We start from the raw sequence: 69,899 nt of genomic DNA on the forward strand, positions 1-69,899 counted from the left end.
CTAACAGTGTTGGAAAGACCTCCCTTATGAACCAGTATGTGAACAAGAAGTTTAGTAACCAGTACAAAGCTACAATAGGAGCAGACTTCCTGACCAAGGAGGTGATGGTGGACGACCGGCTCGTTACAATGCAGGTACAGTACAATTACAGCTGGAAAGGTTACAGCTTGGAGAATTAAACTTGTATTTGTTCGTTCCTTTAACTTGACACATACCTGAGCATCAGTATTTTTGCATTAACTCCACGGTTGTTAATATTTGTAGCAGTCCTCTCAACTGCTTCTGTGATCTTGTCCATTTACTAAAATGTTTGTCTCCTTGTGGTTGACTAGATCTGGGACACAGCTGGCCAGGAGAGGTTCCAGTCTTTGGGTGTGGCGTTCTATCGTGGAGCAGACTGCTGTGTGCTGGTGTTCGATGTGACTGCACCCAACACCTTCAAGACACTCGACAGCTGGAGGGATGAGTTCCTGATCCAGGCCAGCCCTCGAGATCCTGAGAACTTCCCCTTTGTGGTGCTCGGCAACAAGATTGACTTGGAGAACAGACAGGTTGGTATTGGTGGATAATAGCTCCATGATGACTTCATTTTAAATGAAGATGCATTTAAATGTCAGATCCCTCAAACTCCCATGTCCACCATTAAGGGTTTTTGAGAATGATGTTGAAATCATTCTGAGCACAACAGCGTACTGATTTTGGTGGCTGGTGTACAGAAGGAGCGAGAACTTAGCCCTTAAAGACCTAGTTGACATCACAGTTATAAGTGCCTGAATGCAAGTGTATGCAGGCTCAATCTGCTGCATGAGGAACGGCAGAGCACTAAGTGAAAACACTGGTGTCCCTTTATCAAGGGCAAATTAATTTCTGTTTGTAAATTTCAAGGATCATTGTCATGTAGGTTAGTTAAGATCACTGTTTATTACTCACTCTCTTAGTATGGCTCAATAATACCATATTAGTAGTGTTTGACGAGATCAAAAGCTTTAAAATGAAAGCTTTACCGTAACCAAATTGCATCCTATTTTTCATGCGGTGATGGAGTGCCCAAAGGTTGCAGAGTTCTAGAAGAGGGTTTCAAAAATGCAAGTCGAAAATATTGTCCAAAACAAGTCCTTAAAAGTTATGTTAACTAACGACAGCTCCAACTTAGCAGTCAAATAGACATAGAGAGCTTAGACGTGTCTGGCTAGCTGGCCTCTCTTGAGAGTCCATAAGGATGGACATTGGAACTTTATCATTTACCTGGAAATACTTCCATCTTTCGGCACTATGTTGCACCTTCCACTTCAGTCAAAAAGGAACAATGTGAAATAACATTAAGTTCGCTTTACAGAAAATTATTTTTTGGGGTCAAAACTACCATGAACCCATCCTTGTATATTCCAGTTCACTGTATTCATGAATCTCTTCCTCTTCATACACGCAGGTAACCACCAAAAGGGCTCAAGCTTGGTGTCAGAGTAAGAACAACATCCCATACTTTGAGACCAGCGCCAAAGAAGCCATAAATGTAGAACAGGCATTCCAGACAATTGCACGCAACGCCCTCAAACAAGTGAGTTAAAGTTGCTTGAAATGATAAATGAAAAACAGAGTGCAGATGTGTGCTTTGTTATTTGCATATTGTAATGCAGTGATAGCGGAATGATTTTCAAACCTAGTCTTAATGACTTAGTCAGTTCAATTTTTTGCCTTTCTGATTTCTTTTTGTTGCTGCCTTTCAGGAGACAGAGGTGGAGTTGTATGATGAATTCCCAGAGCCTATAAAACTGGATAGGAATGACAGAGCTAAACCTTCAGCAGAAAGCTGCAGCTGCTAAGGGACAACTTGGACCATCTTCTCTCTTGGCTTTCTGAAACACCCTGTCACCGGTTACATCACCTGCACCTCGTTCCCAGGGAGAGGACTCCCCGACTGGTCTTCCTCCTTCACGCCAATGTTTATTCCATAGACACAAACCCTCACGCAGTACGCTGCAAATGGATGTACCCTCCCCACCCGCAGTACACAAATTAATACACTAGCGTACACTCGCTGACAAATCCAGTGCCCAAAGATCACAGGAGAGAAGAATTACATCCCTTCTGACCTCAAAGTCCATGACTTGATAGTGAGTGATCTGCTGTCCCGCCCACCCATTTTTTGACTTTGGCCCCTGACTCTCACACTGAGGGGGCAAGATGGAGCCATGTGCAAAGAGTGCAATTGGAAACTCTAGATAGACTGGCTGAAGCTCTGTAATGTGAGATGATGTTGGCTAATGTCAGCATCCCCAGTATCTTATACTCTCTTTCTGTTTTCTTTTTGCTTTCTATTGCCTATCTGTCAAAAAAGAATCGAGTTGAACTATATATATATATATATATATATATATATATACATATATATATGTATATATATATATATATATTTTAATTGGCTGATGTTATTTCTTAAGCCTGAAACACAAACTTGTTTTTTTGCACTTTCTTTTTATGTTTTTGCCTTTAAATAATATCGAGGGATGACTGATTTTGGGCAACATCTGCTACCACATGCATTTTGTTAAGCTTCAAATTAGACCTCGTCACCTGTTTTCCTTGTCAAATATGTCCCCTGAGAATCTGTTGAACACTATGGTGATTGTAACTGCCTCACACTGCAGAAGAAATGTTCCTAAGTAGACATTAAGTAAAAGCTGATAACGCAGTCACAGTGTAAAACATGGATTGATTCCTTGATATATTAATATTTGCCTTTTATGTAACAATACTTGTACTGCTACTATTACTGCTGTATGTGTTATGTCCTTCATCAGACATCTTTCAACGCTATGGAATTACAATACGCGTCACCAACACAGCATACACCTGTCTTCTGTCATGTCTTTGTTATTGCTGTTCTCTCTATCTGCTTGTAGCTCAGGTTGGCTAAGTACTTAATATTTTTAACGGATTGTGCATTACGGTGTATAGATGGTAAAGGTAAATGGCTGATGGATTCAACTGAAATGGACGTTATCTCTTCCATTTAAAGAAAAGATCCAACATTTTGCCCTGGTATTACTCTTTCTCCTTATAGAAAAAAAAATCACTGCAACGCCAATGATGTTGTCAAAGAAAATTGGGACGTCAAATAATAAAAACTCTTGAATATATCAATGGGGTAGTATTATGTGTCTCAATTTCTGTTTGACTGTTTGGTTAATTTCTTACAATATCTTAAAGAATCCACTTGCATGATGAAGAGTTATGTTTCTTAGCATTCAAGTGTGACTTTAAACTTTCTAATGGGCCTTTCTAAAAGCGGACATGTTGACTGGAAAAGAACAGGCTTTACTAATAATATTACTGATGGCTCTGGTCTATTTAAATGTCCAAGTAAGCTGTCAAATTGTGCGAGCATGCACAATACCAAGACCCTCATTTTATTATTAACACCTTTGCTTCTCCTAGTGTGTTAAGCCTCACGGGAGAAGCTCCGACTTATTTGTGTAATAATATGCTTGGACAAACTGCAGTGTTGGAAAAAGTTGTTGATGCCCCCGTACAGGAAAATGGCAACATTTTTAGGGTCTGCTTGGCTTTGAAGAACACAGCCTTGCACCCAATGCATTTCCATGTGCCATAGTAGGACAAGTTAAGTTTTACTGATATTAACAAGAAAAATCATGTCAGTGAGACGGTATGCACAATACCAATTAATTTCATTTATTTACACCTGTGCTGTTGCTGCTGTGAGATAACTCCTGTGTCAAAGGCCTACAGCCTCTTTTTTCAGCAAACATTTATGATCGTCATAGCAGGGAAAGCATTGATATTATTATCAGCTGCATTCCATTGAGATGAGCTGGTTCCAGGACAGCTGGGTTTGTGTTTGCTGGCTCACAGTTATGGCTTACGGGGACATTTCTGTGGAACTGAGTCATTAATGTTGCTCCTGTGTGTTTCCTGCTAAGACAATTCAAAAATGTCTTCCATGAAAAAGGTCTATTCTCATGGATGTTCACGCTAATACAGTTCAGAAGCTGTAAATAAATATAATACAGTGTACAAATACTCTGCTTTTCCCCCCTCACTGAATCTGCTATTCTGCACTTTGCCTAACTATAGAGCTAAAAGTTCACATTGCCAGGGCTGTAGTCAGAATTTTAGAAATACATATGCTATTTGTCTAGATATCCCCAGTACAACTTTATCTACTTGAGAAATTGCAAAATATGGGCTTAGAGCTGTTTTAGAATTTAGAAAGGGATCTAAATTCTAAAGTCAGGATTGCAAAGTCCCCCTTCACAGAGCTACATTTCGGTAAGCTCCAAGAATCAAACAGAAATGACATGTGTGGCATGCTTATAAATGAGGAAAACATAGTCTGGTACTCCACCAATCACTTGCATTTAATAAAAACCTCAACATCATTAAATTCTAATTTTTATAAGAATTTAAATATGTGCAAGCCTAGTACAGAAACTCAAACTGAAAAATAAAAATAAACTGTCAAACAAATATTTGATAAAAGTAATAGGCAGGTAGACAGGTATTGGCACGTTTTGTTTCCAACTTTATTCTGTGGTTAGGAACAAAAAAAAATGAATTATTGGTCTTTTTCTTTCATTATATTATTACTGAAAAGCAAACCTTTTGATAACATGTATTGCTGAATCATAATAATAAATGCTAAATTGTTATTTTCATCTTGCTAATTGTGCCCAAAACCTTCTCACCAGAAGCAGCGCGGAGGCAGAGTTCATTTCCGGTATGTTCACGGACCGACAAGTGCAGCTACTTCCGCCTTTAGCCGCAGCTCATCACACAGAGACATGGTAAGACACATTAGACGTAATGTACTGATACACCGACACGGTTAACAGGTTAAAGACACCCGACGCCGTCAAAGTGAAGCCCTTATCCGCTTCTCGGTTACACTGCATCCACGTAGGAGGGATCAGCGCGGTTCTCTTCTCGTCTTGTTTGGACTAGCCTAGCAGGTAGCTAGCTAACAGGCTAACGCTAGCTGGTCTGTTTCCAAGCTGAATGAGAACCCATCCGAGATAATCTAGTCCTACTCCGTCATAGTGCATTCTGATAGTGATAACGATGACGTATGCTTTTGATGTATGGACACATCTGTTGAGCTATCTAGCTCTGGACCCAAATGAACTGATACAGTCGGTGATGTGTTGCACTATATGGAGCTGTGTAGTCCCTCAGCTTTAAAGATAATACTGTCATTTGTTGGGTTTTTTTAGTGACGTTTTGAAGATTGTCGTGAAACCATATGTCACATGAGCGATAAAACTGATTTGTACATACTTTTGTTTATTTTCTTTTAAGTATTTTTCATCTTTTCTTGTTCTTGCTCGGGGGGGGGGGGAGTGGTTTCACATGACAAACCGCATATATGAGGTCACCTACAGGAGTTTAAAACAAAATGACAAGATGGTTGACTAGGTTCTGTGCATACACCCATGTTCAGGGATAAACACTTATCTCAGTTTACAGACACACAGCACTTGCATACATATATAAACAATATGGATGTGCACACACACGTATATATCTGCATCCATAGATACATACAGTATGTGCATGTACACAATACAACCACCGAGTGTGACGGTGATCAGATGAACGGTTGTTTTGAAAGTCAAAGAACGGACAGACATACACACACAGACAGAGACTTAGCCACATACACCTACACATACATTCTGCTACGCATGTACACATATACCACATATGAGTAAATTAACATACATGCATATATACACTCTAATCTAATACACATGCACACGTTGCACTGAAGATTGCAACATTTTTAAATTGCGTAGGCTACTTATTCCAAATACTTTTCTGTTGTGTCTGAACAGAGAGCGGATACACACAAGCAGACAGACAGACAGACACAGAGAAAGATCCGCTCTATAGAAAACAGCGAAGGAACAGATTGGCTTGTTGACCTGCATCATGTGCTTCTGGTGTGAATGCCAGGCTTCTGCTTGCGCGATGATTGACATAGTGCCGGGTTCTGTGCCCAGTGTGAACCCGGAGTTACCAGACAGGACGGGCCGGGGCTAGCTGTTTACCATGCTCATAATCTTTGTTATCTGAATAAATTATATAGAAGACTGAGAGAGATATCTAAATATTGTTGAGTTTAATGAGCACTTTCCTGGCACCACGAAGTGCAAGATGAATTGCTAGTTGGGTAATGAGAAGTCTCAACAGAAACAACCAGGAGCACCTCTAGGTTGAGACTGAAGGTATTCAATGCCCGTATACTGTAGACCGTTATCAGGTGAAGTGAAATCAATCGTACCTACCTATAGATTAACACATTCTTCTTTAGGAATGTTTCTCATCTACTCTTTCTCGCTTTCCTCCCTCAGACGGCTACCTTGCGCCCGTATCTCAATGCAGTTCGTGCTACCCTGCAGGCTGCCCTCTGCCTGGAGAATTTCTCCTCGCAAGTGGTGGAGAGACACAACAAGCCAGAGGTGGAAGTGCGGTAAGTCTGGCACCGTAACATTGAGATTGACTTTCACCTCTACCTGCCAGTGGACTGATGGATTGTGTGTGTTTCTCTCACTTATAGAAGTAGTAAAGAGCTGCTCCTCCAGCCTGTGATCATCAGCCGTAACGAAAAGGAGAAAGTTCTGATTGAGGGCTCCGTCAACTCTGTCAGAGTCAGCATTGCTGTCAAGCAGGTCGGTCCGTCTGCTCTCTGGGTGCCGATGGTTATGTGTTTAGACCCTGATACAAAACAGATGGTTGCTAAGCAATAAGTGATTAATATGATTGATATAAATAATTAGAACTGCATCTGTAATCCTGACCAATCATTTTAAATATTCTGCTGCTGCAGGCAGATGAGATTGAGAAGATTCTGTGCCATAAATTCATGCGCTTCATGATGATGAGAGCGGAGAACTTCTTCATCCTGAGGAGGAAACCAGTGGAGGTAAGTGTGTGTTTAAGATGTGTGTCACATTTACAGGGTCCCCACACATACTACGTCAGTTATGGACAATTGCACAAAATAGCCTGATAAGCATCATGTAAAAGATAATCTGGGGAAAAAAATAATGTGCCTAGTTAATGTAGTGTCCTGAATGACCTTGAATGGTTAGAGCTATGCTCAAGAGACTGGAGAAGAGAGCAGAAAGAAAACAGTGGTGTTCTTTTGACAGTTTCCATTTTATATTTAAGTCACAAATGTTTCCTCAAATATTCAGAAAATGTCCTAGAAAATGATTTTTTGCAAGTAGTGGGAACTTCATTTTACATTAGCATCAGTTATTGCTGTTTTAAAGTCTAAAATGCTTTTTTTTCTTTCATCCATTTCCCAGGGCTATGACATCAGTTTTCTCATCACCAACTTTCACACAGAGCAGATGTACAAACACAAACTGGTGGACTTTGTCATTCATTTCATGGAGGAAATTGACAAGGAGATCAGTGAAATGAAGCTGTCCGTCAACGCCAGGGCTCGTATTGTCGCAGAGGAGTTCCTCAAAAATGTAAGTTGTAGTTTTTCTGTTTCTGTTTTAATGCTTGCATTGATGGTTTATTTTTTTTGCTTGATTCTTTTAGGACTTTTTTTAGGACTAGAATGTTATTAATGTTGTAGGTGATTTAAGTTACATTAGTAGAAAACATTAATATCATTTCTTCTGTCTTTTAGATTTACTGTAGCTTAGACCCTGTTTTTCTTTTACTCTTGCAGTTCTGAAAGAGAGAGAAAACTGGGGAAAACATTCCTTTTGCAATCTTGGCTGTCACTGTGGAGCATCGCAGATCAGAGAGGAGGAAATCTTATCAGCCATGAGAAGTTAAGAAACATAAGACTCTGTTAAAGATGTACAGGCAAATGGGGTTTTGCCCTTTAACCTTAATATGCCCTTTTGCTCAAAAATATTGATTCTTGTACATAATGAATATTCCCACCAGATTTAATTTCTGCCTTTTAGAACAAAAGAAGTCAGGGCAGGTCCTTAAAAAGCTATTTGTAATCAATATTCTTGAGCACAGGGTAATATGGATTTAAATTTACATGTTTGTTTTTTTAAATATATATTATATACACATAAATTTAATTAGCTGTGTTTTTTTATGACAGACCTTAAACCACAAGGGCAATCAATTGGTGCACGTTTCTTGTATTAGTACACAAGATGAACCATATTGTAGATGGAAATAATTAAATAAATATACTTGCTGAAAGTGAAGATAAATAAAAAGCAATATTCTTTGTATTTTTGCGTACTTTCTTCATGTCATGAAGCACAAACAGCTCTGTCTTAACACCAAACATTGAAGATGTATTGAGATTTTGACAGCTGGAGACAAACGAGGCATTTGGAATTATCTTAACATTGCAGTAATTTACAATATAACATGTATAACATATGGACATTTTTCTCCAAAGAGTGACATACCTTATAATACATGTTGATTGACACACAAATCTTTCATCAAACAAACGTGTGTGCACAATTTGCACAGCACCAGGCAGGCATTCCTTTGAAAGATAAAAATCATTGGTCAATCAGACGCTGCCTTTTTAAGTAACATACTTATGACTGCAGTCTTAAAAACTGAAGTCCCACAAAGTCCATCCCAAAAAATACCTTTTTTTGTTTAAACATAAGAGGAAGGGCCTCATCTGAGGATCTCTGATTAAGGAACACAAGCTACATCTTTAAATCAGTTGCATTTACAATAATATTTCCATCTTCTGTATCTTCTTCTGGAGTAGTTAGTTACAGTATGATCTTTGTGACAATACTATATTATGACTTTTTATATCATTTTAATAACATACTATACCATGACTTTCTTAATGAAAATTCTATTACTTTTTGTGACTTATGTTACATAAAACTATGATTTTTTTTATGACATACTATACTATGAAATTCTTATCACATTTGTTATGGTATGCTATACAGATACTTTCACTTTTGTATGACATACTATACTATGACTTTTATTTGAAAATGTCCATGACATATTTTACCATGAGTTAGTTATGACATTTTTTATGGTATGCTACACTATACTATGACTTTTTATTGCCATTTATTATGACATCCTAAACGATAAACTTTTTATGATACAAACTTTGTATTTTATTAATTTGTTATCACATACCATACTGTGACATTTTTATCACATACAAATACTATCTAGTAATTATGTCATGAAAGTCAAAGTATAGTATGCCATAAAAATATCAAACTATGCTATAACCTTATGCAAATTGGTATAACCTACTCTTCCATGACTAACTATCACTACCTACTTTGACCTTTTATGAAAATACTATACTAAAACTTTTTATGACATACTATTCTATGATTTAACGACATTCTTATGGCCTACTTAACTTTGACCTTTTTATGACTTTTCTTCATACTTTACATTGACTTTGATATTTTTCAAACAACTTTTGACAATATATGCTATACTATGACTTGTATGATTTCTTTCGACATATGCTATGACTTTTTAATGACTTTGTTAAGACGCTATTCGACATACTACAATATGACTTTTTGACAGACTATACTGTGACTTTTTATGACTTAAAAAAATACTATACTATGTATTTTACGACTTTTTCAAAATGCTATACTATTACTTTATTTTGAACATAATAGACCAGGTTTTATGACTCTTATATATACTATACGATTACTTTTTATGATTTTTTTGGACATATTACTCTAACTATTTTCCACATACTACGCATGTTACACTATGATTTTCACAACAATTTTCGACATCCTGTGACTGTCCTCCTTGATATACTATACTAGGATATTTTATTCCTTTTTTTTCGACACTGTGACTGCAACACTTTTCTATACTGTGAGTTTTTTTTAAACAGTTTTCAACATACTATACTATGACCTTTTATGACTTTTTGGGACATCCTACACTATGACGTTTTTTCAAAATACTGTACTATGACTTTTGTATGACTTTTTTTATCATGCTATACTGTGACAAAACAAATGTACATGCTAAACTCTGACTACTACTATGACTTTTGCATGCCTTTTTTTCAACGTACTATTCCAGGTTGTTATCTTGACTTTTTCAACATAATACAAAATTACTTTTTAAAAATACTACTTAACTTATTTTTTTTATGACTTAGCTCTACATACTATGACTCTTTTATGACTTTTGCAAAAATACTATACTACAAGTTTTTTTTTTTTTGTTTCTTACATTCTATACTGTAACTTTTCGATTAATCCTTTTTTGGACAAACTATAATATAACTTGTTTTTTACTTTTTTGACATAGTATACTATCATTTTTTTTATACTTTTTCCACAACCTACAATCTGACTTTTTCATAACAATTTTTTACATGGTATACAATTACTTTTTTTGACATGCTATACTATGACTTTTTTGGGCTTTTTTTCGACATACTATACTATGTTTATTACTTTTTAAACATATTTTTTATTTATTTTTAGGATATGCTTTATTGTGACTTTCATCAAGATTCTACATGTTGACTTTTGACATTTTTCAAAATACTCTCCTGCACTTTTGTGACATAGTATACTATGACTTTATTATTACTTTTTTACTGTGACTTTTTTACAACAATTTTCAACATTCTATGCTATGACCTTTTTGACATATTATATATGACTTTTGTAAAAAAAAAAAAAAAAAAATATTCCATACTATGACTTTTATATAACAATGGTGGCATATTATACTGTGATTTTTTTGACATGCTATACCATGACATTTTTAACATACTAAAATAAAACAAAATGTATGACTTTTTTAACATACTATACTATGATTTTATATGACGTTTTTATGACTTTTATAAACATACTATACTATGACCTTTTTATGACATTTTACGACATACTATATTACTTTTTTATGACTTTTTTTCTACACTTTTCATTACTTATACTGTCTTTTTTAGTACTTTTTATTGCATACTATAGAACGACATTTTAAAGACATATACGATTGCTTTTTTATAAAATGTTATGACATATTATACTTCTACATTGATATGACTTTGTTAAAATCACATATCAAAGTATGACTTTTCATCATTATCTTTATGACACTGTACTATGACATTTGAATGATATATAATTCTATGACTATATAATTTTTAATAGAATACTATACTATGACTTTCTTTCTCACATTTTTCTGACATACTATACTTTTTATAACAAAATATACTATGCCTTCTTCTGACACCATAAAAGGTATTTTTTTATACATAAAAATATACTATGACTTTTTGATTACATTTTTGACATTTTCATCACATACCATACTCGGATCTATTTCATGACAGACTATACTAGGACTTTCTTTATGGCGTTTTGATCACAAATCATATTAAGAATTTTTAACAACATATTTTCTGACATACTATACACTTATATTACATACAAAACTATGACTTTTTGCAAGATTTTTAGGACATAATTAACGATGATCTTTCTATGAAGTTCTTTTTAATGACGCAGTATACTAGGAGGTTCAGCTAATAGTTTCCGGGCGGAACTCGCATTTGTGGGTTCTGCATTACCTGTTTTTCGATGCTTTACCATGACTTACCTGGATTTTGTTTCTGACATGCATTCTAAATCTTTTTATGAAGCACAAACGGCAGCTCTGTCTTAACCCCAAACATTGAAGGTTTATTTAGATTTTGACAGCTGGAGACGAACAAGGCATTTGGAATTATATTTACAATACAGCAATATACGATATCAAATGTACAACATTACAGAAATTGTACAGTTCTCAAAAGAGTGACATACCATATAATAAATGTTGATTTACACACACAACTTACATCAAACAAACATATGTGTACAGTTTGCACAGCACCAGGCAGGCATTCATTTAAAAGATAAAATCATTGGTCATTTAAACGCTGCCTTTCTAAGTGACAGACTTATATTTCATCATATCATATTTCATTGAATTTCTTAAAAACTGCACCCCTCAAAGTCCATCCTTAAAAATCATTTTTGGTTTAAACATAAGAGGATCTTATCAGAGGATTTCTGATTACAGAGCACAGAATATGAGCTACATATGTGAATCAGTGGCATTTACAATGCTGTTTCCATCCCATGTGGCTAAATGATTCTATCATAACCTCTGGAATGTTTTAAGATTAATATTAATCTTTGTTTACTCATTGTAGATACACTGAGCTCAATGGCTGCATTTTATTTTATAATTCAACAACTAGCACAGCAAAACTCGGTTTAAATGATTAAAATGTTCATCTGTGTTTCCTGAAGGAAACTGCCAGGGATTAAGACTTCGATAAAGAGCATCTTAACTGAAGTAGTAACAGTTTCTTCAGGTTCTTTTTCGGGGTTACGATGATGTTACTTGTTTTTCACACAGTAAAAACATCTTCAGAAACACTGGGAGCATATGGCAGTATACACAGTGCACAATATACAGTAAATATTAAATACAACTGTGGAAAAGGCGCTGAAAATGAAGGGAATATTATCATTGCAACAGTAACAGTAGACACTTATCAAAAATATTGGCATTTTCCTTTAGTTTTCTTACCTAGGAGTTGAGCTACAGAACAGACATATAAAAATGGATTACATTTAGTGAAAGTGCTTTACAGTTTTAGTCTGGGCAGTTGAACAGCACCGCTCCCATAATGCAGTTCAGAGGTCTGAACAGAAAGTGGGTTGCAACTGGAACAGGAAGTGCAGGATATTAGAGGTGAGCTGGGACCGTCTGCAGAGCATCTTCAGTGGTGCGTTGCACTTTCACATTCTGAAAGAGTGATGAGAGTTACAGTTTACATTACTTATCTGACATTTACTTATTGATTTTAATTCATTGAATACTCCCTTGATATTCATATCCAGATCAACAGTAAAATAACTCTGATACAAGTAGTTTAATGACTTGAGTTTAATGAGAATTCATGTTTTCATCTGGTATTCTAGAATATATGAATACAACTTGTGGGCATTGTTACAGACTGTATGAAATTAATTTATTTTGTCATAAAATAGATTTCTTAAAATGTAGATTGAAACATGATCATGGTTCAGAGTTCTTTGGTGCCACAGAACCATCTAAAAGCCTTTTGGGAGCAGTGGTGTAGTGCAGGGTATGCACACCTCTCTTCCTGGCGGTTTACAGAATACCCACCCATGAGCCAAAAAGCAATTGGAATATAAAAGGTGATAATACCCACTTTCTCCTTGGTAACCTACCCATCTACCTAGAAGTACACCCACCTCATCAACAACAACTACACCACTGTTAAGGAGGAAATACAGAAGTCATCATTTTACTGTAGATTACTATTCATACATTACTTAATGCTTTATTTAAAATCATTCAATGTCTACTTAAACCCCAATTGACGTGTGACATATAGAGACTGTACTTTTAGACACATTATAATCATCGTCTGATTGACAAAATAACTGATCATTGATGTTTTCACCAGAAAAAAAAGTAACAGGAGAAAGAGAATGTTTTTTTTTCCAATTTTGATTTTTATATTTACAATGACCTTCACACAAAAAAAAAATCGGAAATAGTTACACTTGATGAAATGATTTAAGCATGTGTGTTCTCCAAATACAAGTTAACATTTATATTATAGTTAACGCCAAACATCTTGATTCAAGTGGAGGTTTAATGTCTAAAATTTGAAAAAATGAAAATAACATTTTAATTCAATTCATATGCAGAAACATGTATGGTGAGGTTAAATGTATTTTTCACTTGCATACATAAAGTATAAAAAAAATAAGTCTTTCCGATAAGATAATCAGGGTAACATTCATTATGCACAAGTGCACAAGTACACACACGCACACAACTGAGTGATTTGTTCTGTCTCTGGATTCCAGTTATGTAGTCCGTACAAAGATGTGAAATGGAAGGAAATGCGCTGGCCCTGAGATTTCAATGCACTGCAACTAGTCAAAACTGTAGACCGTGCAATAAATATGGACGTACTCTCATTATCGTCACCCATTGGTGTCTGTAGAGCCACTCAAAGAGGGTGGCTCAAGCCGATGCAATCTGGGCAGTGACGACACAACTCAACTCTAAAAATGGGCAAAGAGGAGGAATGTCGTTGGAGCTGAGGCAGCCGAGCAGACAGCTAGCAGCTAGCGACCTGGTACGCCACCCACTGGTAACTTAAAGCGGCCACCCTCCTTAATTATAAAATGTAAACGGTTGAGGTATATAAATGTTTACTCCATCTACTGCCGTCACAAATGTGAAAATTAGCAGAAGAGAACATTTTTATTTCTGGTCTAAACTTAGGCATTTTAACATACATATGGATATTGACTCACTTTTGGAGCCAACCTCAGGTGGCCAGGTGAGGAACTGCAGTTTTAGGCAGCTTTAGGCATAACATTGGGATTGCATGATTCAGATATTATTTTCGATATCTGCTGTTAATCTAGCGTTGGCCCTTGGCTGATTACCAGTTTACCAATTAAATTCTGAAGCATGCAATTAGAATGTTTCAATAAGAAAAAAAATAAGAATCAGAAAAACACATTTGTTTATTTCTATAAAGTGAATACAACTGATTTTTTTTAAAACTTATTTTCATTGTGTTCTGGGTGATTTGCAGAGTTTTTATGTAAGGCTGCGTTTTTTTATTTGGCAGAAATTTGTCTCATTTCATGAGTTTTCTTAAGTTGCAGTGCGTTGAGCTCTCAGTACCGATGTAGGACAAAACTTGGGATATAAAAAAAAAAAAAAGATAAATTCTGCTCCGACCATAAAGTCAATGCTGACAAGACAGAGGTAGGAGTGTCAATGGTAAGTCACAGCTGTCTTAATTGCAGTCAGGGATTGGCGGAGTCTGAACACGTTTGAAAAGATTTACATTCTCTGTGCAATGAGAAGAGAGGGACGGATCAGCACTGACTGCTAGGCCTGCTTTACGACGGACATACACACTAAATACGATGGAACACATACAATGTGCCTCTCTAGAAATCATTAAAGAAAGGCACACAAAGCTTTCACAGTTTAAAGATTCTCCCGAATCAAATGGAGTCCCCGGTCACAGATGAACTGGATTGAAAAGGCAGTGAGGTGAATCACCCCTGAAGTGGATTGAAGTTGTCTACGTCGTCTGCTGAGAGACATTTCTGTGTGCTGCCTGGGATACCTACCTCGGGTCTGTCTCTGTGTGTGTTCACAGAGTCCACGCCTAAATAGACAGGCTCCACTTTACATCCTGAGAAAGAGCAAACAAGGACAAGATTATTAAGACTTAGACCAAGTGGAAATGAGTTGACATCTATGGTCATAATATTTGTCTCTAGGTTTACTTTGATTACAAAATAGGACTTTTTTTTAATTAAATTAAAAAATAAGAGTTATCCTGTTATGTTTCAGACAAAATGATGTGACAAAAAACATGGATGCATTTTTGGTTTAGTTTGGAAGAATATTGATAGTCAATGATAAATATCAAAATTAGCCTAGAAAATGACAGAACTCACCGTAAGCCATGGGGGTCAACTTCAGCACCGTGTGCAAAGGACACTTAAGATAAGGCAACTCATCTGTGGAGGCAGAGATAGAGATGTTGGAAGTTTAAGGATCAAGGTGTACTGCATATTTTCATTTAAGAACTTGGAGGTCAGAGGTCACTGTGACATCATAAAAAACATTTTTGGCCATAACTCAAGAATTCCTATGCTAGTTATGACAATTTCACACAAATTACTTGACCGGTTGGCAGAGGCAATAATTCTAGTTTAAAAACTATCCTGATGTACAGTGGGTACGGAAAGTATTCAGACCCCTTTAAATTTTTCACTCTTTGTTTCATTGCAGCCATTTGCTAAAATCGAAAAAGTTCATTTTTTTTCGCATTAATGTACACTCAGCAACCCATCTTGACAGAAAAAAACAGAAATGTAGAAATTTTTGCAAATTTATTAAAAAAGAAAAACTGAAATATCACATGGTCATAAGTAGTCAGACCCTTTGCTGTGACACTCATATTTAACTCACATGCTGTCCATTTCTTCTGATCCTCCTTGAGATGGTTCTACTCCTTCATTGGAGTCCAGCTGTGTTTAATTAAACTGATTGGACTTGATTAGGAAAGGCACACACCTGTCTATATAAGACCTTACAGCTCACAGTGCATGTCAGAACAAATGAGAATCATGAGGTCGAAGGAACTGCCCAAGGAGCTCAGAGACAGAATTGTGGCAAGGCACAGATCTGGCCAAGGTTACAAAAGAATTTCTGCAGCACTCAAGGTTCCTAAGAGCACAGTGGCCTCCATAATCCTTAAATGGAAGAAGTATGGGATGACCAGAACTCTTCCTAGACCTGGCCGTCCAGCCAAACTGAGCAATCGTGGGAGAAGAGCCTTGGTGAGAGAGGTAAAGAAGAACCCAAAGATCACTGTGGCTGAGCTCCAGAGATGCAGTAGGGAGATGGGAGAAAGTTCCACAAAGTCAACTATCACTGCAGCCCTCCACCAGTCAGGGCTTTATGGCAGAGTGGCCCGACGGAAGCCTCTCCTCAGTGCAAGACATATGAAAGCCCGCATAGAGTTTGCCAAAAAACACATGGAGGACTCCCAAACTATGAGAAATAAGATTCTCTGGTCTGATGAGACCAAGATTGAACTTTTTGGTGTTAATTCTAAGCGGTATGTGTGGAGAAAACCAGGCACTGCTCATCACCTGCCCAATACAATCCCAACAGTGAAACATGGTGGTGGCAGCATCATGCTATGGGGGTGTTTTTCAGCTGCAGGGACAGGACGACTGGTTGCAATTGAAGGAAAGATGAATTACAGGATATCTCTGTACCAAGTACAGAGATATCCTGGAAGAAAACCTCCTCCAGAGTGCTCAGGACCTCAGACTGGGCCGAAGGTTCACCTTCCAACAAGACAATGACCCGAAGCACACAGCTAAAATAACAAAGGAGTGGCTTCGGAACAAGTCTGTGACCATTCTTGACTGGCCCAGCCAGAGCCCTGACCTAAACCCAATTGAGCATCTCTGGAGAGACCTGAAAATGGCTGTCCACCAACGTTCACCATCCAACCTGACAGAACTGGAGAGGATCTGCAAGGAAGAATGGCAGAGGATCCCCAAATCCAGGTGTGAGAAACTTGTTGCATCATTCCCAAGAAGACTCATGGCTGTACTAGCTCAAAAGGGTGCTTCTACTCAATACTGAGCAAAGGGTCTGAATACTTATGACCATGTGATATTTCAGTTTTTCTTTTTTAATAAATTTGCAAAAATTTCTACATTTCTGTTTTTTTCTGTCAAGATGGGTTGCTGAGTGTACATTAATGCGAAAAAAAATGAACTTTTTCGATTTTAGCAAATGGCTGCAATGAAACAAAGGGTGAAAAATTTAAAGGGGTCTGAATACTTTCCGTACCCACTGTACATCATAAATCAGAGAATAATCAGAAAATGCTCATACACACTCAATTTTGTTCACATTGCCTACTGTAAGTCCTTCATACCTGCAGTCTTGTCCAGGAAATATGCAAGAAGACAACGCATGACGGCCTGGTGACAAACCACCAAAACATTCTCCTGTCTCTCCAACTCCATCATCACTGGCTCCAGTCGCTGCACCAGGTCTTCATAAGACTGACGGAGAACCACAGAATGATGAAAAACATTTTTCAAAGTTTACAGGACACAAACAAATCCATTCACCTCCAAAGAACAGATGGGAGACATTTGAAAAAGTCACATTCTCACCTCTCCTTTAGGATAGCGGTAGCGGTACTTGTCTTGGTCTCTCAGTGCAAACTCCAGAGGGTAATGCTCTTGAATCTCCTCATACATCATTTCCTCACACACACCCTGTTTAAAGAGGGGAGAGTGTGTGCTTAGCTTGAGTTAACACATGCTTAAAAAAAAGGCTGTTATTATTTATTAATTATGATGAATACAGGATTCGACATACAGCATCAATTTCGTTGAGGGACTTCCACTGTTTGTATGGGACTCCCAGGCTCTCCGCTGTCTGGATTGTCCTCTTCATCTGGCTGGTCCACACTTTTAGGTCGTTGATGTTCTGGTCCTGGATGAACTTTCTCAGACTTTTGGCATACTAGAATGCAAGAAAACCAAATCCATCCAATGAGAACAATAATTTCTCTGCAAAAAACATACTGAAATAGTCGTGTAATCATTCACAAGTGGAAGGACAGGACGCCACCATCACATGCTGGTCAGGTCAATGGTGTAACGACAAACTTAAAACTAGAAGAGTTCGTGAAAAATACCAAAAGGCCTGGCACATTTGTTTATTTCCAGTATTTTTATTTGGTTTAGTTTATTTACATATTTATTATATATAAGTAAATTTGTTTTATTTATTTATACTTAATTATTAATTGTTCTGTGATGCACTTGTTGCTGTTATTATGGGTCTTATACTTCTTACTTTGCAACTGTTTGTATATCTTGTCACTGAATATTCTTGTAGAGAGTTTTGCATTCTCATGTGTTCACTGTTAATGCAAAAGCAAAATAAAATGCTGAAATAAAAAATATTATTCATTGGACTATAAGCCTTCTATGAAAAAATGTCATGATAAATAAAATTAGACTTTTCACATAACCCTGGCAGAGTGCCACAACCCCCACTTTGAAAATGACTGTTGTTATAGACTACATTAAAAGCTCACACATGACATTTTATCTCATACAGACTCACAACACACACAAACAAACACACACCTCTTTTCCTCTGGGTGATAAGCCAGAGTCTCCTCCGATCCGTCCCTTGATGTTGAGGTCGCTCTCCCCGTGGCGACACAGGTAGATGGAGCGTGGCGTGATGTGGATGTTCATCAGGTAGTAGACGATTCGGCTTTGGATGTGGTCAAGGACGCGGTTCACTAGGTAACGACAGCCCACGTCCATGATCTTTATGTAGGACAGATCCCTGAAACAAGAGAGTCAGTCAAACACCTGCGATCCTGATGATGTAGCTTAATCTGATCTAAGTCATTTTGTGCTTCCTCACCTGTCCAGGACCTCGTCCAGAGGCTGATAGGAGGACTCGTAACACTTGATCCTCTTCATGAAGTCCTCAATGGCCTCCTCTGTGTTGCAGTGCATGTAGTCTGGACTGCCCAACTTAACTTGCTACAAAGGGTGAAACAGAGGGAGAGGATGTGAGCAGAGGAAAGAGGAAGCTGGCTGCCTGACACTGCTTTCTGCCTATTTCCACTCTGGGTTTGTTTGAATAGATCTGAACAAGTCTTCTTGGTCTACACAATAACTCTGACAAAGCCTTCATATGAACACATTTTAAGGTAAACTGCTCTTGGATTTTGACTAAAATGCAAGTGTGAAAATGCTCAAAAAAAACTTAGCAATGTCATGCTATCCTTTGTAAGGAAGAAGGATTTTTGTCTCTTTTTCAAAAATAAACACAGTACATGGTCTGCTTATAGTATTTTTAAGAATCTGAATCGGATAGAACAAAAAGAGAAAAAGGCTTACCACTATATTTTGTGCAATGACATCTGGGTCCTCACACACAGACTCCACAAAAAATACCTGCATTGACAAGACAAACTGTAAACTTAGCTTCCATCAACTTAAAGTGACTGAATTCAATAACTCCTTGCCTTGGTTAACATACCTTGAACCCATTCTGCTCAGCAAACTTGACAATAGTTCCTCTTCTTTCTCTTGTTGTATTTGTGGCATCAAACACCTGAAAAAGCAGGAAAAACACGTTTTCAGCTCTGATATACAATTTATGTTTTGATATTATGATAATTTGTTGTGGAGAACTTAGGGTCAACATCAAGGACTCACCGCCACCTGTCCTCCTTCGACACTCAGGTAGTGCCGAACATCATTTAGTGCCGCCAATGCACACTGACTGTGGAAGGATAGCAGGCACAGAGTCAGTGTACTGCAAACATTTCTAACGTTTGTGATCCAACTACATCGACCGCTGAATTTTCATTAAGGCAGGCAAACTGTAAAACAAGTTTATCTCAAATATCTTGCAATAGACGGTGTTTTTTTGTATAAATCACAAAAAAAAAACATTATCAGACATCCTGGAATTAAAAATGGTTTACAGGTCCTAAAACTATTTTTTTCTTAAAGATGCAAGAACTGAGTTGGTTTGTATTTCGATTGCCTTTCAACGGCTTTTTATATGGCGACGGCAAGCCGGTGGCTCACAGCTTAAAGTGCAAACTACAGCTAAAGTGCTGACAGAGCTGACAGTGTTTAACTGAAAGGGAACTGGAGGGTGTGTGCTATGCTTCTGCATAGACACTGTTGGTCTGGGCGCCTTTATCAGCTAACCAGTGATGCCGGCTCGGCTATGTCATCAAATCAAGGAAAGCTCAAAGGGAGAGCGACTTCATTTTCTGCTCAGGTAGACATTTCAGTCTGCAGGATTTCATTGCAGACTCGTCTTTGTTCATGGTTGGCCAATCAGTGTAGATTTACCGTCTGATTTTTAATCCCTCTTCATTGTCTGGACGGAAGAACTCAAAGGACTTGTAGATCTTCAGACACTCCCTCCGGTACTGGCCAACATTGAACTCTGTCACAGATGAAAATATTGTATTTTTATTTTTTTTAAAGATTGGAGTATAGCTGGTTTTGTACTTTATATGTAAATATTATGCACTACATGTTATATATGTGTGCATGTGTTGAGGGTGTAGCTGGTACCTTTGGTTGGCACACCAATCCAGTTTAAATAGCGAGTGAGCTTCTTTGAAATGTAAGTCTTGCCTCGAGCTGGAAGTCCAACAGTCACAATGAGGGTCGGGCAGTTTGTCATACACACTGTGTGAGAGAGAGAGGGAGAGAAACAGACTTTTAATGGATTGAACTCACTTGTCACACATTCAATTGGCTGAGCATTGCTTGTCGACATTATTCCAGTCAACAAGAGTATAATTAGTCTTGAAGGTTGCTCATAATTACACTTGATAGTGAGAACACTTGTTGGGAAGAATTCAGCTCACTCAGTGTGACAGTGACTCCATTACCAGAGAGAATCAATCATCTGAGAGCGGCGACATCATGATTACAGCAACTGAAACAGTGAACAAGCTACATGCTTTTCTTTAAAAATGACAAACCATTGCGATCCAGCTCGCATTAGGCTTTATCATTAATTCCAGAGAAGAGTGAATTGGGGTGTAAATGTTTATGACCATTTTCACTGCCATCTCCACATCACATATTATCTTGAATAGGTAAACCAGCCACTTTGAAGAGATATACGTTTGCTAAATCACAACTTTTTTTAAATCCATGTTTTTGAAAACATATACATACGAGACCAAATAACCAAATAAATGCATTTTGGGCCGAGTTAACCAGCTCTCCCATGAGGTTTAAAGGTGAACTGCAGATGTAAATGTTAAATAAAAGACAATAATATAAAGTCAAATTTTTTTGCAGACCCAAATGAAATCTCCTGAAACCCATCAGTGGGTTTTAATCAAGGTTTTAGGAATGACTGATCTGTACCATAAAACGTCTGATCAGAATTTTGGATTTATTTACTATCAGGGCTTGAAACTATATATCTTAAGGAGACTAAGAAAAGATGAAGGGATGACAAATTAACAAACGACTGAATACAAGGACCAAATTGTCATGTACATGTAGGGCAGAGGGTGAGGTCTCCAGATTTTTTACTACCCCCTCTTTAGATGATAAATCGACTTAACAGTCATTTTGTTCTTAGTCGAGAACAGATTTCTTGAGTCAATTAGTGTTGTATATGCTTTTTTGATTCAGATACACTTAGTGCAAGGAAATGTATGAGCACATCTCTGGTAAACAAAATAATTAAAGTGGTTCTTTTGTGTGATTCTTTGTGGAGAAACTCAGTTTTTCAGATCTGCCAACTAAATCAACTGATCGATTAGTCGACAAAATCTTGTGTTAGAATTTCGTTGGTCGAGAAAAGCCCTAATATTGACTTTGTATAAACTGTTCCTGAGTAATGGTTGTTTCAAATCAACATTAATGAAACAGCAATGAAGAAAGCTGAGCTTGACTCAGCAAAAACCAACCGACCTGCAGAGAGTGCAAACCAGACTGGCTGAAAGAAAACACAGCTGCTCACCCTCACATCCATGGGGTCATGTGTGTGTCATTTAGCAAAATTAAATTCAGCAAGCTTACAATTGACCCCCCACCTAAGCAATTAGAATACACCTCAATGCATGTGATGGGGGAAACCAGATAAGCTGATGCAACCCTCCCAAGCACAAAAAGGCAAAAATATTCATCACTTGTTTTGGTGCGCAACATCTAAAACGACCACGCGTAAATGTAACAAAACGGAATATCTATACGTTTAAAGGCAGACTGCACTTGTACTAGGATATATCAATGAATTATTATTTAAAAAATAAATAAGAAATGGCATTAGCAGATGCACATCGACTACCGGTCCCATCCTTGGCGGCTCTTTGCCGACCAGCAGCATCTTACCCCGTCTCTGAGCTATGTGCCCGTTTCTGCACGGCATCCAGATCTTCTTGAGCGGGTTTTGAGTGAGCTCCCTCGGAGAAGTCTCTAATATGAACTCTTCGTTGTCTAACATCCTGGCTGTTGGATCACCGATGTTACCTTCCTAATGTGAAGCTGAGGCAGGGGGCTCTTCGCCAGGGGGTATAGATGTCACAAATCAGCAGAGCAACAGCAGTTGCTCATTACCGTAACGACTGGAGACGGAGCGCAACACAGAGTGAGGGAGCAAAACAAAAACAGGTACAGGATGCGACTTTGCTAAACCAGCATTCCAGTGGTGTCGTTTTAACCTCAACTAATTACCTACACTTTTATTTTCAATTATTCTACTAATTTCATGTTATAGTGTTATCCCAGACTTGTTGCCAATTTAATTTCTCAGCACACAAATGTACTTGGGAGAAAAAAACTGGGAAGGCACTTGGACTTATATGTTGGGGGCGATGATTTTGGTATCTTTGGTATTGTTGTCTTTTGAACAGTATGTTTTTCTTTACATATTACTGAACTTCGTGTGGGTTAAATGCAGCAATTAAAAATACTTTAATTATTTTTAGAAATATTTCCAGACCATAAGAAAACAACCCAAGAGCTCACTCATTTCTAAGAAAACCGTTTCAAAGATTACCGTAATGACACAACTAGTGTGCAAGAGAAGCGGAAAAGAGCAGATAATAGAAAAGCAAAGGTTCGGGCTGCTCACATGCAGCACACATGGGCAGTGAATGCAGCTGAGAACTGAACCAATCAGAGGAGAGACGAGAGGTCCAGCAGCCAATAGGAGAAGCGGCTCGGGGATAGGGAAGGCGTGCTGACTGCTGGGGAGCTCAGATAGCACCATCACCAACACTGCCGCGGCAACAAGTTTGACACGACCCAGCCACGGGACCCAGCAATGACACAGCCTTCTTGTGGCAAAAAATCAACAACCTCAACATTATATAAAGTAAATATATGTTAACCAAGGATTTCAATCAGCAGTTGTTAGCTTGGTCTTCTTCTTCTTCTTCTTCTTCTTCTTCTTCTTCTTCTTCTTCTTCAATAGACTAAACGTCCTTGCAGCAGTTTAGTCTATTGTGTAAATCAACAATTTAGGGCTGCAACTAAGAAGCATTTTCATCAGTTCACCTGCTTATTATTTTCCTGATTATTGATTCATGATTGGTCTGTATAATGAATAAAATGTCTTGAGTTGACTAACAAACTTTAGACAGGAAATTAAATTGACAAATATTCTGGTAATTAATTATTTCTTTCAGTCATTTGCTGCTTTTCTCTGTTTAATATTGTCGTAATCTGAATATCTTTGGGGTTTTGGACTGTTTGTTGGACAAAATCTTTCACTAACACTGGTACTTAAGACACAATGACCACGACCCTTAACTCATGTACCAAACCCTGACTTTTACTATTGTGTGTTCTGTATGTTGCACACTTTACATATCTGACTTTGTGTTTGTTCGGATGTATACAGTAATTTAAGACAATGTAAATAAAAATCACAATGTTTTTCTTTATGTAACATTATCTTTGAGTTTATTTATTTTTTTATAAATTATTCAAAATATTTTCACAACAGACTCCTGTACATGTAGTATGTGTAACATTAAACGTGCAAAAGGCTTCTTCTGATAAGGCAACCATACTAGTGTTTTACATTCGTAAAGTGTTTTACATTGAACATTGATTTACATATTATTTTTGAATTGGTTATTGGAAATTATTATTCACGTGATGGTGTGTGTGTCATTTGAACAAAATGTACCATTTTGAGAAGATGGAAACAAATGAAAAAAACTTAGCCCTATGAAACGTAATGTAATGTCAGTGTTGTAACACCAGGTGGCACTGTGTACTCACTTTTTAAAAAGGCCATTAGTTTGGACTGCAGCATAGTAAATATAACGAAAATTTAGTTGAGACAAAGATGTATCTTACTGTCAGCAGTGTTATCAGCTCAGCACCTACTGTGACAGTGCACACATCCAGAGGTCAGAGGGCATCGCCGTCAGGGACAGTCAGCATGTCAGCAGGACTAATCCCATCAGCAAGACACTACACTTCACAGCTGCTAGCAATAGTGCCCCCCACCCCACACACGCACACAGTCAAATGAACCTTGAGGAAGCACACATGGCAACAAGTAATACAGTTATGCAAAAAGGAAAAATACAAAAGTAAATATGCAATACATAAAAAATATCCATTATTGAGCTTTAATTATATTAAATAATATTCCAGGACCAGCAGAGCCAGCTTTCCGAGTAACAAAACAGATTTCTTCAACCGCTATTAAAATCTTTGTTCAAACTTTTATGTCTAATTTTTTTGCTGAAGGTCAACAACAAAATGAGTCAAACTCTTAACAAAGAAAGAACTTTTCATAAGTAACTTATATAGCCATTGCAAACACTGCTACAAAAGCAGGGTTAAACTTATTTTTGCATGAAGTGTTTACACTATCTTGTCGAGCTCCTGTGTTAACGAAGCAGTTTAAGGATGCATTGCTGTATCCTTTAGTATATTTTATGTTGTGTATGTTAAATAGAAAACATTAAATTGATGATGTGATAGCTATTAGTCTCGAGAAAATCCAGTTTAGTTTGAAAAGATCAGGACCTTTTTTGATATCTCCACCTTCAAGGCCAACAATTCACCAACATATGATTGATCTTTAAATTAAGATGCAGTTCCCCCCCCATGTTGCCACTATAACCACCTTCACTCACTTACACTGCAGAAAAACTAGAAAAAGCATTAATTTAGGAACTAGTTCAGTTTGGCAACAGTTTAGGTCAGAAGACCCTCCCTTTTTCAAGATGACTGTGCCACTGCACACAAAAACACACTATTGCCCAATCGACAGTCCAGATCACAAAGATATTCATTTTACACTTTTATCAGCCAGAAAAACAGCAAACACCCAAACTGGAGAAGCTGCATGCAGAGCATATAGATATACTCATATATATATATATATTCGTTCTGTGTCGATCAACTATGAATCCAGAATCTGTCTATAGGTCCCTCTTATGTTGCTTGCAATAGAAGATCACAGAAGAGTTTTTTATATGAGCCTGAACTAGCAAAATAATTTCAGCATTGTACAGAAATGTTGCTACATTTACAACCATAAACATACAGAAATAACACAAACAACCCTGCACTTGAACGCTCCCAGATGCAAAACATCAGCAAGATCAGTGCACTGAGCAGGCGTACAATGACTGCATAGGCATCACACACACGTAGGCTACAGCAGCTCTGCATGAAGCCTATAATGAGATTCTGAGTGAGCGGGTGAACTTTCCCCCAGATAGAGAGCAGACACAGGGAGGGAGGGAGGGGGGGGGGAGAGAGGGAGGTGCCGTGAGCCAGCCAGCCAGCAAGGCGATGAACAAGGATGAGAAGAAGTGATTTTTTGTGTTTTTGGCAGAAATGAAGACAGAGAAAATAAGGATTACTAAGTATAATAACAGAGGATAAAAATAGAGGGTGGGAGGTAGAGGAAGGTAGATTTACTGCAACTGGCAACGTATGAGGCATGGGGTACAGCCATTGTGTGAGTTGCGTGTAGTGATGTAATCTGTGTTGGGTCTGCTGCACCCACTGAAGCATATTTCTCTCCATCTGCAGTTATAAACACATAAGGGGCTCCGTGTGCACTCTAAAGACAAGGCTAACTCCATGCTTTCACAGCCAGTGTCTTCTTAACATCATATTTACATCACTGTTAATAGCAGGGGCAGCTTAATATGCACTTCACCATACTGAACAGCTAAAATTCAAAGTTGGTGTGCATTTGCTCTAAAAATAACTAGACCAGCATCCACAAATACTCACGTACACTAGCATGTATTTCTTGTTTTTCTGCTTAGCCCTACCTTTCTGTGTGTTGGCAGGCAGACAGCTCAACAACACAGCCTGAGCTCTGTTCATCCCTCATACATCTGCCACAACATTTAAACCACTGTGACCATATTTGTACAAGGAAGAGCAATTAACCCGTTCCTCCAGACAGAAAGTGTATCAGAGACTATGTCCTCTCTGCATGGCGTTTATCAACACGACAGCACAGTGACACAATGTCAAACAGGCCTGGGCTTCATGACAAATAGAGTTACATAATAAGATATTCTTATAATAACTGAGTCACCGGATTATATAGGCCATAGAATTAGCTTTGGTTCAGATGCAATTTGTATCCTCCTAATCCTTTGTAGTATGCAAGGTAGTCATCGAGGAACCTTGATAAGAGACAAAGTATAGTAGGCTTGGATTGAGAGCATGCAAAAGTTAACACACAGAAGTTCAAAGCTGAAAGGTTGAGAGCAACATTAAAAAAGGTACATTTGACACTAGCCAGCACCCGTTAGATCGGGATTCTTGAGCCAAAATAAACCTTGAAATATCTTCTCCATCTGTCCCATTCACTGCATTCAATGCCAACTTAAGATAGAATTCATTAAAATCAATCTTTGTGATACACACATTTGTCTGCAAGAATTACCATACCAACAATACAAGACATTTAAATGAAAGTCTACATTGTCCTTTGGAAACAAACCTGACTGCATGGAGGTCAGGGTTTGCAAAGGTGACCATCTGCCCATAAGTTGTACATAAGTTGTACAGTACCTGACATTACCTGAGCAGACCCATAAGCAAAAACACTAACTCTAGACATTTCTCCCAACATTCTTGAGCACCAACTAAACCTCTCAGATCTGTCTGGGGCTCTTTGACACAGCATCGCACTGAAATACGTGATGTTTGGACACTCAAACAGTCGTGTTTACATCCTCTCATTCACAGTCAAACAGTTCCGTTAGCTTACAGGCTAGCTAACATGCAGCTGCAGCCAGGCTGATCAGCGGATAGGGGGGGATCCTAGTCCACCAAAGCATCCTTGGCATTTGCAAACGATACCTCTTCGCTAGGTGAAAGCTAGTATACCCGATCTCTACCAAATGTGTGTGCCGCAGCAGCCTGTCCCACCTCTCCTCGGTAGGAGACCCTGTCAACTCTGAAGCATGCCTACGTGACACAGACTTGTTTACTTCATCCGCTCGCTAGTACAGCTGCTCAGTGCAACTCACTGCACACACAACTAGTGTAATAAAAATATAGATCCATATATAAGACAAAGAGTAAAGTGAGTACTCGGGAGGAGTTGGCACCCTACCATTCCTGTCCCGCGTGTTTCTCGGGCGGCAGCCCCTCATGGTCCCGGGTTTAAAGCCTCTTTTTCCCCAGCGTGGTGTGCAGTGCGAGTCCCTACAGCAGCACGAGCACCAATGAATGAAGTGTGTGAGCTCTGTGAGTGGCGCGCGCTCATTATCGCGTCCATGCGCGTACAAGCACGTCCACTTGTTATTGTTATTCGGCTGTGCTCGTGTAACTCCATCTTTATCTTTAACCCTGTTTACTAATGTTTCGAGACCCTTAATGTGTTTAAACCATTGTTAGTCAAATGCTCACCCGTCAGTGCATGCAGCTGCACAGGTCAACAAATGGGCCCCAGGTTGGGTTTTGGTAATTTCATTTATTGTAAATTTGTTAGAGAATTTGCACCAAGTAAGTACAGCAGCAAAATATGGGTTGTCCAAATTTTTCCTCCTAAATTACTAAATATTCTTGCATTTGCCATTTCGACCCTCTATAAGGGAAGAACAGAAACAACGTGAACAGTATCTGTACAGCACAGATCTGTCCACATTATTTGAGTCTATCTAAGATTTTAGCTCATTTTGTGCCCAATGAATAATTAAAGAATTAATGAGCAGGCTGTATTAAACCTCTACATGAACAATCTTAGCCAATTCCTCTTCATCAATGGCTTCAAGACATCTTTACCTCCCAGTAAATATATTCTAAACACAGAGGTTTTAACCTTATTTATGTTTTATTCCTTTGCATGGCTTTATTAGTTTATGAGTATTGAGTATCTCATAAACTTATATATATATATATGTATACACACATAATATATTGAGTAAATAAAGCTTTTCACAAAAACACAAGTGACCGACAAAAACTGACACAAAGAAAACCTGGCAACAGGTAGTGTCATTACAGCATATGAGATATAATAACATAACAGGTAATTCCGTGTGTAAGACAAAGTGACTATCTATCTCACATTTTTTAATGAGTGCATCGTACATAGCACAGTGAAACGAAAGTGTCTTTAAAGATGCTGGTCACTGTCAGTGTCCAGCTCCATGTGACTCCCATCTGTTCCCATCTGGAGCAACTGCTTTTGTCTGAATACTTCTCTCATTGCAGTCAGAATACAGTCACCGCGTTCTGCAGCTGTTGATGAGCCCACCTGACATTGCAAACAGAAGTTAAGATCATTCAGACCACACATTTTACATATTCAAATTTACAGAACTGTAACAGCATGTGTCCTGGTCCTCTTACAGGTTGGAAACTTGCACTCCTTCTGATCCTCTCTGCGAGAGCTGGAGCAGACAGAGGAGGTGGAGGAGGGGGAGGATGGGGAGGATGGGGAGGAGGAGGAGGAATCTGAGGAGGACTCTGATTTTGGTGTAGTGGGTCTGTGTACTGTGGTGTCTGCTGGGAGGTGGTGCTGCCTTTGATGGAGGGAACTGGTGGCAAAGGCCCTTTCTTCAGAGCAAGGGAGATGGACGCCGCTGTAGTTCTCGGCAATGTCTGAGATCCTAGGCCTGTCAGAAATGCAAAAGCACTGCCTCAAAAGATCCAGTATAACTTTTAAGTGTTTGCTTTTGAAGCATAAAAAAAATGAATACCAGGAGCATACACTGCACAACCTTTTTCAAGATAAAGTACCTCTGTTCCCAAGCTCTCTCTGCACAGCCTTTAGTCTGCCAAATTGGTTGGTGATGAAGTCACCAGCTTCAGCCATGTCCTTGTCTTTCAAGTCTTTCTCAGTGAATCTTGATTGAATCAACAGCCTCCTCATTGCAGCATCAGAATCCTTAAACTTCTCCAAGCAGATACATCAAGGGACTCATTTAGCATGTTGTTTCCAGACTAATTAAACTTTGAGGGTGTCAAGATATGTGATTTTGCTCATATAGGCCATTAGCATTTCACTGTATAATTTGACTTACTGAACTGGTGGTTGGTGAAAAGGGGAAATGTTGCTTTTTGTCCAAATAGTCAAGTAGCTTAATTCTGCAGGGGAAAAAAAGTAAACCATCACTTTAAACCTCTGCTCTGTTCAATCTTTTATGTCTATAGTGTTGGAACATTTTGTCACCCTAAATCAGATGGATCACTTGTCGACTTGTTTTCTTTCTCAGAATATGTTATTCCACTCATCATGGTCATCATTTCTGCGAAACACAAGATTTTGAATTAGAGGAAACAAGTTATTAAAAGGAAAGAGCAAACACACCTTTGAATCATGGGCATAAAATGAGTCATCGATTTGTTGTTATTCCAACCTTGGTTTCTTTGGACATCCTCCACTGCCAGATGAAATTCCTCTGCCTCAGTCTCTTTCGCAAAGTTGAGGCCTACCTGGTGGCCCTATGCAAACACAGTAAATCCACCTCAAACTGACTCATGCTAATTCTGTGATGAGCATGTTGCATACGCTGATACTTTAAAATAGGTTTGCTTACATCTGCAGGGAATGTATGAAAGAATGTACGAGTTGCAGTGTACTTGAATGGGATGTACAGCTCCTGCTCCCACAGTAACTTGGCACGCTGTGTTCAAGGAAAGATAAGGGAGGTATAAAGGGAAAGAAAGAAAGGAAAGGGGTTAAAAAATAATATTTTAGTAGTTACATGTGGTAAAGTACAGGCACTTAGCAAGACAATTGTTTGCAAATCAAAGGATGTCCCATATATGCAATGACACACAAAATTAAGCTAACATGTCACTTCATTAAGGAAAGTAGATGCTAATATAGTAGGTGGAGTAACTATAATCAGTTCTGAAGGTTCTCTTACCTTGACACAGTACAGACGCATAAAGTGGGTGTGAATGGACTTATCCTCAATGAGACACACAGCGCCACAACCCAAACAACTCCAGCCTGGACTCTCCCCCTGGTTCTCTTTGGCCACTAGTATCTGTGCTACTGTAGTTTTGATCAGCTGAAATACACCAGCAGTCATACAGATGGTAAAAAATGAAATACACTTCAGCCCTGTTCAAAAATATTGATTAATCAATGCTGTGGTGGTCAAAAATAATGACATTTTGCACATCCTATTACCAAAGCAGACTAAAAGGATTAAACTGTGTGGAGCTGTTTTAAAGCCTCTTCTCTGGTTGTGAAGACTTTCAAGTCCCCCCAAAAAATTCTTGATTAGGTTTATGGTTCAGTCAGTGTTTCAGAAAGTTTGGACATTACAGCCACAAAACTGCCTTCTTAATGTGTCAGAAGTTTTTTTGTTTTTTTAACCAACTCGTAATTTCTGACTCCTTGAGACACTCTGGTTTAGTTTCAGAGTGTTAGATAGCAGAGAGGCAGCTCCTCAGAGAGATTGTGACCTCTTTTTAGAGGCTGATGATGCTGGGAAATGATCCATTTATCTTCCCATAATATTACAGCCCTGACATAAACTAGGTTCACTCATTTAGGTCCTACCATCCCCATCGTCATCATCATCATCATCCATAGTACACAAAACCTGTTGGGTCACCAGATTAGAGTCTCATCTTTTCTCTATTAATGATACACTTTGACATCTAATGTTCACTCTTATGCTGATGACACACAGTAATACCTGTATATAAAACCAACCGCAATCTTTTCTTTCATGAATGACAATTTTTTACAACAACCCCTCTTTTTTCATTCTTTCTTTTCATTATTTACTTCTTTGCTTTATACAAGTGCTTTAAAAAGTGTCATTTTTAACATATTGCAGCACCTGCTCTTGTAACTCAACATGGTCGTCCCAGGCAATACAAACAGCAGATACTAACTGTAAACAAATCAGCCTTCATAGAAAGCCCATTCATCCACCAAGCTTCCTCTGATAAATGTCACTGATAACAAATAGGTAATACAATACCATCCACATATACTCAGCAGATGAAATATTACTTTTCAAATAATTTAGATTTCCAACACACAGTCGCTTTTTGTAAGCAACATTATTAGTACATTTCATTAATACTTAAAGTGGTAATTAATGGCAATGACAAGTATATAACAGTCTCAGAAAGACTTAATTTTGCCGAGCATTGTTTCAAATGTTTATAAATACAGAAAAACCCAGAGGTACATTCTTTTTACGTTGTATTTCAAGGATAGGAATTTAAAGTGACAGTAATGAACTGACCTTACACTGAGGTTCGAGCATAGTGAAGAGGATGCTTTTCTCACGGATGGTCAGGAGATCACTCTTTACATTACATCCAGCAAGTAGACTTGACGCCATCACAAAACCCTTGTTTTCACCTTTTACTCACCACTACAGTTACTACCTACTCGTCCTGTCATTTATTTCTGAACCCAGTGCATTCAGTCCTGACCGTAACTGGTTTAAATGGTTTTATTTCCATTGCAGCTGGTAATCATGCAAATTAATTTGACTTGGTGTACGTTGTGTATGCACTGTGGCTTTCCTTCTCTATCTGAACAACTCTACATACAGTCAATGTCAAGAGACATTTGTTGGTAATATGTATTCAAAATGTATATATAAGGTAGGCTTCAATCACACAGCCTATACTTCACACATCACTGTTCTGTCCCAGCGTGACACTCTGAAAGATAAACAACATAATCTACAACAAACCGGGAAAAATAACCAAATACATTAAGTTCAATTTTGAGGTACTTATACTTGACGTGAGTATTTGTATTTTATGCTACCTTATACTTCTACTTTGCTACATTTCAGAAGTAAACAGTATTTAAAGTATTTATAAATGCAATTATAAAAAGCTCCAGCCCCACCATCAAAAATTAAAATAGTGATTATATTCAATTTATTGTGAATGCTGTACAATAATACAATACTGACAGAAGTCATTTTTCTGCTTAATGAATACTATTTCCTTTGATACATCAATTTTTATATTTTGTTTATAGTATGTAGTTTATAGTATGTAGTTTTACTTAAGTAGAACTTTAACTGCAAGACAGTTACTTGAAAACTGTTCGTTTTAAAATTATTCTACCACTGGTTACATCTGCTCTGCACATGAAAAATGAACAGTGGGTGTTAGGCTCACGCAGGAGCTATTATGCCGCTATTTTCCTCAGTTTAGTCAACAATTTTCCATGAATGAACATGTTACCATACCCCAAAACTATTCCCCTAGAGGACTAATTAGTTGGATGAAATCCTGCCTAATAAATATATTTTATGACTTCCACATCCGGTGTTTCTTTGTTTACAGCAAGAAGAACCAATTTCTCACTCTGATGCAAACTCCCTGCACTCAACTTACTGTCTTATTTTCACCAGAAAGCAAAAATAACCAGAGAGGTTTTATCATTATTTGTGTCAAACAAACTGTGTCAAATATGGTTTTACTGTACACAAGTGAGACAATACAAATTAAAACATAAAAAATGTTTTTATTTTTTACGTTAAGAGTGGTAACAAAGACAATAAATGACATTAGTTAGACTATTGAGTGCAGTGATCCAATGAAGGAGAAAAGGTAGGTAAAATACAATCGTGATATGTTGGTGTGAAAACTGCTCCCTCTGGCTTCCATGGCTTTATACTACTTTTGTCCAATAATCATTTCCCCCTGCTCTTCAGAAAATGTAACTTCTCTGTTGCTATTATACACCTCATTTCCTCCACCATCGTCACTTCCTCTGTCAGCTCCTCCAGGAACAGGCCTCTTACGTCTCTTATTGAGCAGAGGGTTGTTTGACGTGTCCAGGTCTTTGATCTTAACCTGGTCGTAGTCGACACGCATTGTTGCCAGGGCGCTGGTCATTTCCTCCTGTTGGGAGACGAGACATTTTGTGCTGTAAATCTGGTGCTTTACTGACACCTTGTGGTCATATTCTGAAAATAAACAGATGCAAACAGAGTGTGTCCCACCTTCACATCGTCCCACAGCTCCTTGTCCTCTGTCAAAACACGAGAAGTGTGGAGGGGGGTTGGAGGGACCACCATTGATTGCTGCAGTATAAAAAATAACACAAAAATCTTTTGAATATAAGGTAGTAAATCATACAGGTCTATAGGCAAAGTGATAAAGTGATAATTTACACTAATCCAGGGGTGGTTCATGAACTGTCCGATGGTCATCCTCTCATTGGGGTCCGTCTTCAGTAATTGAATGATGAGCTGCTTTGCTACAAAACACAGTTAAACAATGTCAAGCATTTAGATCAATAAGTCTTTAGTGCAATATGGAGTTATAATGATCTTGTTTCTTTTGTGTTGACTGGAGATGTTGTGCAGGTTGTTCAGGTATTTTCAAACAAGTGATTGGGTCTGTGCAGCCTGCTACATTTAAACGGCAATAATTAATTTTTTTGCCACTTGGCGGCTGTGGAAAAAAGCTGTTAACACAACACTGACTTATTATTTTCATAACTTCTTATGGAACTCTTTTTTTGCAGCTGCTTACTTAAACATCTAGCTGATATGGAGCAACATTATCAATCGTTTGTAGTCGTGCTTTTGGTCTACTGATTCTACTGAGTCCTTCTCTTTTAGCTCTATTTTTGGTCTCTACCAACTCCTGAGAGAAATATGTGTCTCTTAAACTGCAAAATGTAGCACCATGTTCAGCAGCTAGTTGCTAATTTTGTCAGTCTTTCATTTGGTGTTGGTCAAGTAGTTTGCAGTAACCAGACTGAACAAAAAGAGGGAGGTTGCAGGTCATAAAACCAAAATAAGCAGTTTAAGTAAGGGATGATGAACAGCAAATGGACCCTGTAAGAAATGAATTAATTACACAAAATATTGATTTAGAAATTATTTTTTGTTTTAAACATTATTTTATTGTTCTGCAAAACATACTTGATATGATTTATTGCCTGCCATGTTTATTCTTGACTTTCTGCTGGTTTTCATAAAAAGTAAGAACCTCATTACATTTTTGAAATCTTTCATTTTATGCCCAAAGTCTGACCTTCCTCCGAAACGTCAGCCCACTCAGGGTTGGGGAACTCATACTGGCCCAACCTGATCCTCTGCTTCATGCCTGGAGAGATGGCCTGACCTGTGTTTGAGTAGAACGGCGGAAACCCACACAGGCTAGAAACAGAAAAAGAGACTATTTTACTTTGCCGTCTTCTTTAACTAAAATGCAGAGTAAAACATGAATGTACAATATACCAAAATAGTTCGAGTTGAATAGTTCAAGTTGCATCAGTTGCAGACGCACATGATACTCACAGAATGTACATGATTACGCCCAGAGACCACATGTCACATGATTTGTCATATTTCTCTGGCCCAAGCACTTCTGGGGCTGAATGGACAAATACATACAGAAAAAACAACGGAATGATGTGGAGAATGAGAGGCACACTCACACAAAAGCAGATAAAAATGCTGACACATATGGACAACATGTAAGTGAATGACATATGAAAAAGCTATCTCTATTATAGCACGTTTATAATACTGGCAGAAATGCAGTGCACAGCAGATGTCACTCAAACTCCTACTTCTGCTTAACAGTAAACACTCACCAACATAATATGGAGTGTAACAGGGAGTTTGGAGGGAGTTTTGCAGTGTCGTCTCCTTAGCAAAGCCAAAGTCAGTCAGCCTCAGTGAGGCGTTACACTCCTTGGTGGTATAGAGCAGGTTTTCAGGCTGTAAAGTGCATGGGAAAAATAATACAATTAGAAATCGAAAACAATGTATATAAGTTAGAAATTCTTTCTGACCGTAGCAGCAGCAGCACCTTCACATCCCTGTGAGCGATGTCCATGTGGTGGAGGTACTCTATGGCTGTGCCGATGTCATGCATTATCTCTGACGCCTCTGATGGACAGACATGACATAGATGTTACACGTACAGAACAAAGTGCAGAGATTCACACATCAAATCTGCTTAATGTGAACTCTAACTCACCTCTCTCTGTAAAAGCCTGGTCCCCTCTGGCCTGAATGCGATTGAACAGCTCCCCTCCCTCCATACTGTGACAAGATTGACATAGACATCAGAACTGGGGCAGCGAGGGGACTCTTGGCAACAAACCCCAGTTCTCGTCTGCGATTGTGGCTTGACAACAAAGCAAGTCATTGTGAGTCACAATTTACTGTTGAGATGAGTCCAGTCTTCTGAACCACTGGAGACCAAGGTGACTCAAGCAGTAAAGACGATTTAAAGTGAATATAACAAACTATTCAATTCATACTATAAAGTTTAACAAAAAAAAACCACATAATGTAAATTATGTATTTTTTTTGTTCATGACATTACAGATTTAAATGAGATTTTTTTCAATGTTTACCTTATGATGTAGCTGTGGATCAGAAATAATTTCCAAATGCCAATAAAATAGGTTTCGGTCAGGCCATGTTAACTCTTTGCATTAAAACATGTTATATGTGCTTGAATCAGAAGTGGATGGTGCTATATAACTGCAAATGTGAACACAGACCAGAACACAAAAGGATACTTTGGCATTCAGTCACTAAAGCCACTTTTACATGCGGCCAGAGACGCAAATGCATTAAATCTGTAGTTAACAATAGCACTACAACAAACAAAACAGTCTGTATCAGATTATTACCTCTTTGCCCCTCTGTTGCTCTGTATTGTCATGTCTCACTTTAGCTTTCACTTTCTATTTCGGTCTGAGTTTAATTATTTACAAGAAATGATTTAAAAGAAGGACAAAATAACAATGGACAGCAATGTGTAAAGACAGGAAAAAATATTTAAAAGGGCATATTTGTTATTGCTACAAAGAGTTATATAGCAAATATATATGCAGATTATGTAAGAAATAAAAATATAAAAAATATATATACATATTTTTAAGCCTGCAGGACTTTAAGGATGATGTAATTCCAAAAACAAGTTAGTTTAAGTTAGGCTCAATATGTTATCTAAGAGTACAAGCTGCGATGTGGAAGACGCCTCAGAGAGCAAAGAACAATCAGGATTTTTAAGTTGTTTTATCCATGATGCAAACAAAAATAATAATAAAAGTATGGGAGAGTGAAGATCTGTATTTTTTTAGTAGTGTTTAGCAGTGGCAATTACCCACAAAATCAAATGCAAGTGCAAAACTATATTCCAATCCCTAGTGGTCACTCAAGATGTATTTGATTTGCATTCTTGTGCCACATGTGTGCTAAAATCCAGCTCAGCTGGATCTAGATACAATCCAAACATTTCTGAACAGGGCATTGTAGTGGTTGTTCCATTATTCACATATAAGGCAGCTTTAGGTTGTCTGACTTCACAGAATCCGTTTCTGATGTGAACCTCTACCAAATTAGAGAAAAAAAACATAACATCTATTTGAGCTTTTCTGTAAAGGCCTAAATCAAGCAAACAATAATTAACGTAGTGCTGGTAATGCTCACCACTCCATTATGATGAGGAGACATTTCTTCCCCTTGTGCATGTTCTCATACAGGCTCAGTATTCGGACGATGTGGGGACCTCCGGAAACTCGCCAGTGCAGCTCAACCTCCCGTCTGGCTTTAGGAGTATCATACAGGATCTGCTCCACATAACAAAAACATGAATCAATGTAATGCCTCTCTTTCAAATGTGTCTAAAGGCATCTGGTTTTATGTTTGCAGATCACAGCCTCCGAGGTAGATAAGTCTCATTTATTTTCTAAAGAATTAGTTTGACATCTTTGCAAGAAATCAATGAACCCACACAGGGACAAACAAATGCTCTGTTGTGAAGACACTCACTGTTTACAGCACTGTTAGTGGCCACTATTAAAGCCATTAATATACATTTTCTGGAAAGAACATTAAGAGTGACGACTGTAAGAATGCATTTGGCGATGTGCACTATATTTAAAGACACAGTACTGCAGTTCTGGTATCACAGCCAGGGGAGGAGGATATCCTATTTTCCTAGACATGCAGACCCCCACCCAAATCCTTGAGTGCATTGCAATTCATTTTCAGCCCTACAGGAGGCAAGGGGTTGAAATATGAGTGTTTGACTTTCCTCTAAAGCCTATGCACAAATCACAGCTTTACCACTCACAGAACACAAGATTAGTTCCACAGATTTCCATTTCCTTGTAGCTTTTGGCTTGTGGTTTACCTCGAAAGATATTCCAAATAAAACATGCAAAAGGAACTCATGGAGCTGCTTTTCCTGTTTGTGTTTCACAAAGCGTGGCTGCAACCCTACAGCCAGCTGTTTTTTGACTTACCAGCACTGTACTCACAACTCATATTTCCCAAGTTGGTTTTTAAAAATCACTGCAAACATTTGATAAGCTATATACTTAATGTAACGTAGAGGAGTAATAAAATGTGTTAAATGTCAGATGATTATGTAAAGTATTAACAGGGCAGATCATTGTCCACACAACAACCGTAGAGCAGAGTGGAAAACTGTGTCAGAGCATCCCAGACAGCACCTCAGTGTCTGACAGAAACATCCACTGTCTGGGTAGCTCAGTGCAGATAATTGCTTCACCCATTCATGGTTGATTTCATATTTCATCTGCGTCACATCAGATAACTAATCCTACAAATTCAAAATCAAAATCATTGCTAGACATCAAACCTTACATTAGGTAAACATTCTGGACACATTTTCAGTATAAGACACCATTACATGGTGGAGATCGAATAAATGAATAATTGATGGCTGCTCTTTTAGTGACAGAAGCCTCCAGGGGACTACTCAGATCACACAGGGTTAAGAAGCAGAGCAACACACACACCTTGAGGGCACATTTCTCTCCCGTTTTCTTGCAATAACATTCCAGCACTTTTCCATTGATGCCCAGGCCAAGAACCTGAGCTGTGATTTTATAGTCATCTGTCACTGCATGCCTGCTGAACTCCAGTTTGGAGTAAGCAGGCGGCTGGAGGTCAGTGGAGCCGCTGCCCGAGCTGTTTCCCAGGCTGTTGGTGTCACTGTGGTGCGCCGTCCCGTGCTCCGCATTGACGGAATGTACCGTACCCTCCTCCTGGTTATGATACATTTTTATTTGTTAAAGCCAACAGTGATGCAGAGCCGATGTCTTCAATGTTTGCAGCCAAAAGTATCCGGTGTCATCCTAGTTCATTCGCGTACTTCCAGAGAACTCTCGTGCTGCCCGCACTACTTTGAACACTGTACGAACAAACTGAGGTATGAAATCTAGAAAACCTCCTTGTCACAAAAGAGGGCGGAGGTCTGAATCCACACCGTTATACCAGCATAGAGAAGTTCAAAAGATCCCAATAGATATCTGGATGTTATTTGTAGAGATACTACATCACATTAAATGAGAGTAAGATGAAAGAAAACAAGCTTTAAAAACCGGTGCTCCTGCCTGGTCCTCATCACGGTTGTCTGCGTCTTCTTCCTGCGGGGTTCACCAAGCTCTCCAATTCCCTTACGTCAGCGCGGAGCGTCCCAAATACATTTTCTTAAAGGAACAACCACGCGTAAAGACGCACGGCAGGGTAGCAGAGAGACAGAAAACACCCAAGGCTATAAACAGACGTTAATGTATTAAATATATGGCTGAAGTCAAGGGCTTCCCTAAGAGAATATTGTGTGTCCCCTTCATCTAGTTTTTGTAGAGTCACCCCCGATGAGGGGCAGTAGTGTCCTGAGTCCTATATAGATGTTGTATCACACAGATGGGACGTAAACTGTCAGTGAAGCCGGGGATGGCCCTATTATTGTTTGCCTTATATGGTTGGATATGCTCTTTTCTTCTGATCCATGTCTACTAATATGCTTATAGTCAAACCTTATTTGTATCTCATGTAATTAATTGACACAATTGCATTTCTAAGGACAACGTATGGTCACTCCTCTTTCACAGTTTTTAGCCAGGTTGACGAACAACATACGAAGTTTTGTGTGATTGTGTGAGTGATCTGTCTCTGGTTCCTTCATAGCAAGTTGCTTTTTTCAATTATTTTGTAGATTACCGATATACAAATGACTCATAAAGGCTTTATCATTAACACATACTTGTAGTTTAATTTTCAGCACAAAAAAACAAGGAATATTCAGCCAATTGAAACCTACTTTGTCTTTTCTTTGATTCATGGCAAACAATTTATGTAACAACATTGCCACTGATTCATTAACCAGTACTGACCGTCTAAAGTGTATGACTTTAAAAGCTGGATAAGGCCTGATTTAGACACTACTGAAGGGATTACAGTTTCAGGTTTCCTTGCTGTGTGGCTACATGTTGCTGGCTGTTTAAAACCTGCTCTAAAATGTTGGCTATCCCTGCAGGGCTCGGTCCAACACGCACTCATCCTGCACAGGAAAGGGCATGGTGACACGCAGCTGCCCATTCTCCTCCATGGTGTGCTGGATGGTCTCATAGGCGTTTGAGTTTCCAGACCAGCAGCGACGAGCCACCTGCAGCACACAAAAAACGGATTGAAGCCATTAGAGCACATTGTAAACATTAAGTGAGGCTGGAATCTATCATGCTGCTCTCCTTTCTAGACTCTCACCCCATTGGAGACGTCCCAGTTGAGCACCAGTCTGGCACGCTTTGCTGCCTCCTCTGAGCCATCCAATAACAATCCAAACCCTCCATTCATTACCTCGCCCCTGTAGGTTAGACAAGAGATAAAGGAATAAACACACTGACTTTGTGACAGGTTGATGATTCAAAAACGTTCACACACATTTCTGTTTACTGGATGACCAGCCAGCCTTACCATCCAACACCACCACCGTTGTGCAAGGCTACCCATGTGGCGCCCCTGAATGCATCGCCGACAAAGTTCTGTACCGCCATGTCTGTAAGGGGGAGACAATGTGAGCTCTGACTTACTAAAATGATTCCTGCAGTGTTAATGGTTTATAGGAATGAAGAGCGACAGGAAATGCATTTTTGTGTTGTATTTTTACATTTAGGGCAACTAGGAACAGAATCTGTGAGGACTGTAGTGCTTCTCCCTCATGTTTGATCATATGTCACAATGTTGGCAATGTTTCCACTTCCAAGTTGATTTTATTGCATCGTTGCCCACAGAACAATGCACGTTACAGTGTTTTTGTCCTATATAACGTTAGAGCCATTGGTTTCTAACACACCACATACCTGCACAGAAGGCAGATCCGTCATACACATTGGAGGTTTCTCTGAATGGGCTGTCTGTGCCACTAACATCATGATGGTCTCTGCTAATAACCACAGGAGCCTGAACAACAGAAATAACACGAGACATTGTTGAGACTCAGGTGAAAACTTGATATCATGGAGAATGCAGTAAACATGAAATGATCTTCATAGCAGGCAGTTTATCCTCTTACTGAAACTTGTCCATCAGCAATAGCCTTGTTGATTGCCAAAGCAATGCAGACTCTTCCTTTCTGGTCAGAGTAGAGGATTCTGGCTTGAGATCCCACAACCTAAACATAGAGAATAAACAGAGAAAATCCTGTTATTTGCAGTTGCATACCTTTACATTAGATTTTCATTGAATCAAGGCATTGGTTGCACAGAAAGTTACTCACCATTTTGTGTTTTCCAGCCTCTCGGATCCAGCGGATGTTATCATTGTACTGCTGTCTGATTTTATCAGTCACATTTGCACTAATTTCTTCCAGGACAGTTGCAGCGATATCATCCGTTTCAGCAAGATCTTTGGGGTCGCCAGATGTGCACACCCAGCGAAAGGGGCCAAAGCCCAGAGAGAAAATGTCCCTGCGGCAGAGGTGGAAGTAGAGTAATTAGAAACTATTAATAGGAAGAAGAAAAGGTCTGATCACAATAAAGAGGTCTGTCTTTTTCTAGACTTACACATTTTTTATACAGTTCTATTACATGATCAATGCTAGATTGAATAATTGGCTCACCCCATAATGTGTTGGACATAAGAAGGGTAACGAAATTCTGTTGCCCCTCCGCCAGGCTTTTCTACATCTGCTCCTATAAAAAAACAATAAACACAAGCCTCTTTATTGTACTGAATGATAATCATTATATATTCTGAGTTAGTATATGTAAGTGTTAGATTACTGACCAGCTCTCTGTGCCTCCAGGAGGAATGCGTTGCCATAATCCCAGAAGAACATACCAGCATCAGACAGCTTGTTGATGGCCTTAATGTGTCTGCAGAGGCTGTGATTGCATGTAAAACCCATTATTTCGACTCAATAGACCCAAATGTTGCAGAATAGTTTACCATAGAAAAGTCCATCACTGTGATTTATATTACCTTTCTTGGACCATTGTTAGGAAACATTTAGGATCAGTCGACATGAGCTGATTTGCCTGGTGGAAGCTGAGCTGGACTGGGTAGTAGCCTCCATTATATGGGTTGTGAAGGGAGGTCTGGTCTGAACCCAGATCCACCAGGAGCTCCCCTGTCCGCTCATACTCCAAAAGCAGCCGCTCCCTGGTTAGAAAGTAGGAAAAAGATGTCAAGAGTGTTTAACAAAAGGTAACTCATTCACTGCAGCTGCAGACCTGGCTCGTGTCAGGCAGCAGGAAGTTTTCACCTCTCACTTACCACAAGTCTACAATGTTGCCATGGAAACCAAGACTGAGGGGATACTTGGAGCTCTTGGCCTCTCTGAAAAACACAAATGCATGTAATGAGAAACATCTTACTGTCTCTTCTGTGCAGCATGCTAACATGATGTACACATAACAATAGACTGACCAGGTTGGTTTATTCAAGTATTGTACTTAGTGAAAACTGTGGATTCGTATACTATACCATAGTACTTATACACTTACACTACTCTTCTGCTTTTTAGGGGAAATATTGTACTTTTTACTCCACAACATTAATTTGAGAGACATAGTTACTTTTAAAATAAAGATTTTACATACCATAAATATGATAAGCTTATAAAACATGATACAGTTGTATAGATTAAACTACCCAACAGTAAATAAAGTAGTAAAAAATTGACAATTTGAAATTATTGAAATGAACAATAAAAGACAAGTTTGGCATTTTGGAAAATACACTAATTTGCTTTCTTTCAAGACAAAGCTTGATGCCCCTCTCATTTCTGTACTGTATACATGAAGCTGCTGCCAGCAGCTTGTTAAATTAGCTTAGCATGGAAGAGTAAAGGTGAGTATGCGGCAACATTTTTTTATAATAATTTGCAGACTAATATTACTTTTTCTCTTTGTTACCTGATGCGTTTAATGCAGTGCTCCATGCTGCTGGTGATCTCCATCAGCCAGCCCTGCTCAAATCTCTTTCTAAGAGGAGCCTCATCCACCTACAGAGAAAATCAAATTCACAGTCACTCTGACACACAGGACTTCCTTCCTTTTCGCTCAGTCAGCAGTGAGTGTTTGTGGGAAATGACTGGACACTAACTGACCTCTGCAATCACACCAATACAACCTGCAATGACGGCAGCTTTAGCCTGAGCTCCACTCATGCCCCCCAGGCCGGAGGTTATGAAGACGCGCCCCCTCAAGTCATCAGAGCCCAAGTACCTCCGACCGGCGTTCAGTACAGTCAGCTAAACAGAAAAACCTCAGGGAAGTGAATAAAAACCAGGAACAACAACATACAGGTAATGGGTTCAAGCAGTGGTTACCAACCTTTTTCTAACCTTTGTATTGCCCCTTTAAAGCTTTTAATTTAAATCATTATTAGTGGTCCAAAGTGGTGAAACTATCCAGTATTTCAGAATAATTAAAAACAAGTATAATTTTGTGAAAAAAAAATTCTTGTTACAGATTTGTGACACTAATCTTATAACCTCTTCAGGGGTCCAGACCCACAGCTTGGGAACCACTGATTAAAAGTATTTTTGAAATACTGGAGTGTTGTGTGCTCATCTTTTCCTAATCATTTCACAAACCATAGTGCCATGAACAATCCCTTGGGGTCCAATGTAGCAGTAGCTGCCTGCTGTCATTTGACCGTACCTGAATACAATAAACAAAAGAACAAAGATTACATCAAGACATCTGGACCCACATGAAGCTTAACTCAGCATAATTTTCTCCCTGAAAATCCCATTTAAACTTACATTGATACACCAAGGGCGAACATCTTTTCATATTGATTTTTAGATGAGTAATTTGGGATAACCTGGGGGATACAAAAACAAGAGAGAGTGTGTCAGTACACAGGGATGTATGTTGGATGAAAGTTTAATCAGATGTGTTTTTGGCAGTTACCATGCCGTTGGTGATGATGGCGCGAGGTGATGAAGGCAGGCTGGGGAACAGGCCCATGGGATGACCGCTGTACATGATCAGAGTTTGTTCCTCTGTCATCTCGCTCAGGTAATGCATAGCCAGGCAAAACTGCACCCAGACACACACAAGTCGTTAATATGTATCTATTTAGACTCTATTCATTGTTACTTAACACCAGCTAACTCAAGGCTCACCTGGGCCCAGTTACTAAACACCTGTCCATTCCCTCCGTAGGTGACGAGCTCCTGGGGGAACTGAAGGAAAAAAGAAAAATAAAGCCGTCATTTGGGATCATGAATTAAACAAAACACTTCCCACACTTTGCTACTTAATACAAGCTGTGTTAGAGGCTCACCTGAGCGACTGCTGGGTCCAGGTTGTTCATGATCATGAGCATTATGGCGGCAGCTTGACGTGTGCGGCACGGGTACTGATCGATGGGGTAAGCTCTGAGGAGACAGAGGGAATCTCCCATCACAAAACTGGACAATACCATCTACAAGCAAGACTAACTGTTTCTGAAGTTGAGGATGACACATTGATTTCCTGTTACTTCTGGCGAAGGTGTGTTACTGTTTTGTTTTGTGGTACACACATAAAAGGTTTATCTAAAGTCATAAGGTCAACAGAAGTCTAGGTGCCGGTTATACAGCAATGTCTATCTAAAGTTAGCTAACATTAACCTCCTGGTTAGACCCGACCAGTAAGTCTGTAGCAGCAAACCATTGTGTAAAAGCAAAAGGTTTGGCGAAAATCTTACACAGCAGGATGGTCATTTATAGCCCTACTGACCGATATATAAGCAGTGAAAAGACACTTCACGATCTACGTTCTAGCTTTGTTGTATCAATTGTTTTTATTTTCATTTAGCACAATATTAAACTCATATTTCATTGTCAATCAATACTGTTACCTTCATTTCCGATAATAAAGTTAATGGATCACCTGTTAAATATTCTTCCTCAGCACATATTTTTGTCTTAAAAAACTAGATCAAAGATTTTGTTCAATAAATTTATGTCAAAGGTACAAAAAAAAAAATGAATACGAGAAAATACATTATTTTCACACTTGGATATCGAATATTGCCTCATGGTCAGGTTGCCTCACCTCATGCGTAATGCTGGGCAGAAGCGGTACATGTAGATGTGTCCATACTGCCTCAGCTCTTGAGCAAATTCAGGAGCAAGTGTTGCGTGGGTGGACGGAGGGAAATAACGCAATGCATTTCTCAGCGCCAACTAGATGGAAGAGACATTTACACTGAATTAGTATATAAACACTGCACACTGCACATCAATGTTTCGATACAGTCAGATTGATGAGCAGATCCTTTACACGTGTAACAGGCAGAGCGCTCACTGTGTCTCTTTTAATTATTGACTGAAGCCTTTGCTCTGAGTTTGGGCAATCAGTTGAGGACCTTAGAGAATAATCAATTTTTTGGGGCAGTCTGTGACACAACACTGATGATGTAATAAGTCAGAGTACACAGCAAGGCATACAAATAAATTGTGCTTCCACACAGATACATTTATAGTAAAGCAAATGATAGTGAGCTAAAAACCTCCTTTAGCTTACTCTCACATTGCTTCATGATGTTTAAAGGTAGTCTATTTGTTAGAGTTGTAGTTGTTTGACAGGAGCCAAGCTGGTCCCAGAACAGTGTTTTCCATACCATTAGAGATGAAATCTTCACTTTAGAGTTTTATTCACAGAAAGTATTTTTAACTTGTTATATACGGAAAAGCACAGTAGTACCTCTTCATTATTCCTGTGTTTCATTTAAGTGTGCATTAAATGGCATGTAGCCATTATTTATCAAATTAGCTTCACCTGTATTGAAGGGTTATACATGTCATAAAATGTACTCGGACTACTGATTAAAATACAAATTATTAAGTGACAAAGGTTGATAACATTTCTCACCCTCTCCTCCTCGGCTGTAAGGTTTGGGGTCCGCATAGGTGCATGTGGCATATTGGGGTCTCTCCCCCGATTCAGAGGCAAAGGATCCAGCTGTAAACCACTGCATATCTCCTTTAAGGAAGACATCCTGTTTGAGATTTTCTGTCAGACACTTGAGCAAAAACCTGAACAGAGTTCACGCTGGAGATTGAAGGCAGCTCTCACCCTCACTGAAAACCGTCCACTATGGAGACTGGGACGGTGTACTTGTGAAGATTTCAGGGCGATGTCTCATTGGCTTTCCGGCCCTCTTTGCCCTTTGCAATCCACCAATGGTGCGGCACGGACAAAAAAACAGTTTGGTAATTATTGATCCCTGAGGGAGTTTAAAGTGGCACATGCTTCAGTGGACAAACACTGTCACTGACCTCTGACCCCTGATGCTTGAGTTCGTTTCAGAACCTTTGGACGGATCAACAACTGTTATGTATAATTATGTTTTTCCCAAAGATACATCCATCTTTTACCGATCAAGTCTCATATGAAAAAATGCACATTTACAGCTAACTAATATCATACTTTTGATGGGGTCCAGTGGGTGCATGTGTAGCCTAATAATATTATAAAGACAATGTGAAATGCATTCTAGAAAATTGTCCTCAGTAAGTATAATAGCTAGCGTCCTAATTCTCACTTTTCTCAACTTTTCAGCAAGCTAACATGGTCAATATTTTGCACCTGGGATGGCAGAAAGTACAAACTAAGTAACAGTGGTTCATTATATTAACTTAATTCATTAATGCACTAAACCTCTGAAATACCTGATCTTTGGAAATTCAAGTCACTGGTAGAGAGCAAACAATGCATTTAGAGATGCTTTGGGGTATTTTCTTGATTCTGAATTAATTAAGTGAAACCATATTTCAAAGGAAGTAACGATGTTAAAGCAAAGAGTTTCTTGTGTATTTTGTTTATGGACAACTCAAAGTTACCCTCTGCTATAGCTGCATGAGTTTAAACATTTGGTCTTCAGAAATATATCATTATTGCAACGTCAGATACTTTTTTATTATAAAACTTTCAACAATATTCACTTTAATCAGTCCTGTGTTAGACACAATTGGTTTAGTTAAGTTTAGCTGAGGTAAAAGTTTTAGGTCTGGTTATAGATTAGCAGAAGGAATGCAGTCCTATCTGACAGGTGGCCACTGTGGAAACACACCACTAAACACTACACAGTAGAGATGAAAGGTAGTCTTCAGTACATTCTTCACTCCTCTGTGAATTTAGCAATATTATCAGTAACATTACTAATATAAACTTTGAGTCAAAGTCTAACATGAATATACTTTGACATAATGTGCATGTAAAATGCACATTGCAAGAAAATAGCACAGATAAGAGAATGGAAATAAAAAGGGTATGAGCATAAAACATGTTTTTACTATTATTTTACAAATTCAGAGTAAGGTTTAATCACAATATGGGCACTAAAACATCTTACCGTGAGACAAAGGAAAAAAATAAAAATACACTGAGATGTTAAGTGTATAATAACCATGGTCTTCCAGGCTCTAGATGAATTACAGATTCTTTAATCTTGTTTTGCCCACTTGAATCTAAACATTAAATATATTTTCTTCATTGATAGCATTGTATTAGTTTTAGAAAATGATAAGCCAGTCTTAAATAAAAAATAAATAGAATTAATGTTAAATTGGAATTGATCGTCATGTTTTTCGTCTGCTGAAGCACATATATCTACTCTGTTCCCCTCTGAGGAAAAACATCACAAACCAAAAGGTGTGTATGTGTGTAAATATAAAAAGTGGACTGCTAATGTCAGTTTGCAGCCTAGCTGGACAGCTGCAGCTCATTAAACAGCACGTAAACTTACCTACAAATATCCCTTTGGTCAGTTCAGATGCTGGTGTGGACTTCACTCTTCAATGCTAGCAGCACACTGTCGGCAAATGGTTTGAAATTACAGTGCAGGTTTGCTACCAACCGCAAAAAAACAACACTAGTTTTGTTTGTGACTATGGACAGATTTTATGACCAGGATAGTGTTGCAACCGTGCAAGATTCAGTCAAGAAACTTTATAGATGTGTAGTTGATCAAAGGCCCAATCCCAATGTCCACCCAAGGCCTTAAACCCTGAACCCTCAGGGACTTAACTGACGTCACCTGGTAAATGGATGAGTGTGAGAGGCTGCAAGGGCTTGAAATGGTGTAAATACAAATGGGAAAGCACTCTGCGGCAACATATCAAATTACCTTGACAACGGCAAAACATGTTATGTACAACTGTGGGGATTTATTTTACATCTTTCACTGCCTGATTCGAATGTCCTACAGGCTCCTGCCTTGCGAGATGAGAGGATATTTTCAAATGATCCATTATGTTTCCGTGTTAATTTAATATGCCAGGCTGAACAGTCATGTGCCTTCCTCTTGTTTAAAAAAAAATTTCCGCCTGCGTGCTTCCCCTGCAGAAATGCTGACTTATGGAAAGTGTGAATGAAGGGCTAAAAATGTCTTCAAGTGAGCCCTCAAACACACGAAGATTAGATAGCGGGACAGTCCTAACCCTTTGCATGAAAGAGCATCAAAGTCTGTGAATCTGTGTGTGATGACATTGGAATTGGGCCAAAATCACATTCAAGTTTAAAGATGGGCCTGGTCCGATCAAGTTTACTCCCCTGGCCCGATTTGGCGTCCAGGCTGGTGTGATCCCATCATAAGATGGTCTCTAGTTCACTTTGTTTCCCCTGCTGGCTAACTAAGCCTGCAATCTGCTGTGAATCAAACACAGACACAAACAAACCCATTCAGCCACTGAGAGTAAAATGAGCATTTCTACTATTTCCCTGAATTTTTTTCTTCCTTTCTATGAGAAAAAACTATTGACAGTAAATGTGAAACAAAAGGTTGATGTTATTTTTGACTAACTGTGATTTCAGTTGGACTTTAAAAAAGGGGCTAAATTCCAAAATTTAGAGCACTAATATTGCAACAAACAACTATTTGCAATGTAAAGACATAGAGCAGTAATGTCAACCTGAACAGAGAATTAAGTCACTCTCACTGTTCATGCTGTTAGCTGCTCACCGCCGGCTCAGCCATTGCCGTGTTGAGAGCTGTCTGAAGGCTATCCATCTATCATAATTATGCTCTGAATTTGGAATTTAGCACCTTTATAGCTTTGTGGCTCACACTGCCATCGAGGCTCATCATTAGCTTTCCACTGAGCCCTCTGTGTTGGGTTGTGTAGTATCAGAGTCTTGCTTGGTGGCAGATGTTGAGTCTGCACCTGACGGTTCTGCAGATGCAGAATCTTGTGAGGTCTGCTTTGTTTCTGATGATCGTTCTTGTTCTTGCACCTTCTCATCTTCTTGTGGATAGAGCTCCGGGTAACGCTGCATACACTCCTGCATGGCACTGAACTGCTCCAGGCAATCAGAACCCTTCACCTCCTCCTTACTGTAGTGGAAACAGGAGAAAGCATCCTTGAATTCTGTCCCACAGGGTCCACTGGCCATCCCACCCAGACAGGGGCAGTTCCAGTTTATCTCCCCAGTGGGAAGAATCAGACCTAGAATGAAAGAGGAGTTTAAATTAATAAACAGATTGTAATTTTGCCTTTTTCAAACTAAACCTGAGCTACAAATAAGCCTGACAACAGGGTCCTCTTGGTAGTTCTATTGTTCCTCACCTCCTTCCTCATATGGGTCATTAGGATCCTCCTCTACGAGCTCTGCAATGCTGGGTGTTGCATGATCCTCTTTGGTGACAAAGATAATTCGGTCTTTACCTGTTGTGAAAAATGTGGAAGGACAACACAAACAAACTGTTAGTGATCAGAACTGCGGCACCAAATCCATACCAAAGGCTGGCTAAATGACATCTACTACCTCAATGTAATTTAAGATTCTCAGATTAACAAAGTAAAACACAGGTTCAACTGTTGCATCACCATTTTAACAGTGTACTGCACGTTCCTAACTGGAGCCAGACAGGTAAATATGAATCTGTAAAACAGGCTTTACATCACTGGTGTACATCTCTTCACTGCACCTTGGGGCATGGTATGGTGTTTAATGCTGAAATCAGTGAACCCATTAGTCAATTAGAATCCAGAAGAAATCGGCTGTTCCCACCTTCTATAATGTGAGGATTTGCTGCTTTTCTGCTGTTTTAAATAATTGGACAGAACAAGCGATTTGATTGACCTTTTTGGTTCTGGAAAACTGTGGTGGGCTTTTAACACTATTTTCTGCCTCTTTTTCTGACATTTACAGACCAAGCAATATATCAAAAATATACATAACAGATCAATAGGTTGTGGTAACAATCATGGCACAACACAAAATAAGACCTACAACATGAGAATTGAAGGAAAAGGCAACATGAAAATGTTTTGCCTGTGATTGTGGCCTAGTGATATGACCAGTTCAGTGGTGAAAGAAGCATGAGAGATCCTTTACATAACTATAATTATCAGCGCAACAATGTAAAATGTCCCCTTTGACTGTTATATTATTACATGTGATCATCTTATTAGCTTGTCAATTCTGATGCATCAAAGCCAGTTTAAACTTCTTATTATAACGTTTGGTATTTTAATCCAGTTGTTCACAACTTTGGGGTTGGGCGACCTGGACATGACAAGGAGCCCCAAATAAACACAGCTGTCTTTGTTAGGGGTCACCAGCCTAAAAAAAAAGATTCCATGTATTTTGTATGCGTATCATATGTGGCTTGTGTAATATATTTACCTACAAAGTAGTATCTATAGTTGTCAGATACATATAATGTAAGAAGTACATTATAGCAGTAATAAAGCAGCATGCACCTCACAATTGTACTGTAATGGAGTACTTGAGCAAATGTGCTGAATTGCTTCCACCTCTGGACCAGATGTCCACCGACACCACGACAGTCAACATGTTTTAACAATGAAAACCGTGACGTGTCGTGATGACAAGGACAACATGTAAGGGACGGACTCAAGGTGACTATGAACACATCTCAGTGAGTCATTGTCAGAAACAGTCCTGTTCACTCACAATGTGTCAGGTACATATATTAAGACCTGGATCTCATCGTGACAAAAGGCTTGTAAAACACCAACATTATTCTCTTATTCAGACTACAATCAACTCCAGGGTTAGCTTTCCAGATCAGCTAGCCGGCTAGCACAGCATGGTTACCTTCATCTCTGACCGAGCTCATGTCTTCACGCAGGGACGGAATAAATTCCTCTATTTTAAATGAACAGTAACAGCTCCGAGGATTACGACTCTTACTGACACGCAGCACAACACATGAAGATGGCAAATGTTTGAGTCCAGCATCAGCTAGCTTGTTTCATAACTATCCTCTTCTTGAGCGTGGAGTCTTCTTCTTCGCCTGTTCTATTTCCGGTAGCGCAGACGCTCTGTGGCGCATTGCTGCCCCCAACAGGTCGTAACGTGACATGCTAATTCAACAAAATGATTCAGATAAAATAAGAAGAAATAAGATAATCCTTTATTATTCCCGCAGCGGGGAAATTTACAGGATTGCAGCAGCATAAGTTATAGTGCAAACAAGAGACATAGTAAAAGAAAAACAAGATAAAAAAACAAGTATTATAAATAAGTAATAAAAACAGTAAAGAATCCGCAATAACTGAAATATTATATATACAAACAGAAAGCTATTATAACTATAATTGCACAATGTATTTGTATTGCACAGGTTTTTAGTGTCATGTGTCATGTGGTCTACTGGGAGCAGAGCTGGTTGTGCAACCTGACAGCTGCAGGAAGGAAGGACCTGCGGTACCTCTCCTTCACACACCGGGGGTGAAGCAGCCGGTGGCTGAAGGAGCTGTACAGAGCTGCCAGGGTGTCCTGCATGGGGTGAGAGGTGTTGTTCATCAGGGATGATAGCTTGGCCATCATCCTCCTGTCTCCCACCACCTCCACCGTATCCAGTGGACACCCCAGCACACTGCTGGCCTTCCTGACAAGCTTGTTGAGTTTCTTCTTGTCAGCTGTCGAGATGCTGCTGCTCCAACAGACCACTGCATAAAAAATGGCTGATGCCACCGCAGAGTCGAAAAAGGTCCTCAGGAGTGCTCCCTGCACTCCAAAGGACCTCAGTCTCCTCAGCAGATACAGTCTGCTCTGACCCTTTTTATAAAGTGCATTTGTATGATTAGTCCAGTCCAGTTTATTGTTCAAGTGAACACCGAGGTACTTGGATTTTCTCACAAGCAAGTTTTTCTCCCGTAACTTTTTGATAAGATTGTTTTTTATTCTTTCTCTATGAAAATACAATATAGCACCCTTATGACAAGAAATGACAACCAATTTCTGTGATATCTATAAGGACATTTGTCCTCCTTCCTATTAGCTACAGTTTATGTATTTGTTTTCATGTGCACTACTCTGACACTTGAACATGTACACTTTAATAAACCGAATTACTTACAATAACGCTGCAACAAATACTACCTGTTCGGTTCTTATATATATATTTTGTATAATTAATTACATGTTTTCATTTTAGAACTGGGATATTGGGTTAAAAGTAATGTTGCCATAATAACATTTATCTTTATACATCTTATTAGGATATTTACCAAAAATCAATCACTTAGTTGGATAAACTAATTTTGTTCAGTCAAATGGCTCTTTGGTGATTTACTCATATACAATTCTAATACTGTAGATCACAGTATATGTAATAAACAATTAACCAGCTCTAATGGTAGCTACGTTATGTCTTCCTACAAAACACACTTCAATGTAGGTGTAAGTAGATAGAAGTGTTTATTACTATTTTAGTCAAAACTATAATTCCTCCTGTGGGCATTCAGAAGTGGAGGATGGTAAACAGATGATGGATGATATTTATAATATAAACTAAGTGTTAATAGGAGGATATGATTATTAATGTACAATATTTGTTAACAAACACTTAAAGATGTCATAATAGCAGCTTTAAAATTCACCTGGGACACCTCAGACAAGTAGAAGAGTCAAGAAATTAAGCCTTTTCCCACAAAAAAGTTTTATTGAGAATGTTTCTTTTCTATAAGTTTGTTCTGAAATGCATTAATTTTTTTACATATTCAAAAGATTGTATTTTACACTTGGGACAAATTCAAAGTTATTCAATGCATGGCCTATGTACAGAAAATCATAATTTTTTTTTCAGGTGTGGAAAAAGCAATTAATGCAAGTATTCGGAGAGCAGACAATTAAAAACAAAAACAAATAAATCTTAGAAAGTGGGAGACAAAAATGAATGTGACATGTGAGTTAATACTGCTGCTCCCTGGGAATGCCATACATTAAAACAGCGACAGGTGGACTCAAATGTGAGCTCCACATTCTCTTCCTACAAGACCCTGTTCAAATAACAGCTATAAGACAAGGTCCCAAACAGGAGAAAGACAGTACTTGACTCAGAGTTTGACAGTTTAGCTTCTGTTCCACACCTTAACATTATTGGCAGGTTGAAAAAGAAAAAAAAAAAAGCTGAAAGTAAAAGTATAAACTAAGATAACACCAAGCAGAACATTGAGTGCATTTCAGCACACAGCAGGCAGTCGACCTCAATCATCTGTTTTTGAGTATGCCTGCATACTGAAGCACTCTATTGTCAGTCTGAAAAAAGGACCGAACTCCCGCTAGACTTCCTCTCATACAAAAAAGAAAGACGTTAAATTCATTTTGGGAAACTATAATCTCGAGTCAGTTAGAAAATCTTATGAAGTACAACTGAAATGTTGGTCTTTGTGTTGCTTTGGAAGATTCAAGGTGGGAGCAGCAAGCTGTGTAGCCCCACCACTTCGTAAGGTCCAATTAAAGCAGAGATTCCTGAAGATTCCTCAGTCATCTTGAAAGTGGAGAGCTTGTCGATGCAGGAGCTTCTCATAGATGTAAAATGAATGCAAAGTTGGTGATCCTAATAAAAGTTGGTAAAGGGTGGGAGGATATTTACTTTTCTAGAAGAGCAGAGCCCCCATGCTGCCTACTTCACTTTGTTCTTTCACAAAGATCTCAAAGTACTGATAGATGATGGTGACGGCCAGCAGGATACCAGTGCCTGAGCCGATGGCTCCGAGAAAGTCAGCCATTACTGATAAACCACCGATACACAGTCCACCAAAGGCAGCAGCAGTAGGAATGTACCTAGAAGACAAAACAGGGAGAATAACATAAATATTAAATACACAGAATTTCACCTCACAGTGCTTTAGCAGAAATGCTAAGTGACTAGAATGGTAAATATTCAGATTCATTAATCAGGATTGTAAAGTAGGGAAGAGTTGGATATCGACCAATCACACCCAAGTTTGCAGTCAATTAAGGAAATCTTTACAAATAAGAAAGGCACTCATATTCTTGAACTGCTACTATACTTTAAATTACTAAAGTATCTTGATGATTGATATGTATTGCATTCTATGCCTTCAGCAAGTTAACAAACTGTAAATTTAAACTTTGTTTGGGTGGAATAGCATTTCCAAGGACACAAAATCTTACTTGCGCACTCTATACGTTACAGAAATTCGTCACTTAAAGGGTCGCTCAATGTATCAATCTCTATGTACGCCTATAAACAAATTAATAAATAAATAGACTGTAGTCTATGCCAACATATTAAAGATCTTGCTTTGTTGAGACTGTTTGTCTATTGAACTCCTCCGCTGCGTCACAGCTGTGTTTCAAAGAGACCCTTATTGCAATACTGATTTGGATGTTGATTACCATGGAGACGGTCGAAGCATTGAACTCTGCCTTAGGCTACATATATATAATCAAGTGTCCCCAAAAGTCATGACAGTGTATTCTACATGCTGGCTCACTGTCACAAAGACTCTAGAACTGATGCAGCTAAATGCAATTCAACCACAATTCATTTGATTATGTACATTTGTGCTTTTCCAAAACTTAGTTTGTAAGAGAGGTATGTACATAGAGTCTGGATTTATAAGGCTGAATTTCTTTTCATATACCTCACACTTTCAAATGCGCAAAAACTGATAGCAGCTTTGCCCTACCCTCACGATCCCTTTCCTGACGATCTGAATTTAGTTTGACAAACATTTTACGATTAGTATAAAAATATTTAAGACGAGTGTGATACTGTTGTACACGAGGCAACAAAGGAAGGTATGGTTGAATTATGGTGTGAATGAGTTACTTTGATTAAAAGATGGGAGATATTTTTTGGGTCAGTGACACAGAAACACTAGATAATGTAAATTCATGATGAGGGCTTATAACTATTCTAACTAATAAACTTGTTCAATGTATGGTTTGTGCAAATATAAAAGCAAGAGGGATCTGTAAAAGAAAAGGTTTTTGATTTTACCTGTTCAGTTCGTGGACCATTGAGGTTTCTCTGTGTCCTCTCATCACCATCTGCTGCTCCTTCAGCTGTTTTGCCACCTGGATGAAAGAGAAGAACCGAACTTTAAAAAAACCAACACTCTGTTTGAAATAAACTCATAACACCACCTGCCTGAGAGTAGCTACAACTTACATCTTTGGCAGAGGAGCCTGAGACTTCAATCCAGGTCTTGGAGAAAAAGGCACATGATCCAAGCATGAAGACAATGTAGATGGCGGCATGGACCGGGTCATCAAGAACAGAACCGAAGGATTCAGGAGGAGAGAAGTAGTAACAGAGTCCACCTACAGGGTAGGCTCGGGCTGGACCTCCTGACGTTGCATCCTAGAGACATGAGAGAAGAATAAGCTTTAAAAAAAATGTTCTAGCAGCTTGGGTTAGCAAACACAAACAAAGGAAAAAATACTTAAGTACAATTCGGTGGCACCATGTCTAATACAGGCATTCAAAGGTATCAATTAAAACATTTATTAACATGTGTGACTGCTCATTGTCTCTTAAACTGACAAGTGCAAGTGGTGCAATGTCAAAGACAGACACAACCCTCCTACTGAGGACTGAAGTATTTGCACTGGCAACTTTGGTAAATTACTTTCATTATAAAAAAAATGAACAGTTTGCATGTCATTTTCGGACGCTTGTTCTTAGAATAAAGCTTGACGAATTGAATGGAAATGTTTGATGAAGTTTATACTTACAGACCAAGTACCAAGCAGATTGACTAGGAAGTTGCCACTGAAGCGTGTGGAAAGCATCTGGGAGATAACATACAAGTTGGAGACCAAGGCAGACTGCAGGATGATGGGGATGTTGGAGGTGTAGAAGAGCTTGATGGGGTAGGTGTTGTACTGGCCACGGTAGCGGGCTGACTTGATGGGCAGATCAACCCTGAAGCCCTGTGAGAGGAGGTGAATGTGTGAGGAATTAATTATTTTTCACATTCCCCAATTCATTATCGTGTCCATTATGAGTTCCTATAATAAGCTTTGAGAAAGGTTGTGTGTTAAGAAAGGCCGGAAACTCACCTGAAAGTATATCACTACAGCAAAGACGAATACTGTGGCGATGAGGTTCATGAGGTTGGGCAGGTTCTGTCTGTAGAAAGCCTCTCTCAAAGCACGCACTTTGTCCGTACGAGTGGCCAGCAGATGGAAAAGCGCAATGATTGCTCCCTCAAACTCGGTACCTAAAATCATAAAAAGTCACAAGTACGGTATGAGACACAAACCTGTGGAATGCAGAGGATTTACATTTATCAATCAAATCACATAATCAACGAGCACTCTGTGGTTCTTACCTCTTCCTGTGTTCACAGTCGTGGGGCTGAACGCCTTCCAGACGATCGTCTCACAAATGTTGGTAGCAATGAAAAGCGAGATTCCTGAACCAAGACCATAACCCTTTTGGAGCAACTCATCTAGCAGCAGCACGATCAGCCCTGCCACAAACAGCTGAGGAAGAACAGACACGCAGATACAGTCAGCTGAGAAACACCAAGGCAGTCATATGAATTTTTTTCACATTGCAAGGAATTCACATTTCTTCTAGTTCTTCAAGTCTAAGCTGTTTATTCTGACCATGTAAGTTATACCTTTGTGTTTCCTTAACTGAACTTTTTAAAAGCATGTGCCGCTGGAGCATATTTTACTTTGGGAGTAACTCAATCAATGTAAACAAACCTGTTGGTCGTGTAATTCTAATAATAACCAATGAATAATTGAATTGTATGACTTGACATAATGATGCGTTTCTGCAAGACACTCCTTGTGCCCTATCATTATAGTTTCATTTCAAGTGTATAATGAAAAACAGTTTGATGATAGACTTTATATTTTTAGCCAAAGTACACAATTGGTCATGACAAATTTAAGACAATTCCCATTCGCACCTGAATGATAATGAGCAGACAGATTCCTGCACCCATCTCCGAGGGATCTCCATACATGCCGGTCATTACATATACGATGGCCTGGCCGATGGTGATGATCATTCCAAATACTGAAAAACACAAAGATGGGTAAGACAATCTATAGACATACTTATACATTCCAACCATATGTTCACAGATCACCAAGTGATAAGAGTTTACTTACATTTCTGAGCTCCATTAAAGAGCGCTCTGTCCTTTGGTGTGTCTCCAACCTCAATGATCTTAGCTCCAGCAAGCAGCTGCATGATCAGGCCTGAGGTGACGATAGGCGAGATACCCAGCTCCATCAGGGTACCTGTGGGGAGATATTCAAGTTAGGATATACCAGCGAAAGGGGCAGACACACATTTTATCTATAACCAAGTTATTAGCAGGATAAATACCTCTGTTTGAGGCCAGAATCACTCTCATCCAATAGAATGGATCGGCAGAGTCTGACGACATGATGCCAAAGAGGGGGATCTGCAGGAAAACAGTAAGAGAGAATTACATTTTTGTTGAACTGCTTTTATGAACTTGTAAATGTTGAAAATAATTCTTACACTACAAGTCCAACTCTAAGCCCTTCATTCCCAGTTGGGATAGTTTGACAATTGTCAGGACACATATTTCTAAATAGACAATTTACTCAGGGTACAGTGCTAATTTCACTGCAGGTTCTGAAGTACGCCCTGACTTCTTATTTAAGTTTTTATTGATTTGATAAACCCCTTTAAAAGGTTCTCTATTCAACATGCAGGGCATCACTATAGCAGCAAACAACTATTTGCTAAGTAAAGATATAGAGGAGTAATGTTACCTGGGCAGAGAATGAAGCTGCTCTCCCTCTGTGTGTGTGATGTAATCCCAGTATTTCTGTGCTTTGTTAACGTGCCTTTGAGTGTATGTTAACGTGCCCCACTGGCTAGCTCACTGCTCTGCACATTACTGCAGACGCCACTGATAATGCTGTCCCAACAGACGCCAATGTGCATTAGCATAGAGCCCACCCTCCTCTTCCCCCTCAAGTAAACACTGTTAGCTCTGTCAGCACTGTTGCTGTTGTTTGAACTGTTAACGCTGTTAGAACTTTTAGCTGATAGTAACTGTCTCAGCCTTTGCCATGTTTAGGGCCATTGAGAGCCATTAGCTATGCTCTCAATTTTACATTTAGCACCTTTAAAGTGTAAATTTAAAATCACTAAGCATTCTCTTGTTGCAAGGCTATGATTAGTTGTGATAGGCAGTTGTCAAATTGATTTTATTATTGCAAACAAAATAATTAATAAACAATAATTAATTATTATAAATATGTGGTTCAAAAAGAGGCTATATGGGATTGTAACTGGCATACGTTAAATACAAAGCTGAATCACACCAATAACATTTTTTAATTATGACGAGGGTGTTGGATCAAAAAGAAAAGCTGCAAACTGGGACCAGATGTACTCATTTTATTATCAAAATGTTGTCCTCAGACCTTATATGAAGGTCATTCAAGAATTTGTTTAGGATATAAAGACCAAATTGTCCTACATAAAGTCAGTAAGTGCAAATGATCGTAGTGTACCATGTATTTTCTACATTTCTGCTAAATGTTACAAATAAAATCATGTGGATTTGCACATTTATTTCGATTAGCTGAGAAACAACTAAGACAGTAGTTAATTGTGACTTACCTGGCAACAAACCAGGAAGATGAAGAGAGTGATGGCAGTCCATAATACCTTCTCTCTGAACTGGATCTGTTGGGAAAAAATACAATTATGAGAATATTTATAACAAATACCTGTTTTACTGCCAAAAAGCAAATGGACCAATAAGTGTAAAACTGACCTTTCTTTCGGGTTTTTGGATCTCTGGCAGCACTGCACAGAATGGCTTTATCACCTCCAAGAATTTGACTGAAAACAAGAAAACATGAGTGTATGTGAGTTACACGGTTGTAATAGCTGGTCACCAGTGGGACGTGGCAAAGAATGGTGGGCGGACTTGAAATCACAATAACCTAACGCATACCAAACTGATTTATTAAGAATGGGGGATTTTGTATCACTTTGTTTCTAGCTATGTTTCAAAACATCAATATCATGGCTTTGTGTTTCGTTAATAGCGCTAGCACAGATGATGTATGAACGGCAGGCTGAAGATAACACCGGTGGAGTTAAGCGTCGTCATCACTAGACTGTCAATGTCTTTGAATGAGTGGCTAGCAGGCTAGCTAGGAAGATGTTCCTAGCCAACAAAAAAAAACACCACTACGCGTCTAAAACACCAATCCAAGCAGCAGATCCATCTTAAAAAAACACTGCCCTTCTGTTTTGTTTTAATCCACCAACAATTTCCCATCAAAAAAGTATTTCAATGGTACAAAAGCAGCTGGCAGCTAGCAGGCTATTAGCAGCGTTAGCTAGCCTGCTACCAGTGCCAGCGCTAACACCGTTAGCTTACTGAGCTAAGTTGAACAAAACAGTATAAACTGTATATTCAGGGTGTTGCTGCTCAGAATAAAGGTAACAGTCTGTTACAAGTCGTGTGTCAAAGTCATACTCACTGCCCATGATGTCCCGACTGTCCTCCTACGTGCTCCTTTACTGTGTAAATCTAAAGCAGACTAAAGCTCACTACCGACTGAGCCACCGGGAGGAGGAAGAGGAGGAGGAGGAGGAGGAGGAGAAACTCAAGAGACACGTCACCACTACCGACACGCAGAACAACGATTTAAAGAACCAGCCTCCACAGTCGGACGGAAAACATGCTACTTTTATTTCGAAAACCCACACAAGGGTATAGAACACGTAGTCAATCGTTTGATGTCAATTCATACCAGATTTATTATTAGTTTAGAGGGTATTATTTCAATTTTGTTTCATATTTATTGCCAGTGTTTCGGTACATTTTGTAAAAAGAAAAAGAAATGTGTTTAATGAAATCTAAAGTAAAGAGATACAAATTAAATGTAGTATGGTTTACATGTACTACCTTTTCATTTACAAGTGCAAATTATCATTTCAAGTGTTGATTTGAAAAATGAATGTTTCTTTACTAATAATACTTAATACTAATACTTAATTCTTTACTTTGAATGCAGGGACTGTATCATCATTTTTACACAGTATTCCTACATTTGCATACAGTATGTGGAGGTTCTGCCGACCTCTTTCTATTTACTATTCCACTGTTCCTCCCTGCATGAACACATGCATGTCTCCACCAGAGAGCAGCAGTGGCCTGAAAAGGATCTCTGGTCTGGTTCAGGAAATGCAGGCTTGTGAAGACAGTTTGAGACAGTTTCTCTCATATCAGACTGTTAACAAAGTCAGAACCACACACGCATGAAAGGGTGCACAAATAAAAAAAATGACAGGAGCGCTTGACAATGTCAATAAATGCCATGTAAAAGCCCTGCAATTAATCTTTTAATTTTCAAGATTATCATGTCACATACATTGTTTGGTTTTGAGAGACGCTGATTGGTGTCAAATAATATTAAGATGTATAGGCAACACCATAAACTGCTTCTTCATCTGCAACAGACGAAGAAGCAGCACAGACAGCATGACATTATGTTTAACAGATGTCTCAGTGTATCTCTGAGCCCTAGTCTTTAGTTGAAATGGGTTTATATAATATAATATAATAATTTCTTATTATTTATTTATTTTTGTCTTTCTTTCTTTCTTTCTTTCTTTCTTTCTTTCTTTCTTTCTTTCTTTGGAGAATGCAGTAAACAATGATAGAGTATCAGTTAAAAGGACGCCGAAGCATTTCTCACATAGTTGAAAGAGGATGACGGCAAACACAGTGTAGTAGAGAAAGAGCTCAGTCTTTCATAACACTCCCTGATAACAGAGTGTCCATAGTGTTGGGGCAAAAGGGAAGAGCTACGGGAAAGGCCCCTCCAACAGAATAAAGCTGCATCTAAGGCTTTGTCTGTTGATAGACAGGCTCTTCATTCGGTTCTTACACTGCAGGACACAGGTGTGCTGAGGGCAGTCTACAAGTCTGTGCATACTCTCCAGAAACTCACTGATGCTCAGTGGTAAAGTATTCAGATCCTTTACTTAAGTAAATGTAGCAATACCACAATATAAAACTACTCCACTAGAAGTAAAAGTCCTGTATTAAAAAACTCAAGTTAAATGTAGCATTATAAGCATACTAATTATTTCATTAAATATCAAAAGTAAAAGTACTCATTATGCAGAAAAACAGTGAGTGTCAGTTTTACTATTATCTGTTATGTTTTAGTATTCCTAATACTGCTGCATTCATACGTATGTTGCATTTTACTGCTGTAGATGTTTAAGGTTGTGGTCATTTTAAGTCATATCGATAGATAAACGGATATACTTAATTTAACCACTGGGGGAAGTTCTTATGTCACAGCAGCAGTACACAAACAAAACCACACAAGACTAATGCAAAGAAACAAATATCAAAAAAACATGTGCATTCATAAAATGCGAACACATCTGTAAGGTGTGCAAAGCCGTACTTAATTCTTCAGTTTATCAGAAAAATGAAAAGGTAACTTGTAACTGAGGAGCTGTCAGACAAATGTAGTGAAGCAAAAAATACAATATTTGCCTCTAAGGTAAAGTGGAGTCCAAGTATAAAGTTGAATAAGATGGCAATACTCAAGTAAAGTACAAGCATCTCAAATTTGTACTTAAGTAGAGTACTTGATTAAATGTACTTAGTTACATCCCTCCAATGCTGTCGTCCTTTCTGGAGAATATCCACAATATCATACCTGACCAGTTCTTCACATTTTTTTAGTATCTCTGTTTTTATAATAATATTTATAAAAACAAGGCTTATTCAATCTTGCTGAGATGAGAAGATAGATACTTGCATGTCTTAGCTGTAAATATGAGGCTACAGCCGGCATACGGTCAGTTTAGCACAACAATGACTGGAAACATGGGGAAACAACTAACCTGGCTCTGCTGGCAACCAGTGGACACTTACATAACCTCTTGTTAAACAGCCAATTGTTGTTTGTTGTGAATGTTTTTTAACAGATAAACAAACAAGATGTAATGTGTTGATCAGTGAGCTTTAGAGGTGTTTATAGCGTCTGGCTTCAGCTTCATACGAACAGACATGTATAAAAGGGTTATCAATCTTGTCATTTAACTATCAGGGAGAAAGTCAATAGACGAATGTCATAACATATTTTTCCACAGTCTCTGAAGTTTAAGTAACGCCAGCCTTACTGACAGCCACATATCTCGAGTTTACACACTCTTAATACATTTCTTCTCTTTGCCAGTGTGCACATGGACACATAGAAATTTGACTTGGCAGCTGGTGTTCCATAAGAGTCTTTGACTTTGCTGTAACAGGAAAAAATGTTGAATTCCTTTAAATGTTACGAATGTTCTTTAACACGCTAGCCTTATTTTTCCTCATATTTATCTCATTGTTTCACTCTCTTGTTCTGTACACCAGTTAACACTCACCACACACAGTTCCTCTCTGTTCCCATTAGCAAGGTCAAAAATCTCACTTTCACCTCTAATTTGAACTATTTTGTCTATGTTTGAATTGTTTTGTTAACTGCAAATCTATTTGTGTGTAGACCAGAGTATCCCGCTGGTAGATTACTAGGACAGCGGATGTCAGGGGACCACTATCTGATGTTTACAGTGACAGGACAATACTGTGTTCTCTGCCATCTCCCTGTATTGTCACTTAGGCTCTTATAAGGGATGGGGGGACAGTGAATACGTGAGAAAAGGTGGGAGTCACAAGATCACCATGAGACGTAGCGGAGTGAGTCACTTTCTACTCGGCTATATCATCCTGCTTCTCCTGACTGTCCACTTCCACTAATGAAAATCTGTACAACACTGGTTTGTCAAGAGAAACTTGTTTAGAGGTACTCTCTCTCTCTCTCTCTCTCTCTCTCTCTCTCTCTCTCTCTCTCTCTCTCTCCTCTTATTAGTCCTTGGATGAGTGATTCATTATATGGTGGATTGTTTGTGTTCACTGGTGGCTCACTGTTTACCAGGACTACGCTCAGATGTCTGAGCAGCATTCCCTGCAGTGAATCAGATGGTCTTCGTTCTGGTAAACAGCTGCTCTGATCTCTTGGTGACCCATAGACTACTGATACTCTACCGCAACATTCATACAGTATATCTGCTGTACAAGAGGTCAGGGGTTAAGGTCAGGTGGGTTTTAACTGGTGGATTTAATTGGGATCCAGAAGAACATTGTGTCCTCGACGCCATGCACCAGATTACATAAACATACACAGATCAGAAACTCCTAACTCCTCCCTGCAGATATTTTCTCACACAGCATTAGAGGGTTAATGAAGAACAGCTCGGCTCTTCGGCTTTATATAATCGGGTGGGCTTGTTACATCAAATATGGAGGAAAAAACTCTCTAAAGCTGGCGATCGGAACATTATCCATACAGTATAGTTATTGCTTCTCTATCCTAATCTAGAGAGCCAGAATAAAGCAAAGCTCAGAGTCTACAACTATGCTTCTGTTTATGTGAGGCTGTATCTAGGCTTTGAGCTAAATGCTAACATCATGTTAAAATGCTCACGATGACAATGTTTGCATGCTGATGTTTAGCAGGTATAATGTTTATCCTGTTCACCGTCTTTGTTTAGCATGTTAGCATGCTAACATTTGCTAATAAGCACTAAACATGAGGCACAGCTGAGGCTGATGGAAATGTCATTAGTTCAGCCGGTTTATAGTTTGCATCCAAAGCATTGGGCAAATTATTTTTTTACCTGATGAAGGAGCCAGATGAAAAGTCAATCACTAAAGTTATTAAATCCAGAGGGGGACATGAACCTCTAAACAAAATGCTAATCTATCCAATAGATAATGGGATATTTTATTGAACACATTGCCTTCCATAAAGCCACTCTGCTAACATGGCTAAAACAGGAATCACCATCCGTATGCCTTTAGCATTGCTCAATTTACAGAAAGATAGAGTGGAAGGAGTGAGGGGGAAACAAACAAAAGTGGCATGGGATGTCTAAATTGTAACTAAGGCTTTGTAAATAATAGCACTTTCAAATCCTAGAGGTGTTGAGAGGGGAGGCGTTTGCTGTGTTACCCTTTGTGATCCAGCTAATCTCACGCTAACAGCTGTGCTAAGTGCAGCATCAATGTAACTGTCTCATGGAACCTGTGTAAAGGTTCCCTAATGTCCATGCTCTTAACGTTTACACAGCCATGACAGCCAAAGGACCCCATCAGAGATGAGTAGTCTCTTGTTTTAACACAATGAATTGCAAAGTGTCTAAATGTCTAAAATAACCAACAGAAGACAACTGTACCTGAACAGAATATACAAAAATATTTCTAAAGTATCACTCAAACAATACAACACACAATGAAGACCTACTTTGTCTTTTAAAAGCAAGACAATTCCTTAAATTCACTGCTATAACCTTTATTACAGTAATTAAAGGGTATCCAGCTACAGATAACTTTTCATTGAAACATCCTGACTACACCTTCTCCACCCACATACTGACACACTCACTCATTATAATCCATCTATGGGCACTGCAATTACGTCAGGGAAAAAAGTCTGGTGCCACATCATGTATGAAGTGGAAAATGAATGTGAGGCGGATCAATGCAGCTATGTGTCAAAGAGCAGTGAGACGAAACAATCCAACCGACCAGAGAATGTGGTGCGAGTGACAAGCCACAACATAACCCTGCAAGAGTCAAATGTGCTTCACTGGACTGTAGTCATTGGGTTTATTCCAGATTATTCCAGAAAACTAAACGTACACTCATAGCTTTCTTTGCCTGTCTTGTCCTGTCTTGGTTATTTTAAGCTGTGGTTGTTGCAGGGAGAATGAGTGTACTACTGCTCTAATGTGGGTACAAATATCTTTCCACGTCTTGTTTGGTGGTTTGTCTGGCCGAGAAAAGGCTCACATGCTCACACACTTACTCACTCTCATATTAAGTGCTCAGAAATATCATTTTCACATTGGATGTTTTTACAGTGGATGTGTTTGACAGATGTTAAAATCTGGGTCAACGCTTCAGCAACACACACATCTCTGTTGTTTTACCTCTAAGAGCTTCTCTGTCCTTGTGTTAACTGACTTGAATGTTTTTCACTACATCTAACTATTTAACTAGCAATTAGAACATACAGACAAGTTACAAATTAAAGGAAAACCTGAATAATCTAGTGGAGAAACAAACACAAATACTTCGATGCATGTGTTCTGCATGATACAGTTATGTACTTGACATCAATTCAAGCTCAAGATTGCAAGAGGAAAATATCTAAGTGACATTGAAATGTGGTGAATTATTGGGACACAGATGGGAAGACTCTTCACAAAGACTGAATGATTGAAGTGGCACCAGCTTTCAGCTCTATCTCAGCCACACAGGCCTGAATGCTTGGCCCCACAGTGTGTTGGACATTAGCCTGGCATGAATCGGGTCCACCTGTCACTGCATTTATCATCAATCTGTATGAATATGTGAAATACACATGTGAAGCTGTTCAACAGACAACAGATTCCTGTGGACTTGATGACATAAATAAACTTTAAGAGCAGCTGTTGAGGGCGTGACACAAGCCCTGATGACAGCTGGTGAGAAATGAGACAAAACAGTTTGTGACACCATTGAGGAGTTACATAATCCCAGCTCTCATTAGGTTCTGTCCAAAAGAAAACTGACAGAGCACCAGTCTCTGTATGTGTATTGTGTATGTAACCTCAACATTCAGGACTTGTTTATCTTGTTCAGTTGGGGTAAGTGACACGTACTGTTGATGTGCTGCTCTGGTGCTTCAATGAGGTCAAGACAAAAATGTCCTCCCTACCATCTATCTATCTAGAAAAGAAAAGAACAGAGTAGAAGAGAATGGAGACCTATTGATGCTAGTGTAGTGTTATTGATATACAGTATATGTGCATGCTATCAATCTATCAATCTATCCATATACGTATATGTGTTCAGGTCTATGGTATCATAAATTCTCCCTCTGATCAATTGTCATTTTATTCCTTCCCCTGGTGTCTGGGTGTTGTTATCTGATCGCGCTGTTGACCATAGTTCAAGGAGGTTTGCATAATATGCTGTGACACCATAGTCTTTGGACATGACGTGTAGGATCCTAACCTGCATACAAAGAAATACCTACATTATATTTTACAATGTAATATTGAAACTGTACATGTAAATTATCTACTTTTCCAATTTCCTATAAAAAATGATTGCCTCTCAGAAGGTAAGTCATTTTTCCATTGAATAAACTCATTGAATAATCTCAAAGCAGTGCTCTGTCCCTGGAAGTTCAGCTTTACACCACTTTCTTGTTATTTAATTTAGCTGGCTATGAGCCGAATGTGTGCCAGGTATCTATCTCTTCTTTGTATGACCTCTCGCCATGACATATTCCGTAATGGTTACATTTACATTGTTCAAGTAAGGCTTATGGTCACTTTAACTTTGAGTATAGTATAGTACACCTGGGTGAATGCTCCTGTCTGGGTTATTTAAAGCTTACTTTCACTTCTCTGTTGTTGCTGCAGGGAGGTTGATAGTGAATGTGCTGTACTGCAGACTCAAACATGTTTTTTTCACATCCTGTTTCGCTTGGAGGTTTGACAAAGAAGTGTCTTCTCTTTTGCAGAACGAGATCATGTCTGCACAAGAATGCCTTTTAAAGCCATCTGGCAGAGAAGCTCAGATTAACATAATAAAGATAACAAATATCATAAACTTTGATCTGTGACGACTGTCATACCTTGTGCTCAGACACCAACATTTTTTACTACAGGCCATAATTATGCAAGCACATACACACAAACACCTGCGTGTGTACCTCTGCGTTGCATTGATTCGGTATCATTGGTGTCAGAATTAGCACACCAGCTCTTACATCATGCTTCACATTTACACGTGTGCTATTAGGGTCAATAAGGCTTTACTAGATCTTTTAGTACATTGCAAAACCCTTATTTTGATCCAATAACATCCAGTTTGAACACACTTAGAGTAAACCTGTGAGTTCAATGTGGTGCTAACTGATGTTTCGTTGCGAGATTCTTAAATCAAGCATGCTACCTAATATAGCGAAAAGAAGCTCTTCTACAGCATGATGTTAGCTTAAATTCAGTTCTTTGCCATGTGTCATTGATTCAATTTACGTTAATATTTTTGTAATAGCAATGAGACCAAGCCACCCATGCATTTTGTGGTGCAGAAATGCTAAAAATACCAGTGCTGTTGCCATGGTAATGTATGTCACTGTAACACATTTCAGATCAGTCACCAAAGCAACTATCAGTGTCCCACAACTGAAAACACACATACATTTCACAGAGACAAAACACAGACAAAATGAGCCCACTCATCCGAAGAGGCAAAAAGACAAAAAAAATTACATAACAGGGGAGGAAATGCCTCATTTCACACGGGACAGAGCGCTGTCTTATTCCCTAAATCAAATTTATTTCTGGGCTTCATCATCAAAAATATAAGAACAAGCTTGAGTCTATGCCATACAGGAGAAAAACAAACTCAGCTAAATCTGTTTTGATGCAGGCAGTAGATGAGCGGGAAAGGTTTGGTTATTTTTAGATGTAGAAAGAGAAAAATGATAATCCCTCTCTTCTCGTGCTTCGTGCTATCATCTCTATCTGCCCCATAATGTCCTGGACACACTGACAGATAAAAAACAGAATGACATAAAGCTTCATACCTGTAAAAAAAATTGAAACATGTGCAGCCAAAACTGGTTTTGAAGCAGCTTAATCCATTCAAGCACAAACCAGATAAGATATATGAAAGTGTGGGTATGTGGGTCATCTAAAGGCTCTGAGTCAGCTAAGTGAACTGTGGATCTGACTATGATGTGTGGTTGTAGCAGGAGAGTGCTACGTGATGCTCCTGAGGGCCTGCAGTTTGTTTGCTCAAATACAATACATATTTACATACTCCACCCAATTCGATCCCTGGCTCCGGCAGTCCATGCCGGTGTGTCCTTGGGCAAGACACTTAACCCCAAATTGCTCCCGCAGGCTGTTCCTGTGGTGTATGTATGTGTATGAATGTTAGTTAGGGTTCTGATGTGCAGGTGGCACCTTGCATGGTGGCTCCTGTCATCAGTGTATGAATGGGTGTGAATGGGTGATTGATTGGTAATGTCAAAGCGCTTTGAGTGGTCTGAAGACTAGAAAAGCGCTATACAAGTACAATCAATTATTATTATTATAATTCACGTCATACAATTGTCCTGCGTTGAAAGCAGGTAGGTGTTACTGTAGCTACGGCATCGCCTAGCCTCTGGAAACGTCACCAATAACCCCACCCTTTCTGTAAAGCAGGTGTGCCGAGTTGCTGTACAGCAATGGAGCATATCAAGACATACTTTCCACACAGCAAGTATTTCTGTGGACTTAGCCTCCTTAGCTCAGCGTGTTTTCTGGTGCTGGCGAGCCAATAAGGCTCACTCATTTGACCAGGAAGTGCAGAGCTCAGGGTACAGTTCTTAAAACAAAGTAGTGGTCATCTGAGGTTGCTGCTTCGGATCTGTTGGTACACGTGGCTGCTGGCTAACACCTTGCAATACTTCCTGCTTAGCATTACGGCTTAACTGGAAGTTTTTCATGTTTTAAGTGTATAATCTGAGCCTTAGTGCAGATCAGTCACCGATGTCACCGCCGAATGGCAAAAACCTCAACTAAACTGCTTAATAATGAACTCTAGCTATGATGGCGCATGCAACGTGAGGTGTGAAATCTTTGTATTTACGCTTTCTCAAGCACATTTGTGCAAAAAACAAAATGTAAAACCTGAATGATAAAAGCCTGTTCTTTTGGTAGAGACTTTCCTCCAGATGGATTTTGTCTTAAGTATATCAATTACAGCTCCTACTGTAATGGTTACTATTCATTGTAACTCATTGCATTGAAACTCACAGCAGTGTTCAGTAATGTCCTTAATTATAGCATCAACTCTGAACCAAATAGTTTTATTGAAGTTACTTGAAAATACTCTATAATAATAATTATAATGTCATTCACTCAAGACTTTCGGTCACATACTTTACTATCAAACAACATCCATTGGAGTCAGCAGAGCCCACAGCGCGGTTTTGTCTTGCTCTTCCTTTTGGTGTTTGAATTACAGATAAAACAAAATATCTGATCTAAAAGCACACACACACACACACAAACCTTTTTTCCTGTTGTCGTAAGGGGAGCATTCTTCTGCCAAGTGTAGCATTATAATAGAGTGATCTAAAGAGGATTCACAGGTGGCCTGATCATGACGTTGTTCACACAACTCCGGTTCACTAAAATATAAATCTTAATCAGCAGTCAAACTGGTTAGATATCAGATGCTTGGACCGCTGTTTCCATTGGTCTGGGTGAGTTCAAAATAGTAAAATTGTTAGTCAATAATGTTTTCATGCACTTTGTTGTTAGATATGCAACTTGCATAAATGAACACAATATGGAGAGAAGCTTTTACCACAAATGAATGCCTTTATTTTTCAAGACACTGTTAACACACAGGTATACAAGAGAACAATCATCTCTTGCAATAATAAAATAAATCAAAGTTGGTATCAGAACGGATAGAGTGGTAGTATGGAATGTAGCGGTTTCCATTATTTATTTTTTTAACAATCCTTTCAAATAAATAATCTCTATATAGTCTTTGTAGCTAGTGTTTTTAATCAATATATTCTCTTTGTTTAGTCAAAGTTTCAGGAATGAAGAGGAGAAAATCAGACAAAAACAAGGACAGTTACAAAACAAGGACATTACCTTCTCAAAAGTCTTTCTTTCATATGCAAAAAAATACATGGGGAGGGCAACTGTT

The 69,899-nt window shown here is 38.8% G+C and overlaps 8 protein-coding genes across 12 annotated transcripts in view; 2 read left to right on the forward strand and 6 right to left on the reverse strand.

Annotated features, from left to right (window-relative positions):
• The window catches only part of LOC129105393 (ras-related protein rab7-like), an 8,733-nt gene extending 5,589 nt beyond the window's left edge, over positions 1-3,144 (forward strand). For both annotated transcript variants that reach the window (XM_054616385.1, XM_054616386.1), the window contains exons 3-6: positions 8-134; positions 333-551; positions 1,430-1,558; positions 1,728-3,144. In XM_054616385.1, the coding sequence (XP_054472360.1) occupies positions 8-134; positions 333-551; positions 1,430-1,558; positions 1,728-1,823 (571 nt within the window). In that variant the 3' untranslated portion in view covers positions 1,824-3,144. The remainder of the gene's footprint in view (positions 1-7; positions 135-332; positions 552-1,429; positions 1,559-1,727) is intronic.
• A 1,597-nt stretch (positions 3,145-4,741) lies between these two features.
• On the forward strand, positions 4,742-8,237 carry arpc4 (actin related protein 2/3 complex, subunit 4). Of its 2 annotated transcripts, XM_054616449.1 has the most exons (7): positions 4,742-4,805; positions 6,372-6,490; positions 6,578-6,689; positions 6,848-6,943; positions 7,332-7,502; positions 7,709-7,727; positions 7,758-8,237. In XM_054616449.1, exons 1-6 carry the CDS (start codon positions 4,803-4,805, stop codon positions 7,712-7,714), a joined length of 507 nt encoding a protein of 168 aa, XP_054472424.1. In that variant the 5' UTR covers positions 4,742-4,802; the 3' UTR covers positions 7,715-7,727; positions 7,758-8,237. The 2 variants fall into 2 exon arrangements, with proteins under 2 accessions (XP_054472424.1, XP_054472423.1); XM_054616448.1 differs by having other exon boundaries at positions 7,709-8,237.
• A 3,457-nt stretch (positions 8,238-11,694) lies between these two features.
• On the reverse strand, positions 11,695-27,898 carry pfkfb4b (6-phosphofructo-2-kinase/fructose-2,6-biphosphatase 4b). Of its 3 annotated transcripts, XM_054616305.1 has the most exons (14): positions 22,524-22,690; positions 20,739-20,855; positions 20,511-20,607; positions 19,860-19,926; positions 19,681-19,755; positions 19,539-19,595; positions 19,057-19,178; positions 18,768-18,975; positions 17,989-18,135; positions 17,781-17,885; positions 17,537-17,666; positions 15,531-15,593; positions 15,198-15,262; positions 11,695-12,807 (listed from the first exon to the last, which is right to left on the reverse strand). In XM_054616305.1, the coding sequence occupies exons 1-14, from the start codon at positions 22,633-22,635 to the stop codon at positions 12,748-12,750; spliced, it is 1,425 nt and encodes a 474-aa protein (XP_054472280.1). In that variant the 5' UTR covers positions 22,636-22,690; the 3' UTR covers positions 11,695-12,747. The 3 variants fall into 3 exon arrangements, with proteins under 3 accessions (XP_054472280.1, XP_054472281.1, XP_054472279.1); XM_054616306.1 differs by lacking the exons at positions 11,695-12,807; positions 22,524-22,690 and adding an exon at positions 27,748-27,898 and having other exon boundaries at positions 13,564-15,262; XM_054616304.1 differs by lacking the exon at positions 11,695-12,807 and having other exon boundaries at positions 13,564-15,262.
• A 5,199-nt stretch (positions 27,899-33,097) lies between these two features.
• Positions 33,098-38,999, reverse strand: LOC129105830 (MAP kinase-activated protein kinase 2-like). Its single transcript, XM_054617037.1, has 10 exons — positions 38,383-38,999; positions 37,046-37,185; positions 35,580-35,644; positions 35,409-35,488; positions 35,191-35,317; positions 34,892-34,967; positions 34,626-34,750; positions 33,755-33,840; positions 33,584-33,664; positions 33,098-33,482 (listed from the first exon to the last, which is right to left on the reverse strand). The coding sequence occupies exons 1-10, from the start codon at positions 38,644-38,646 to the stop codon at positions 33,255-33,257; spliced, it is 1,272 nt and encodes a 423-aa protein (XP_054473012.1). The 5' UTR covers positions 38,647-38,999; the 3' UTR covers positions 33,098-33,254.
• A 615-nt stretch (positions 39,000-39,614) lies between these two features.
• On the reverse strand, positions 39,615-45,966 carry uroc1 (urocanate hydratase 1). The gene is made up of 19 exons (XM_054617020.1): positions 45,739-45,966; positions 44,920-45,050; positions 44,165-44,258; positions 44,004-44,063; positions 43,789-43,917; positions 43,638-43,699; positions 43,467-43,533; positions 42,978-43,121; positions 42,784-42,872; positions 42,143-42,205; positions 41,849-42,028; positions 41,654-41,751; positions 41,487-41,559; positions 41,145-41,334; positions 40,941-41,039; positions 40,729-40,828; positions 40,343-40,424; positions 40,133-40,232; positions 39,615-40,034 (listed from the first exon to the last, which is right to left on the reverse strand). The coding sequence occupies exons 1-19, from the start codon at positions 45,862-45,864 to the stop codon at positions 39,894-39,896; spliced, it is 2,028 nt and encodes a 675-aa protein (XP_054472995.1). The 5' UTR covers positions 45,865-45,966; the 3' UTR covers positions 39,615-39,893.
• Positions 45,967-46,817: 851 nt separating this feature from the next.
• chchd4b (coiled-coil-helix-coiled-coil-helix domain containing 4b) lies at positions 46,818-51,125 on the reverse strand. The gene is made up of 3 exons (XM_054617205.1): positions 50,932-51,125; positions 49,434-49,532; positions 46,818-49,313 (listed from the first exon to the last, which is right to left on the reverse strand). Exons 1-3 carry the CDS (start codon positions 50,951-50,953, stop codon positions 48,955-48,957), a joined length of 480 nt encoding a protein of 159 aa, XP_054473180.1. The 5' UTR covers positions 50,954-51,125; the 3' UTR covers positions 46,818-48,954.
• Positions 51,126-52,765: 1,640 nt separating this feature from the next.
• On the reverse strand, positions 52,766-59,704 carry LOC129105216 (protein transport protein Sec61 subunit alpha). The gene is made up of 12 exons (XM_054616110.1): positions 59,596-59,704; positions 58,878-58,945; positions 58,721-58,786; positions 57,446-57,524; positions 57,226-57,357; positions 57,021-57,130; positions 56,430-56,583; positions 56,158-56,318; positions 55,831-56,028; positions 55,265-55,456; positions 55,094-55,170; positions 52,766-53,907 (listed from the first exon to the last, which is right to left on the reverse strand). Exons 1-12 carry the CDS (start codon positions 59,600-59,602, stop codon positions 53,721-53,723), a joined length of 1,431 nt encoding a protein of 476 aa, XP_054472085.1. The 5' UTR covers positions 59,603-59,704; the 3' UTR covers positions 52,766-53,720.
• A 9,841-nt stretch (positions 59,705-69,545) lies between these two features.
• LOC129106052 (inositol hexakisphosphate kinase 2-like) overlaps positions 69,546-69,899 on the reverse strand; it is a 5,949-nt gene continuing 5,595 nt past the window's right edge. Inside the window, exon 5 of the mRNA XM_054617362.1 lies at positions 69,546-69,899. This exon is cut by the window's right edge and continues 1,393 nt beyond it. The gene's annotated coding sequence lies outside the window, so the exon portion shown is untranslated.

Source organism: Anoplopoma fimbria, chromosome 17 (assembly GCF_027596085.1).
Source record: "Anoplopoma fimbria isolate UVic2021 breed Golden Eagle Sablefish chromosome 17, Afim_UVic_2022, whole genome shotgun sequence".
NCBI lineage: Eukaryota > Metazoa > Chordata > Actinopteri > Perciformes > Anoplopomatidae > Anoplopoma > Anoplopoma fimbria.

Excerpts from the sequence above, each read along its gene's own strand:
- arpc4 (XM_054616448.1), top strand. Across the intron at positions 6,690-6,847 it reads TCAGCATTGCTGTCAAGCAG|GCAGATGAGATTGAGAAGAT; the intron begins GTCGGTCCGTCT and ends CTGCTGCTGCAG. Across the intron at positions 6,944-7,331 it reads TGAGGAGGAAACCAGTGGAG|GGCTATGACATCAGTTTTCT; the intron begins GTAAGTGTGTGT and ends TCCATTTCCCAG.
- pfkfb4b (XM_054616304.1), bottom strand. The coding sequence starts at position 22,635 with ATGTTAGACAACGAAGAGTTCATATTAGAGACTTCTCCGAGGGAGCTC. Across the intron at positions 20,856-22,523 it reads GCACATAGCTCAGAGACGGG|TGTGTATGACAAACTGCCCG; the intron begins GTAAGATGCTGC and ends TCTCTCACACAG. Across the intron at positions 18,136-18,767 it reads TATCACCCAGAGGAAAAGAG|TATGCCAAAAGTCTGAGAAA; the intron begins GTGTGTGTTTGT and ends CTTGCATTCTAG.
- LOC129105830 (XM_054617037.1), bottom strand. The coding sequence starts at position 38,646 with ATGTATCATAACCAGGAGGAGGGTACGGTACATTCCGTCAATGCGGAG. Across the intron at positions 33,841-34,625 it reads GGCTGACGTTTCGGAGGAAG|CAAAGCAGCTCATCATTCAA; the intron begins GTCAGACTTTGG and ends TGTGTTTTGTAG. Across the intron at positions 33,483-33,583 it reads AGCTGTGGGACGATGTGAAG|GAGGAAATGACCAGCGCCCT; the intron begins GTGGGACACACT and ends GTCTCCCAACAG.
- uroc1 (XM_054617020.1), bottom strand. The coding sequence starts at position 45,864 with ATGTCTTCCTTAAAGGAGATATGCAGTGGTTTACAGCTGGATCCTTTG. Across the intron at positions 44,259-44,919 it reads TGCCCAGCATTACGCATGAG|AGCTTACCCCATCGATCAGT; the intron begins GTGAGGCAACCT and ends CTGTCTCCTCAG. Across the intron at positions 43,918-44,003 it reads TGTTTAGTAACTGGGCCCAG|TTTTGCCTGGCTATGCATTA; the intron begins GTGAGCCTTGAG and ends GTCTGGGTGCAG.
- chchd4b (XM_054617205.1), bottom strand. The coding sequence starts at position 50,953 with ATGAGCTCGGTCAGAGATGAAG. Across the intron at positions 49,533-50,931 it reads GAGCTCGGTCAGAGATGAAG|GTAAAGACCGAATTATCTTT; the intron begins GTAACCATGCTG and ends TTTTCACAACAG. Across the intron at positions 49,314-49,433 it reads TGACCCATATGAGGAAGGAG|GTCTGATTCTTCCCACTGGG; the intron begins GTGAGGAACAAT and ends CTTTCATTCTAG.
- LOC129105216 (XM_054616110.1), bottom strand. Across the intron at positions 57,358-57,445 it reads GATTCTGGCCTCAAACAGAG|GTACCCTGATGGAGCTGGGT; the intron begins GTATTTATCCTG and ends ATCTCCCCACAG. Across the intron at positions 56,319-56,429 it reads GACTGTGAACACAGGAAGAG|GTACCGAGTTTGAGGGAGCA; the intron begins GTAAGAACCACA and ends TTATGATTTTAG.